General features: G+C 40.7%; 2 protein-coding genes across 4 annotated transcripts; both read right to left on the bottom strand.

Moving 5' to 3' along the window:
- Positions 1-30,293: 30,293 nt before the first annotated feature.
- SMARCE1 (SWI/SNF related BAF chromatin remodeling complex subunit E1) lies at positions 30,294-51,780 on the bottom strand. 2 transcript variants are annotated; one of them, XM_059997124.1, is made up of 11 exons: positions 51,308-51,780; positions 49,267-49,318; positions 49,046-49,089; positions 46,005-46,109; positions 40,814-40,894; positions 39,068-39,199; positions 38,634-38,805; positions 35,222-35,394; positions 34,605-34,706; positions 33,739-33,949; positions 30,294-31,553 (listed from the first exon to the last, which is right to left on the bottom strand). In XM_059997124.1, exons 2-11 carry the CDS (start codon positions 49,271-49,273, stop codon positions 31,345-31,347), a joined length of 1,236 nt encoding a protein of 411 aa, XP_059853107.1. In that variant the 5' UTR covers positions 49,274-49,318; positions 51,308-51,780; the 3' UTR covers positions 30,294-31,344. The 2 variants fall into 2 exon arrangements, with proteins under 2 accessions (XP_059853107.1, XP_059853108.1); XM_059997125.1 differs by lacking the exons at positions 46,005-46,109; positions 49,046-49,089 and having other exon boundaries at positions 51,308-51,775.
- Positions 51,781-56,401: 4,621 nt separating this feature from the next.
- KRT222 (keratin 222) lies at positions 56,402-65,682 on the bottom strand. Of its 2 annotated transcripts, none has more exons than XM_059997127.1 (6): positions 65,514-65,682; positions 61,967-62,095; positions 61,022-61,242; positions 59,354-59,430; positions 59,039-59,174; positions 56,402-58,632 (listed from the first exon to the last, which is right to left on the bottom strand). In XM_059997127.1, the coding sequence occupies exons 1-6, from the start codon at positions 65,607-65,609 to the stop codon at positions 58,404-58,406; spliced, it is 888 nt and encodes a 295-aa protein (XP_059853110.1). In that variant the 5' UTR covers positions 65,610-65,682; the 3' UTR covers positions 56,402-58,403. The 2 variants fall into 2 exon arrangements, with proteins under 2 accessions (XP_059853110.1, XP_059853111.1); XM_059997128.1 differs by having other exon boundaries at positions 65,432-65,625.
- Between the last annotated feature and the right edge of the window lie 6,260 nt (positions 65,683-71,942).

The raw sequence follows: 71,942 nt of genomic DNA, 5'->3' as shown, positions 1-71,942 counted from the left end.
GTCTCCTGTTCCCACCACAAAAACCAGAGAGAAGGGAGTTAAGTGGCCAAAAGAGGCTGTGGGATAGATCCAAGGGCAAGCTTCCTGACTGCAGGGGATTGATAAATGCAGGAGCCTCTGGAAGATAGAAGGGACAGCTTTCCAGTCCCCTGAGCCTCTAGCGCCTTTTGGTGTTGGCCAAACCACCACCTCCTAATGCTCGCCAGTGACTGTATTCATCCTTCTGGATCCAGCTCAAATGCACCCTCCCCCACCCCCCAGACTTCCCAGCATTGCTGTGAAGCATCATGGGCTTTTCTTTTCTACTCAGCACTGTGACTCCGGTACCTCTATTTAGCACCCATGTCGTTCTCCCTGACTTACAGCCAAGCCCTTGAGTTCCCCCCTTCCCTGAGCTCTCAGAGGGCAGGGATGGGTTCTGTTTATCTTTATCACCCATACCTAAGGCAGCACCTCACACAGAGTCAGTGCTTATTGAATGTACACTGAACTTCACAACAATGAGTTATTGCCTGTGGGTAGTGGTTTTTTTAATACCTCATTAAATTTGGCAAGCATAATTGATAATGCTTATCAAATGCATTCTGTGCAATGCCAGCATGCATAAAAACAGGTACTGTCACACTCTGTTGGTACGAGTGTAAACTGGTTCAACTTTTCTGGGGCGTAATTTGAATTACTTAGAATTTTGTATGCCTCTTGGCCTAATTATTTTTGTTTTCTCTCTTCTTCCTTCGTGTCCCTCCCCTCCCATCCCTCTTCTTTCCTCTCCTCTCCTCCCAAGGGTTATTGAATGGCTTTTCATCAAGTATTGCTATTGTTACATTCACAGCAATGTTTTTTAAAACACTAGCAAAAAATGGGGCTAAAATTAATATGGATTTGAATAAACTGTAGTTATATTTATGATAAAATACCATGTAACCATCACAATGGATGATATATGAATATTTGTTAATCACATAAACACAGTGACAAAAGCTAATTACAAAACAGGACTCACGGTATGATTCCAATTTGGAAAAAACAGAAGGATATATCCATGGGAAAATGTCTGGGAGAATTTATACCTAAACGTTCTAACCCTTTATTTGGGTGGTGGGATTTTAGGGCATTTTAACTTTCTTTTTATTTCTCTGAATTTTCTCAATTTTCTACCATGAATGTGTATTATGTTTAGAACATGGAAAAAGTTTTCAGTGTCTTGAGTGGATTCTCTGAGTAAACTCCTTGGTCCTCATCTTCTGCATTATAACTAAAAGTTGGTTCTTTGAGAAGATACACAAAATTGATAAACCATTAGCCAGACTCATCACTAAAAGAAAGGAGAGGACTCAAATAAATAGAATTAGAAATGAAAAAGGAGAAGTAACAACTGACACTGCAGAAATACAAAGGATCATGAGAGATTACTACAAGCAACTATATGCCAATAAAATGGACAACCTGGAAGAAATGGACAAATTCTTAGAAAAGCACAACCTTCCAAGACTGAACCAGGAAGAAACAGAAAATATAAACAGATCAATCACAAGCACTGAAATTGAGACTGTGACTAAAAATCTTCCAACAATCAAAAGCCCAGGACCAGATAGCTTCATTTGATAGTAGAATTCTATAAAACATTTAGAGAAGAGTTAACACCTATCCTTCTCAAACTCTTCCAAAATATAGCAGAGGGAGGAACACTCCCAAACTCATTCTACGAGGCCACCATCACCCTGATACCAAAACCAGGCAAAGATGTCACAAAGAAAGAAAACTACGGCCAATATCACTGATGAACATAGATGCAAAAATCCTCAACAAAATACTAGCAAACAGAATCCAACAGCACATTAAAGGGATCATATACCATGATCAAGTGGAGTTTATCCCAGGAAGGCAAGGATTCTTCAATATATGCAAATCAATCAATGTGATACACCATATTAACAAACTGAAGGAGAAAAACCATATGATCATCTCAATAGATGCAGAAAAAGCTTTCAACAAAATTCAACACCCATTTATGATAAAAACCCTCCAGAAACTAGGCATAGAGGGAACTTACCTCAACATAATAAAGGCCATATATCACAAACCCACAGCCAACATCATTCTCAATGGTGAAAAACTGAAGCCATTTCCTCTAAGATCAGGAACAAGACAAGGTTGCCCACTCTCACCACTATTATTCAACATAGTTTTGGGAGTTTTAGCCACAGCAATCATAGAAGAAGAAGAAATAAAAAGAATCCAAATCAGAAAAGATAAAGTAATGCTGTCACTGCTTGCAGATGACTTGATACTATACACAGAGAATCCTAAAGATGCTACCAGAAAACTACTAGAGCTAATCAATCAATTTGGTAGAGTAGCAGGATACAAAATTAATGCACAGAAATCTCCTGCATTCCTATACACTAATGATGAAAAATCTGAAAGAGAAATTAAGGAAACATTCGCATTTACCACTGCAACAAAAAGAATAAAATACCTAGGAATAAACCTACCTAAGGAGACAAAAGACCTGTATGCAGAAAACTATAAGACACTGATGAAAGAAATTAAAGGTGATACAAACAGATGGAGAGATATACCATGTTCTTGGATTGGAAGAATCAACATTGTGAAAATGACTCTACTACCCAAAGCAATCTACACATTCAGTGCAATCCCTATCAAACTACCAATGGCATTTTTCACAGAACTAGAACAAAAAATTTCACAGTTTGTACGGAAACACAAAAGACCCTAAATAGCCAAAGCAATCTTGAGAAAGAAAAATGGAGCTGGAGGAATCAGGCGCCTGGACTTCAGACTATACTACAAAGCTACAGTAATCAAGACAGTATGGTACTGGCACAAAAATAGAAATATAGATCAATGGAACAGGATAGAAAGCTCAGAGATAAACCCATGCCCATACGGTCACCTTATTTTTGATAAAGGAGGCAAGAATATACAATGGAGAAAAGACAGTGTCTTCAATAAGTGATGCTGGGAAAAATGGACAGCTACATGTAAAAGAATGGAATTAGAACACTCCCTAACACCATACACAAAAATAAACTCAAAATGGATTAAAGACCTAAATGTAAGGCCAGACACTATAAAACTCTTAGAGGAAAACATAGACAGAACACTCTATGACATAAATCACAGCAAGATCCTTTTTGACCCACCTCCTAGAGAAATGGAAATAAAACCAAAAATAAACAAATGGTACCTAATGAAACTTAAAAGCTTTTGCACAGCAAAGGAAACCATAAACAAGATGAAAAGACAGCCCTCAGAATGGGAGAAAATATTTGCAAATGAAGCAACTGACAAATGATTAATCTCCAAAATTTACAAGCTGCTCAATATCAAAAAAACAAACAAGCCAATCCAAAAATGGGCAGAAGACCTAAATAGACATTTCTCCAAAGAAGATATACAGATTGCCAACAAACACATGAAAGGATGCTCAACATCACTAATCATTAGAGAAATGCAAATCAAAACTACAATGAGGTATCACCTCACACCGGTCAGAATGGCCATCATCAAAAAATCTACAAACAATAAATGCTGGAGAGAGTGTGGAGAAAAGGGAACCCTGTTGCACTGTTGGTGGGAATGTAAATTGATACAGCCACTGTGGAGAACAGTATGGAGATTCCTTAAAAAACTAAAAGTAGAACTACCATACGACCCAGCAATCCCACTACTGGGCAAATAACCCTGAGAAAACCATAATTCAAAAAGAGTCATGTACCAAAATGTTCACTGCAGCTCTATTTACAATAGCCAGGACATGGAAGCAACCTAAGTGTCCATCGACAGATGAATGGATAAAGAAGATATGGCACATATATACGATGGAATATTACTCAGCCACAAAAAGAAATGAAATTGAGTTATTTGTAGTGAGGTGAGGTGGATGGACCCAGAGACTGTCAAACACAGTGTAGTAAGTCAGAAAGAGAAAAACAAATACCATATGCTAACACATATATATGGAATCTGGAAAAAAAAACAACCAAAAACGGTTCTGAAGAACCTAGGGGCAGGACAGGAATAAAGATGCAGATGTAGAGAATGGACGTGAGGACATGGGGAGGGGGAAGGGTAAGCTGGGATGAAGTGAGAGAGTGGCATGGACATATATACACTACCAAATGTAAAGTAGATAGCTAGTGGGAAGCAGCCGCATAGCACAGGGAGATCGGCTCGGTGCTTTGTGACCACCTAGAGGGGTGGGGTAGGGAGGGTGGGAGGGAGACGCACGAGGGAGGAGATATGGGGATATATGTATATGTACAGCTGACTCACTTTGTTATAAAGCAGAAACTAACACACCATTGTAAAGCAATTATAGTTCAATAAAGTTGTCTAAAAATTCTGCATTATAATGACAATTTTACCTCTTCCTTACCAATTTGGATACTTTTTATTTCTTCTTGTCTGATTGCTGTGGCTAGGGCTTCCAATACTATGTTGAATAGAAGTGGTGAGAGTGGACATCCTTGTCTTGTTCCTGATTTTAGTGGGAAGGCTTGTCAGCTTTTCACCATTGAGTATTATATTGGCTGTGGGTTTGTCATAAATAGCTTTTATTACGTTGAGATGCGTTCCTTCTATACCCAGTTTCATAAGCATTTTGATCATGAATGGATGTGAATTATATCAAATGCTTTTTCTATATCTATTGAGATGATCACATGGTTTTTGTTTTTTCTTTTTTTTGATGTGGTGTGTCACATTGATTTGTGGTCCTCAAATTCTGAAAACCCTAGAAAACAAATCAAAATATAGGGAGTTGGGGTTGGAAGAGCAGTTGGGAGTCCTTTGGGCCAGAGGTTCTCAAACTTGGCTACACACTGGAGTCACCCATGGAGCTTCCCAAACTCTGCAGCTCAGTCCACACCCTATGTCAGTAAATCAGAGTCACTGGGTTGGATGCAGGCATCCAAGTATTACATCTCCCTGGGTGATTCTTCTGTGCAGCCAACTGTGAGAACCGCAGCTGGTGAGCTGCCCTGTCTAACACAGCGGCCACGAGCCACATGTAGTTATTTAAATTTCATGGACATTAAATAAAATTAAGTAAAATTTAAAATTCAGTTCCTTAGTCAAGCTAGCCACATTTTAAATGCTCACTAGCCACATATGATGAGTGGCTACCATCTTGGGCAATGCAGTCCTAGATCTACTCAAATTTCAGCAGAGGAGACTGGAGAGGTTCCTGGCGGGTGGGCACCCTCCTTCTAGCAGTCCTGATGTTCATAAAAGGAGAGGTCCCTAGGCTCGTCCTCTCCAGGTCTGCCTAGGCCATCGGTACCTGTGTGCCTAGAAAGTTCCTTCTGCTCTGTCAGGTCTCCCCCATCCTCCTCCTTGAGCATGGGGGGGTTTTCTGCCCCATGACTGTTCTCAAAGGCTCCACAGGCCCAGGCCCTCCTGAGCAGGCCAGTAGGCGAGCTGTTTACACGGAATCCAAGTGCTCAGTGGAGAGCAGAGCGGGGCCGAGTGTTTTCCACAGCTGCTGAGAAAGGTGAGTGAGCCGAAGCAGAATAACAAAAAGCCACTTCAAAAACACACCAGAAAAAGTCAGAGAGCAGAGACAATCAGAGGTTTGAGACACACACACCCCCTTAAAACCCTGACAAGAGAGCAAAAACAAGTCAAGGGAGAGCTTCTAGACCTTCTAGTTTCGAGATCGTCGCGGTTGCTGACTTTGAGAACGGGGCCTGTCCCAGCCAGTTCTGAGAGGAGCTGGGAGCTGAGGCCATGGGGGCTCAGAAACCTCACCTGAGTTCTGAGAACTGTATGGCCTGGTGATGGGACAGTCCCTGAATGCTCTGTGTCTCTGGGAAGACAAGGTGTGTGGGAATGGCAGGGTCAGGCTGGCTGGGGGCTGTTTTAGCCTAAGACTAGCCACCGGTTAGAAGCAGAATCCCCCCACCCCGGCCTGGGCTCCTGGGACCTACCTCCTGGGAAACGGATGGATGGAGACAGACATAGTCCATCAGGGAATTCCCATGCATAGGCCACCTGTGTCCAGGAAACTCCTCTTTCAGGACTCAACCATGACGACGCCAAGCCAGAAGGGGAAGCCCAGTGCTTCCTTCCCCTCCCCCCCATTCCCTAAACTCTGCTGTAGGGAAGTGAAGTAGAGTGAAGAGAGCCCTGGGGTTGGAGGACTTGGCTCAAGTCCCAAGCGCTGTCACTTACTTGCTGTGTGACCTTGAGCAGGTCAGTTTACCCCTCTGGACCTTAGTTTCTTGACCAGTAAACTGTAGGGTTGGTCTAAACCAATGGTTCTCAACCCAGGCTATACGTTGGAATAACCTGGTGAGCTGCAAAGATAAATGAGACTCTGAATATTCTGGGATACAGCCTGGGCATCAGGATTTTTAAAAGCTCCTAAAATGATTCTAATGTTTAAGATTAAGATTAAGAACCTCTGGTCTATCCGGCTTCTCGAGTGTATCATGCTTGGGAGTCAAAATTCAGATTCAGACTCCATAGGCCTGGCGTAGGGCTGAGAGTCTGCATTTCTCCCAAGTTCCCAGGTGATCCCCATGGGCCACATCTTGAGTCATAGCACGTCTATCTTTAACGTCCAGGAAGCTGAATTCCAAGCTCCAGCAACTCAGTCTGTTTTTTTTTTTTTGGTAGTTGGCAGTAGTTACATATTTCAGCTCATAGACATCATTCTTCTATGTTCTTTCTTTTTCTTCCCTCTCACATGAGAATTGTCTAAATTCTCACCATTTGAGTTCTGACTAGATGCTGTGGATATGAACCAAACAGGGATCTTCCCTTCAACGGCAGAAAATGACAGATAAGGCCAGACTGTGACATGAATTCAAGGTGGGGCAGAGGCCATTTTTACTGGAAGGATCAGGAAAAACTCCGTGTAGCAGATAACAACAGTTAACAAGTATTGAGGCTCCACTTCTGCTGGGCGCTCTTCAAGTGCTTTACACAGTTGTCTCAGAAACAGATTCACGGATTTCTTTTTTTTCACATCTTCTTTCCTTTTATTGAAAAAGTTTTTTTTTTTTTTTTTTTTTGCGGTATGCGGGCCTCTCACTGTGGTGGCCTCTCCCGTTGCGGAGCACAGGCTCCGGACACGCAGGCTCAGCATCCATGGCTCACGGGCCCAGCCGCTCCGCGGCATGTGGGATCTTCCCGGACCGGGGCACGAACCCACGTCCCCTGCATCGGCAGGCGGACTCTCAACCACTGCGCCACCAGGGAAGCCCTTGAAAAAGTTTTTAGAAAATGACAGTTAATAAAGGGCACAAACAAATCAACAGGGATATACTAGTGAAAAACATAGGCAAGGTAAAACTAAAGAGGCTATTGGTTTCTTTAACTGGTTAAGAGCACAAAATGTAACAGGTAGAAAGTCTCTTTTAAACAAATTAAAAAGCTGTGTTTTTTTCCCCGATTCTCCCCAAGTCAGATATATACACACCCACAAAAATGGTGTGTGAAGGAAAACTGTCATACACAACAAGTTGTATCCTGAATTAAGGGAAATAGCTGTTGAACTGGGAATTAACACAATAAAGTCAGCAACAGGCTAACAATGTTAAAAATTGAGGCTTCAGATGCTGCATGGCACAAAGCTATACTATATAAACAGACTCGCGTATTTCAAAAACAAATTTATGGTTACCAAAGGGGAAATATGGGGTTGGGGGAGGGATAAATTAGGAGCTTGGGATTAACACACACATACACTACTATATATAAAATAGATAGCCAACAAGGACCTACTGTATAGCACGGGACCTCTACTCAAAATTCTGTAACAACCTATACGGGAAAAGAATCTGAAAAAGAATGAATATATGTATACGTATGACTGAATCACTTTGCTGTACACCTGAAACTAACACAACATTGTAAATCAACTATACTCCAATAGAATAAAAAAGAAGAATCCAAAGAGACTTTGTGTCGGCCAACTGGACCCACCAGGGGAATGTTTCCATTTATTCAACTTGCGTCCTTAATAAGAAAATGTTGCCCAGACAGCTCCTGAAGAATCCCTCTTGTCTCTTGAGTCTTACAAGAAATAAGACAATGAGAAATATGCCGCCACTGCCGAGGTGCCTATTCCGGTGGGAGAGGTTCAGGCACGAGGGGCAGAAGTTAGGAGAGGCCCCCACAAGTTCTAGCACTGGAGTCCGATGGGCGCTGCTCTTGGCACCACATATCGCTGTAGACCCAAGCTTCTTTCTCTGGCTTCCCTAGGAAATGGTTAATCCACTTACAGCATCTCTTCTGAAAGCATCCTTCATCCCAGGGGGATGCAAATTGCGATTGGCGCCGTGTATATCCCCTTCTTCGAGAAAGGGGATATGAATTAAACTTTATAAGTTTAATTACCAGTGTTAGGGTTTTTGATTGTGTGGAACTATGAGGTGGGCCTGGGAGAATGGATTAATTAATCTTGTGTTTAACAGACATCTTTCTTGAGTGTCCAGTGGCTCCACTGACTTTTATCTGTATGTTGTTTACTTTTAAAACGATGTCTTTGCTTTGACCTCTTTCTTTAACATGAAACTCATATTTTTAACAAAAAGAGAGAGGAAGAGAGAGAGAGGGAGGGAGAGACAGAGAGAGGGAGGAGAAGTTGGCTGTAAATAATAGGAGTTAGCCTGCGGGAGTCGTTCTTTAATACGTATTCATTGATTCTGTTTCCAGGTGCAGAAGCTGAAGCCCTGAGATGGGTTGTGATTTGCCTAAAGTCTCACAGAAATTTAGCGGCAGAATTTGGACCAGGGCTTTCCCCTCAAGGCCCTGGATAGAACCTTGAAGCCACGGCAATGTAACTGATTCACATCTTCTTGGGTCCTATTATTCTGCACAGTCTGCTTTCCCCAGAAAACTGAGCTCCTCATGGGCACAGACCTCCTCTGTATCCTCTCTACATCCCTGCACGTCCCAGCCCCTTGGCTGGCGCATCCTGGGGGCTCCAGCACAGTGTGGGGAGCTGGATTGGGTGGTTTAACTTGACTTGTGGTACTCAGCGTAAACAGCCTAAGGGAGGCAGCTGGGCCCCACCCCATCCTCTCCACTCAGCTGTCTGTAAAGCCTTAGCTCGGATCTCACCTTATTTAAGGTGACTCTCTAGACCAACTCAGTCTCTGAATTTTGGAGCAATTCCTGTCTCCTCCTCTCAGTGAGGACCCTCTGTATACTAATTTATGCTGCGAGGAGGCAGTCTTGGTTCTAAGTGTAGGCTGTGGCTATACAACCTGAGTTGGAGTCCCAGCTCCACCATTTTTAGCTGTGGCGTGTGATCTCAGGTAACTCCTCTGAGCCTCAGTTTCCCTCCCTGTAAAATAGCTCTAGTAACAATTCCTCCCTAACAGGCTCCTCACAAGGATTAATTGAGACAAGCCACACGAAGTGTTTAGTGTGGCGCCAGGCACTCAATCCATTCTATTATTGTACGTTTTCACAACTAAATGTTTTGTTTTTCTGCCTTTGTTGAGCTTGGTTACCTTACCTGGGAACTGGAGGAAATAATGGGCAATCTTGGTGGATTGCCATGACAACCAAATGAGAGGCGACATATGAAAATGCTCTGTAAACTCTTAAGGTTTGGGTGTGAAGTGTGACCGCCCCCAAGATGACACAGCTGGTAAGAGGTGGCGCCCTCCTGGAATAACCACACCCACTCGAAAACACACACACACACGCACACACACACACACGCGCGCGCACACACACGCACACAGCAGCACCACCAGGAAATATCTGGGGGGTCTGACCCACAATGATATCCTTGCTCTTTGATTATTTCAGTGGCCCTTCATTGAGAACCCCCAGGCCTTCTGAACCAGCAGAGGTGAGATAGAAAAAGATGAATGACACGTGGACTTCATCCTCAGGAAGCTTACAGTGCAGCAGCAGGGGAGTGTGAGCAAATGTTATTCTAAACAAGGCCAAGTGACACGAAAACAGTAGCAAAGGAAAGGTAGAGGGAGGGGAAGTTTGGGGGCGATAGGCGGTTTCATGGCAGGGCTGGCCTTGGGGCTGGTCTTTGGTGGATGGGTAGTGTATTAGTTTGCTCCGGTTGCCAAAACAAAATACCACAAATTGGGTCACGTACACGATGGATATTTATTTTTTTTTCACAGTTCTAGAGGCTAGAAGTCCGAGATCAAGGATTCGGCAGGACTCGTTTCTTCAGAGACCTCTCTCCTTGCCTTGCATATGGACGCCTTCTTGCTGTGTCCTCACATGTTCACCCCTCGGTCTGTATCCTAACATCACCTTCTTTTTTTTTTTTTTCCACATGTTTATTGGAGTATAAATGCTTTACAGTGTTGTGTTAGTTTCTGTTGTACAACAAAGTGAATCAGCTATACGTATACATATATCCCCATATCCCCTCCCTCCCTATCCCATCCCTCTAGGTGGTGACAAAGCACGGAGCTGATCTCCCTGTGCTATGCAGCAGCTTCCCACTAGCCATCCATTTTACATCTGCTAGTGTATATATGCCCATGCCACTCTCTCACTTCGTCCCAGCTTACCCTTTCCCGCTGTGCCCTCAAGTCTGTTCTCTATGTCTGCATCTTTATTCCTGCCCTGCCACTAGGTTCATCAGTACCGCTTTTTAAAATTCCGTATATGTGCACTAGCATACGGTATTTGTTTTTCTCTTTCTGACTTACTTCACTCTGTATGACAGATTCTAGGTCCATCTGTCTCACTACAAATAACTCAATTTCGTTCCTTTTTATGGTTGAGTAATATTCCATTGTATATATGTGCCACATCTTTTTAATCCAATCATCTGTTGATGGACATTTAGGTTGCTTCCATGTCCTGGCTCTTGTAAACAGTGTTGCAATGAACATTGTGGTATGTGTCTCTTTTTGAATTATGGTTTTCTCAGGGTATATGCCCAGTACTGGGATTGCTGGGTCATATGGTAGTTCTATTTTTAGTTTTTTAAGTACTGTTCTCCATAGTGGCTGTATCAATCTACATTCCCACCAACAGTGCAGCAGGATTCCCTTTTCTCCACACCCTCTCTAGCATTTATTGTTTGTAGATTTTTTAATGATGGCCATTCTGACCGGTGTGAGGTGATACCTCATTGTGGTTTTGATTTACATTTCTCTAATGATTAGTGATGTTGAGCATCTTTTCATGCATTTGTTGGCCATCTGTTTGTCTTCGCTGGAGAAATGTCTATTTAGGTCCTCTGCCCATTTTTGGATTAGGTTGTTTGTTTTTTTGATATTGAGCTCCATGAGCTGCTTGTATATTTTGGAGATTTATCCTTTGTCAGTTGCAAATATTTTCTCCCATTCTAAGGGTCATCTTTTCATCTTGTTTATGGTTTCCCGTGCTGTGAAAAAGATTTTAAGTTTCATTAGGTCCCATTTGTTTATTTTTGTTTTTATTTCCATTTCTCTAGGAGGTGGGCTAAAGAGGATTTTGCTGTGATTTATGTCATACTGTTCTGCCTATGTTTTCCTCTAAGAGTTTTATAGTGCCTGGCCTTACATTTAGATCTTTAATCCATTTTGAGTTTATTTTTGTGTATGGTGTTAGGGTGTGTTCTAATTCCATTCTTTTACATGTAGCTGTCCATTTTTCCCAGCACCACTTAATGAAGAGGCTGTCTTTTCTCCATTGTATATTCTTGCCTTCTTTATCAAAGATAAGGTAACCATATGTGTGTGGGTTTATCTCTGGGCTTTCCATCCTGTTCCATTGATCTATATTTCTATTTTTGTGTCAGTACCATACTGTCTTGTTTACCGTAGCTTTCTGGTATAGTCTGAAGTCAGGGAGCCTGATTCCTCCAGCTCCGTTTTTCTTTCTCAGTATTGCTTTGGCTATTTGGGGTCTTTTGTATTTCCATACAAATTGTAAAATGTTCTAGTTGTACTAGTTCTAGTTCTGTGAAAAATGCCATTGGTAATTTGATAGGGATTGCATTGAACCTGTAGATTGCTTTGGGTAGTATAGTCATTTTCACAATATTGATTCTTCCAATCCAGGAGCATGGTATATCTCTCCAACTGTTTGTTATCTTTGATTTCTTTCATCAGTGTTTTATAGTTTTCTGAGTACAAGTCTTTTGCCTCCTTAGGTAGGTTTATTCCTAGGTATTTTATTCTTTTTTTTGCTATGGTAAATGGGATTGTTTCCTTAATTTCTCTTTCTGATCTTTCGTTGTTAGTGAGTGTGTAGGAATGCAAGAGATTTCTGTGCATTAATTTTGTATCCTGCAACCTTACCAAATTCATTGATTAGTTCTAGCAGTTTCCTGGTGGCATCTTTAGGATTTTCTGTGTATAGTATCATGTCATCTGCAAGCAGTGACAGTTTTACTTCTTCTTTTCCAATTTGTCATCCTTTTATTTCTTTTTCTTCTCTGATTGCTGTGGCTAGGACTTCCAATGCTATGTTGAATAATAGTGATGATTGTGGACATCCTTGTCTTGTTCCTGATCTTGGAGGAAATGCTTTCAGTTTTTCACTATTGAGAATCATGTTTGCTGTGGGTTTGTCATATATAGCCTTTATTATGTTGAGGTAGGTTCCCTCTATGCCCACTTTCTGGAGAGTTTTTTTTTTTTTTTTTTTTTTTGTGGTACACGGGCCTCTCACTGTTGTGGCCTCTCCCGTTGTGGAGCACAGGCTCTGGATGCACAGGCTCAGCAGCCATGGCTCACAGGCCATGATTTCAATTTTCTTAAATTTTCCAAGGTTTGATTTGTGACCCAAAATGTAACCTATTCTGGAGAACGTTCTGTGTGCACTTGAGAAGAAAGTGTATTCTTCCATTTTCCGGTGGAATGTCCTAAAAATATTAATTAAGTCTATCTGGTCTATTGTGTCATTTAAAGCTTGTGTTTCCTTACTTATTTTCTGTCTGGATGATCTGTCATTGGTGTAAGTGGGGTATTAAAGTCCTCCACTATTATTGTGTTACTGTCGATTTCTCATTTCTAACACCATCTTCTTTTTTTTTTCAGTACATGGACCTCTCACTGTTGTGGCCTCTCCCGTTGCAGAGCACAGGCTCTGGATGCGCAGGCTCAGCAGCCATGGCTCACAGGCACAGCCGCCCTGTGGCATGTGGGATCCTCCTGGACCAGGGCACGAACCCGCGTCCCCTGCATCGGCAGGCAGACTCTCAATCACTGCGCCACCAGGGAAGCCCCTAACACCGTCTTCTTATAAAGATACCAGTCATATTGGATTAGGTCCTATTCATGTGACATAATTTGACCTTAATTATCTCTTTAAAGGCCCTATCTCCAAATACATTCTGAGGTCTGGAGATTAGGACTTCAACATATTAATAGGGATAGGTGGAACACAATTAGCCTATAACAAGTAGAATGTTTTTGGAGTTCCCTGGTGGTCCAGTGGTTAAGACTCTGCACTTCCACTGCAGGAGGTGCGGGTTTGATCCCAGGTCTGGAAACTAAGATCCCACATGCTGTGTGGCAAAAAAGCAAAACAAAACCAAAAAACACCTCATAAAATGTTGTGAAGTGTTGAAAAACACAAGGAGGGGACTTCCCTGGCCATCCTGTGGTTAAGAGTCCATACTTCCACTTCAGGGGGCACAGGTTCAATCCCTGGTCAGAGAATTAGAATCCCACATGCTGCTTGGTGCTGCCAAAAAAAAAAGCACAAAAGCACAAGAAGGAAAATAAAACCACTAAGAGATGACTATATCTGTGCAATTAAAAAGATAATAAATATATACTTTTCAAAATGGGCTTATACTTTATGGCACCTGCGGTTTTGTAACCTGCAATTTTCACTTGACAAATATCTCATGAACTTTCCTCCTTGTCATTAAATATTCTTCCACAAAATCACTTTTAATGACTGCGTCGTGGCCCATTCGAAGGATATATTCAATGTAGTCAACCAATGGGTGGTGGGATTTTGATTGGCCAATATTGGGATAGAGAAGAAGTAGCCTTATGGGAGGGAATGGTATGAGCTCCAAGGGCATAGTCGTTGGTTACATACACTTCAGCAAACTGAGCCAAAGGAGTTCTCGGAATCAGGTAGATTACACTTGTAAGAATGTATACTTTTTTTTTTTTTTTTTTTGGTGGGGATACACTGTGGGTGGGAGAGCGCTGCTGCTTCTGAGAAGCCCTGAAGGGTCCCAAGAATGAACCACCTGTACAATTTATATCTAATTAGAATCTCAGTTAGAACTTACAGGCAACTGAAATTCAATATCTGACTCTACAGTGTGAGACTGAACTTGATGAACACTTAATCGTTTTAATCGAGATGCTGCTTTTTTATAAGTGACTCAGTGACCAGTGATGATTACTTTCCCCATCCCTCACTCCCCTCTTTCCTTCTCCACTGTGCATTCCCGATGAGGAGAAATGTTTTTTAAAACAAAGCCAAGAGTCAGGGACTTAGTGATAGAGATTTATTTGTCTTGTTTCACACTGAAGACTCTGAAGGATCCAGAAGGGAAGTTCAAGTTGGACCAGGAGGGTTTCTAGGGGACAGAGGAGGCAGGGGGAAGAGGCAGGGAGAGGATGCCACCCTTGTGGATTTCAAATGACCCAAAGGGCACTTCAGTAGGGGAAAACATGCTTAGGTTTCATTTGCTCTTTTGTGCAGGTGGGCGAAGAGGAAAGTGCGAATTACCTTCTTGTGATTTGATAGAGAAAAGCCCCCAGAACAGCTGAGGGAGGCCGAGATGCCGGCTCCAGTGTGATTGCTAAGACAACCCATTCTCAAGTGAGAAAACCAGTCAGACTTGCAGGTATCTTTGGGGGCTCTTTTTGTAGGATGTGGCAACCATTTCTAAAGCCTTAGGCATCTCACCAGACCCTTTTGTTGATGGTACGTGTCCAGGGACATGTTTATTCTAACCAAGTCCAGCCTGAAAGAGTGATGAAGAATCACACGAGTCGGAACATAACCCCAGAGAACAAGATTTATATTCTTGTGAAAATCTTCAACCTGACACCTTATCAAATCTGAGTCTTTGCAGTATTGTTTGGATATAGAGTGGCACTTCTCCCTTCCCAGCTTCAGGGCAGAGAGGCCATCATCTGTAGTTCCTTCTAAGATGTTGTGTTTGTGATGCTGGCCTGCATTTTGGGGGTGACTTTATCAGTTGGCATTACAAGGAAGAAAGCAGGCCCGGTGAGCTCAGTTTTACTGGCAGAAACAGGAAAAGAATAAAGAGGATAATACTTATTAACTGTGAAATGCAGAGCATATGTTGTTTTTTGTTTGCCATCCTCTGAATTCCCTGTGATCGTGGAAATTGTAAGGCTTTCTTCTGGTGACGGATTATACCGACACCCCTCCCTCGTGCCGTGGGTGTGAAAAGGGTTATGTAAATGATTGCTACTTTTAGGAACTGGCAGCCCCTCCACATTAACGAGGACGTAGGCAAAGTGAATCTAGGAAGGATGCAATTCACTTCAAACCTTTCCCAAATCCACATCATGAAAACCCAGTTGAGATAATCTGCTATAAAAAAGGACTGATCACTTTGCAACAATTCACCATGTGATGACCGGAAATAGATGGTTCTTCTCGTGCATTTTATATCTGATTTTTTTTTCAAGGATGAGTCTTTGTTGAGATGGCACTGCGTGCCTAGCTCGTCAGGAAAACCACACACGCCAGGTCTCCAAGGTGGTCACACGCCCCCTCATCCTGTGCAAGTGAGTTTTGTGTGTCTTTCAGCACCCACCTCCAGGGCTAGTGAGAGAGACGTGCCACCCAGGAAAGCAGGAAATGCTGCCTAGGGGCAACATCCACATTTCAGCAGACAGTCATCCCAGGGGCCGGCAACCCCTCTCCAAGTGCGTGCCAAATAGCACGAGCCAGGGTCTAACAGACTCTGCCAGAAACCAGGTAGCCAGGGAAGCAAGTGATGCACCTGAGGAGGAAGCCCAGGACAGTGACGCACCGAAGGCCCGATGCCGGCAAGGTGCCCAGGGCGAGAGCGGCCATCAGAGCATTTCTGCGTCATCCCATTATGAAAAGCTGACTATTTAATTCACTTTAATTAAGAGGGCCAGTTCCACCCCAGGGCGGAAGACACTGCCAGTGGATGCAGAGTGAGATTTGGGGACCAGGAAGCAAAAGTGCCACTTCTCCTGCATCTGTCACTGATGGTACCATGTCACTCTTCTCGTTACACTTCATGAGTTGCCGTCCAAAAGACGCAGGTTCTCTCGGAAGGAAGTAGGGCATCACTTGTGCCTTAAAGTGCCAAAGTTGGGGGACCTGGGTGGGCAAGGAGGAGGCGTGAGGGGAAGGGATGAGTGCATATATGACACAAAGGACAGTGTGTCTCATTCCCTGTTGAATGAAAATTTCTTGAGGGCAGAGGGTTTTGTGTCTTGTTCACTGATGTGTCCCCAGCACCCAGAACTGAGCCTGGCACATCATCTGAGCTCAGTAAATATTTGTGAAATGAGTGATTCTCAAATGTTGAGTTGAGCTAGTCCTTCCAATGAGGTGGTCGCTTTGCCATGAAGCCCTGTGGGGAGCAAAAGTGGTGTAAGGTTGGGTGCCTGTCCTGAGGTCTGGCCATATGCTAGCTCTATAACCCCTTGGTATTCATTGATTCACTCATTCGTTCCATGGAACATTTACCTGCCCCTCTTCTGCAGTATATTGTGTAATCGTCACTGGGTTACAAAGATGAATGTTAATCAATATTCTTTAATAACCCCCACAAGTGGGGTTCTGGGAATACCATGGTGACTCAGGTTGGGACCACATTCTTGGTAGGAGACACAAATGGGGAGCATCTCACTCCATCTGGAAGTAGAGGTGCTGGGAAAAGATTCTCAGAGGACAGCATGTGTGGGATTCATCTTGATGGCAGGGTAGGCATTTGTGAGGCTGGGGTGGGGCCAGGGGGAGCATTCAGGCTGCACGTGTCAAGGTCTGGCATCTCAAAGTCATGCTGGGGCCATGCTCCAGCCACACCTCCTCACTCCCAGCTTCCCCACTACACAAACCCACTGAAAGTGTCTTTCCCTTTCTCTTGTCCTTCATCGTTCACTCCCAGCTTGGCTCATCCCAGGGCCTGGCTCCAGAGCAAATGTACAGTACAGATGTGTTATTATTATTATTTATTTATTGAAATTTTTACTTTATATTGGAGTATAGTTGATTTACAGTGTCATGCTAGTTTCAGGTGTACAGCAAAGTGATTCAGTTATACATATATCTATTCTTTTTCAGATTGTTTTCCCATATAGGGTATGATGTGTGTTATTATTCATCCCAGTAAATGTAAGAACTATTCCCAGAGCTTGGTGACATTATTGGTGCTGGTATGGCTTGGGGACTGTGACTCCCATTGAACTGCCCTTCATTGGTCTGGTTCCCTTGGGAACTTGTTGTGGGAAGGGGAGGAAGCTGGGCAGGGTTAGGGCATCCCTGGGCTCTCCGTACCACAGAAATCCCGCCAGGCCCCACCGAGGACCAGTGGATGGTGGGCCCATGTCGTTTAGCATAACACAGAGCCAGTGTCAGCAGGGCTGCCTTAATACGGTGACAGCACCTGCTCTTCGTTTGGAGGCACCCAAGCCCAGGCTGGAGACCCTCTGACAGGGCAATATGGTGGCACATTGGACCCGCAGGCCCTTCCACCCCCTTGGTTGGTTCTGATCTGGCCATTCTTCAGGACTTGAGTCTGAAACGTCAGAACCCAGTCACGTGGCTGCTACCAGAAGATGCTATAAAAAATGCCACGAGAAGAATGTTGTTTTGGTACTTTTACACATCAGCTGCTAATCTTTGCAGGATTTTCCCCTTCCCAGGGTAAAGCGAGAGAAGAGGAAGTGAAAACAGCAGGGGGAGAATTTTCATACAGCACCTCTCGCCTTGCAGACAACAACCAAAACCCCCCTGGGTTTTGAACAGAGCCCTTGTACTTTCTATAGCTTGCCTGCATCCAGGGATTGCCTCATTTGGTCCTCAGATCTCCCCCAGGCGGGAGGCAGGATTCTGAGCTGCCCTGATTTTGCTCTCATTTGCAGACAGGATGCACTCCTGGGGTAGGAGGCGAGCGCTGGGGACAGGCTATTCCAAAGGAGGTAGTTCTTCAGAGCCATTCTGGAGAAGTGCTTGGGGTTTCTGGATTTCTTCGTGGAAACTGATCCATATACGGTGGGGAAAGGCCTGTGTGAATAGGCATCTGAGCCAACAGTCCTCTGGCTGGAGCCCTTCGGCCAAGGAAGATGGAGGCGCTGGTCTCCCCAGCTCTGAGTAACTGTCATTGGCTGACCTCTCCCAGCCGTGGGACTCTCCTGGGTGCGGGGGATCCCTTACCCCAAAGCCCAGGGCCTCTGAGAGCTTTCGATTGCAGTCTCTGCTGCCAAGAGAAGGGTGTCTTCCCAGAGTCCAGGAGGCACGTCTCAACCTCTCGTGCTGCTTTAATAGTCTTCCATGACAGCTCATTCCTATGCCTCCCAGCTAGGAGGACTGAGTGGAAGCTGAGATTCAGTCTGGGTTGGGAATCAGAACCCTCCAAAGAGCATCCCCCCTCCACTTAAGCAACTGGTTTATTGTGTTGCCAAACCAAACTTGGGTCTGCTGTGAGCAGTAAAGCCAATCTATTGATACCGAGTTGTGGTGAAGGAAAGTGCAATGTCTATTGCAGGGTGCCAAGCAAGGAGTACAGGTGGCTAACGCTCAAAAGACCCAAACTCCCCAATGGCTTTCAGGGAAAGGTTTTTAAAGGTAGGGTGAGGGAGAGGGTTGCGTGGTACGTGATCAGCTCGTGGACATTCTTCTGATTGGTTGGTGGTCAGGTAATCAGGAGTCAACATCATCAACCTTCTGGTTCCACCTGGTCTGGGGTTATGTGCTTGTGGTCAGCATGCAGTTAACTTCTTCCATCTGGTGGGGGTTTCAGTATCTGCAGAACAGCTCAAGGATATGGCTCAGAATATTATCAATAGCCCTTGAGGAGGAACTAAAGGTCCTTGACTTTGTTTAATGGCTAAATTATTATTATTTTGTCTTGCTTGACTGATTTCTGCATTTTCTCACTTCTCTGATTAAATTTGTTCTTTGGAACTTGGGGAAGGTCTAGGAGGCTGAAGTTTTTCTACAAACAAGAGGCAGATGGAGAACAGGGTGCGGGGTGGGGGTGGGGGTGGGGAGGTCTGTCCCAGGAAGACCCCGTAGAGAGTCCTGCTCCATTATAATCCCCCCCTTTTCTTTGATACTCCTCAATCTGGAGGGGGAACAGGTGCAGGACCAGAAAGGGAGTAAAGTTTTGGATGGAGAGGTTAATCATAAGCTCGGCAGAGGAACTCAGTTTTAGGGGGACTCGCTTTCAATTGCTGCTCCTTTCCATCTCTGCTCTGCATTTTCCACCAGGGCCTTCCTTTCCTCCCACAGTGCCCTATCTCCATCTCCCACTGCCCTTTCAGAGTCAGCTCAGACACCACACTTCTGAAGCCTTCCCTGGAAACAAACAGGAATGTTTGTTTCCCTCCTCTGGCTCGTGGGACCACGAGCTCCAGGGACCATGCATTTGGCTCCTGCCAGAGGCAGTCAGTACATTTCTCTCCTCTTTCTCCGAGGGCCCAGGCCCACCCTCATCTCTGAGTGTGTCCCATCACAGGACTCTATTAAACTATCAGTGAGCATTGAATGAATGCATGGAGAAGATCCGTCACTGGCTCCTCCGCCTCTGTCTACCATCTTTTTTTCTTTAGAAGAGGCAGTTTGTCCATCTGGTTCTGAGTAGGAGGTTGGGGAGAGAGCCAGGAAAAAACATTCATAGAAAATCCTGCCCCCAACCCTCTGTCCCAGGATCTAGGAGGGCTGGAATCTCATCAGGGCTTGGGTCAAGGGTACCTTGGCAGGGTGATTGAGAATGACAGAGCTGTTTGCTGATCTGGGCAGGAGGAAGGCAGCAGAAATTCTCGCCAACAGGGTCCGGGCTTGTGTCGGGGGTGGGGGTGGGGGAGGCAGTTTCCAGGTGAGGCCAAGGAGGTTCTACCCAGGTGTATTCCAGCTTATTCTCGCTTTCTAGGGCACAGACAGCGGGGTGAATGCAAGGAGCCAAGGTGCTGGGCAACTTCCAGGGTGGCCCCCTTTGACCCCAGAACCATGTTTCCAAGTGGATAAAGCTCAGGGACAGAGTTGATTCAACCACTATTCAAATCTCCTACAAGCTAATATCTATACTTCCTTCTCCTCAATCCAGGGGGAGGCCTTGGGTCCTGGGATAGGCACTGGGTGGAGATTTAATGTGATAGGGCTTCGTTGGCATCCCTGGAGTCTTGAAACTAGATGAACAGGAAGCATCCTATTTAAAACTTAAACGATCTAAGGCCTTTTCTGAAGTACCACGGAAGGGTGGCTAGATGGAGTCTGTGGTGCCGTGTGAAGGGCTGTGAGGGACAGACCGGACACTGGGTGGATGCTTCTCCTTGGGACTGGAGAGCTGGGCCCTCACAGCTGGGAACCTGTCCTGGTGGCCTCTGTCCCTCCTTAGTCATCTGCACACACCCCCAGGGCTATAGCGAGCCGCCGCTCAGCCTAGCCTGGCAGCTGAATCTGTCTCCACCTCTTCATTTCGATGGCAGCCTGGAATTGTTATCCTTCACAGATCATCTCTTGGAAGCACACCAGCTCTTATTACATCTCCCAGCTTGTCTGGAGGCTGCTCAGCTAATCTGGCATCTTTGGCTGCTGCATTCGCTTGTGGACTGGGCGTTCTGACGCCACCTCTGGCACCAGTCGGGTGGGAAGATGGACAAAATAATTAAGCCCCATGAGTTGAAAGGAGAATTAATTCCCCTGTACAAACTTTTGTTTCTTCTCTTTCTGGGTAACTTCAGATGTGTTAATCCAGGACTGTTCTTTTTTTCCTTTTGTAACAGGTCTAATTTATAGCAGCACTGTTTGGTGGTTTTTATACCATATTTTTTTCATTAGAATGTAGTCCACGTGAACTTTATAACACTAAAGATATTTTCCTTGGTTATTATGAAAATGTTTTAACTATACGAAACCCAGTTTTGCAAAGAGAAGAATAAAAGATCACCCCTAATCTTGCCACAAACCCACTGGATCCAGTTTCCGTGTTTTCCCTTCCAGTTTTTGTCTGGATGCATATTTAATTATACATGAGTGTGATCCCGATATACACTTACTTTAAAAACAAAATTATTTAATTATTTATTTTTGGCTGTGTTGGGTCTTCTCTAGTTGCTGCACGTGGCTTTCTCTAGTTGTGGTGAGCATGGGCTACTCTTCATTGTGGTGCGCAGGCTTCTCATTGTGGTGGCTTCTCTTGTTGCGGAGCATGGGCTCTAGGTGCACAGGCTTCAGTAGTTGTGGCACGTGGGCTCAGTAGTTGTGGCTCGTGGGCTCTAGAGCTCAGGCTCAGTAGTTGTGGCTCATGGGCTTAGTTGCTCCACGGATTCGGTATGTGGGATGATCCCGGACCAGGGCTCCAACCCGTGTCCTCTGCATTGGCAGGTGGATTCTTAACCACTGCGCCACCAGGGAAGTCCAGCGATATACATTTACTTTTTGAAAGAACCTAATCTGAGGGTGTATGTATTGCCCAATCTTGCTACTTATCCTTTCTTAACAACGTTACCTCACAAAATAGCTTAAGTATCATAATTTATTTAATCAGCCTCCTCTGGCTGGATATTTTCTGGGCTCTGTCAGTCCTTGGGGGCCAGGCAGAGAAAGTGGGCTAGCTTCTGAGCAGAGTTCAAATGACTCTAATAATCCCTCTTGTGCCACCCCCTTTCCTGGGCCTGACTCCTGCCAGTTGGTTCCTGCCATGCTCAGGTACCTACAGAACGGAGCTCCCCACCCACTGCTCTGTAGGGGAAAGGCATTTCCAGGGCACATTTTTGCAAAGTTTTTCATTCGTGCAGGTGCTCACCCACTGGGCTCTGACCATTTGTATACACATCTCCTCTACCAGACAAAAGGCAAGGGAGCATGTTATGTTGGATCTTTTTTTTCTTTTTTAAGATTTTTTTTTTTTGATGTGGACCATTTTTAAAGTCTTTATTGAATTTGTTACAATGCTGCTTGTGTTTTATGTTTTGGGTTTTTGGCTTTGAAGCATGTGGGATCTTAGCTGCCCCACCAGAGATTGAACCTGCACCCCCTGCCTTGGAAGCGGGAGTCTTAACCACTGGACCGCCAGGGAAGCCCATGGAGCTTCATTATTAGTGCCTAAGAGGGTTCTTGGAATATAATAGATCTCAGCAGTTGTTTGCTGAGTGAATGAAAGGCAAAGGAATGATTCACAGCTCACAAGGAAACATGTAAGTGTCCAATCCCCATCCCCCCACTCCCCCGCCCCCGCCCCCGCCCCGTTCTTTCCCCAGCCTGGGCTGTGGAATCTGACACATGGCTCTGCTTTAGGGCTGAAGGCTTTGACTCAGGGCAAAGTGCCTCATTATTCAACAGCTTACTTCTCCCTCCTAGCTAGCCCCTGCACCTCTTAGAATCTTGGTCTGCGCTGTCTCCTCCCCATCCCCCAATTTCAACCGTAAAGTGATGATGACGATTTCATAGTGCAGGGTCTCCATCCCGCCCCTACACCCAGATTTAGGCCCCCCTTTATTAAATGGGGTAGCCATCTTGTCTCAGCTTGCCCAGGACTTTCCCAGTTTAGCCCTGAAAGCCCCCAGTCAGACCCAAGTAAACGGGGCGGGTTTTGTCCTAGTTCCCCGCGTCCAGTTCTTAACAACGTCCTGTAGAGGGCGCTGGAGGCACAGCACAGGAGACAGGTGCGTCGGTGGATGGAGCACCTGTCTGCTCTCCCAGGTGGGAGGTAATACCACACAGACACCATTCAGACAAAGGGTTCTGCCTCTGGCCAGAGTGCGGCAGAAAACAGCCTACTCCCGCCCCTCCCGGCAGGGAACGCCTGTGTCAGAGAACCGACCCTCGCTGGAGAAGAGGGAATTACCTTGTCCACAGGCCTGCTGCTCTCCGTTTCTTGCTCCTGAGAAAGCAAATCATGGATAAATAAATTGTGGTTCAGTTTCAGGCTATCAAGCTACCCAGTGTGTTCCAGCACTGATGGCCCTGATGGCAGGACACCCCGGTTGCATTAACCTAGAACGCCTTCAGCCACAGCAGAACTGGCTTCCTTTCAAGCGTGTCTATCAACTATTCACCTTCCCCTGGTTTATAGACCTACCCTGGGAGATTAAGTGGGAAATCATAAAGTTTACTTTCAAAGTGAGTGGCCATAGTAAAAAAAAAAAACCTTGCTACAATTGTAGTGCAAGGGGAGACCCGTACAGATCCTACTTTGGGAATTAGCCTGGCTGCAGCCAACTCACATCAGCTCTTCTGATAAGCACAGGTTTCCCAGTGCCTCGTTCTCATCAGCCCCCTGCTTCTGTGCATAACGCCTATTGCTGATGTGTTGGATACAACTGGGTGGCAGAGTATTTAGGATAGATACCATCATGGTGGGATACTTTACCAGTTCTCTCACTTGCTCCCCCTTCGCTGTTAAGCTACATATTTTGGGTGAGGATTATGTTTCATTAGTTATGCTGTAAGAACTGTTATGTAAGGAGGGCCTGGCTGAAAATACCAACAAAATGATTTAAACACACAGAGCTGCTGTTTATGACTTGGAATGTCATTCGTGTGGATGTTTCCCTCTACACAAGTATCTGGGAAATGACTCTAGGATACTGGTCTATACTGTTCTACAAAGAGAAGTTATTTGCTTCTAATCCTTTCTCCTTCTTAAAACATCATTTGAAGAACTGGAGGAGTTAGGTGCTTTTAAAGAGTTGCAGAAGGGAGGAGGCCAGTCGGCAGTTATTTGAGTTTGTATTTCACGGGTGGAATTTTATCTATTACCCATAGTAGTGGAGTCAGACAGATCTGGGTGGGAATCCTGTCTCCACCATAAATTAATTGTGTGATCTTGGACAAGTTATTTAACTTCTCTGAACCTCAGTTTCTCCATCTTTAAAATTAGGATGATAAAGTAGTATATCCTAGTATCCCTCATTAGACTACTGTCAGGGATAAACAAGATGATGTGTCTGAAGCACCCAGCTCTGAGCCTGGCACCTGGTAGGTGTTCAGCAATTTGAGTGGCTCCTTTTTTGTTAACTCCAAGCTGACTGCCTAGTCTGTTAACCCAATATAGCTCAGCTAGAATCATGTTGCAGTCAATTAAGTTATGACTTTCTTTGTATTTAGACACACTCATCAAATGGGTTTGGGTGTTTCCAAGTTTGCTCAGGTACTCTTTTTTTTTTTAAATCAATTAATTAATTAATTTTTGGCTGCATTGGGTCTTCATTGCTGTGCACGGGCTTTCTCTAGTTGCCGCGAGTGGGGGCCACTCTTTGTCGTGGTGTGCGGGCTTCTCATTGTGGTGCCTTCTCTTGTTGTGGAGCACGGGCTCTAGGCGCACGGGCTTCAGTAGTTGTGGCACGCAGGCTCAGTAGTTGTGGCGCACGGGCTTAGTGGCTCTGCAGCATGTGGGATCTTCCCAGACCAGGGATGGAACCCGTGTTCCCTGCATTGGCACGCGGATTCTTAACCACTGCACCACCAGGGGAAGTCCCAGGTACTCTATCTTGAATTATCATCGTCACCATCATCATCATCAACAGAACACCAGCTAACTTTTATTGAGTGTTTACTATGTACCAGGCATCGGGCAAAACACTTGAACCCAGAACTGCACGAAGGCTTGTGTTCTAAGCCACCCCTCCCCACTGCCTCTCTGCCATGGCTAATTTCATCCTTTATAGGATGGATTTTAGGAGTCTGGCTAGGTTGGATTTTACACGTTTTGCTTTTGAAGAGCATACCAAACTCTAGGTTCCTGGGTACTGGTTACAACTGGTTTGGGATTTCTGATGACACTGGCAATGATAAGACAACTAATGGTGCAGCCACTTGAGGTCTACGGAAACTGGCATAATGGGAAACATGAAAAAGTACCATACGGTGAAGATGTCAAACATTTGGCAAAATCCAGTCCAACTGGGCTGGAATGGGTTTTTGACTCTCTTGAGGCTCTGCTCTCCCAGAAAAAGCTGCGAAGAACAATTCTCGTCCTGCCTCTGAGACGGATCTTAGGTGAGCCATTCACTTCTCTTGGGCCTCAGTTTCCCCTTTTGGAAAATGAGGGGATTAAACCAAATTGCTGGTTCTCAAAACTTTGATGTGCCAGATTCCTAGGCTCCACGCTGGTAGACTTTAACTCAGTAGGCGTGGGTGGGGCCCAGCAGCCTCCCTAATTATCCCCTAATTAATGGGGATATTCTAATCCCCATTAATTTCAGAAATGTCCACCTAGACTGTGACTGACATTTGATTTTAAAGCTAATATCCCAGGAAATGTGGAGTGTTTTTTTTTGAGGAGGAAGACCCATCCAAAGCACCCACACTGGAAGAGGCAAGCAAAGCTCAAAGAGTCAGGAACTCTGCATAACAGCCATCTGAGGTTGGCACTTGCTGAAATTCTGACAGTCAACCAGGGAGGTCTTCTAGAAGGTTCCCCAAGGCTCACAGATTGACAGGAAACCACAACAGGGGTAAAATGCAAACATAACACACCCTATCAGATGTGAGGGCAGTTCTGTATACAGTACAATAACTCGCATCGTGGAAAAGTTTGTAACTCACTTGTTTTAAATCTGTGCCTGTGTTTTTTCATTTTGGTGGTATGGAGAGTTCTGGAGGAAAAGGGGGTGAGGATTCAAGTGGGAATAATTTTTATACGTACATCTCCCATTATAAGAATACTGATCTTGAAGTATATTCTTTTGTCTTGAGTCTTTTGCATTATTGATCCACAGTGATGAAATCCTTAGGACAAATCTTCAATTTCCATATCATTTACTACCTTGGTCTACAGCCTGAGGCTAGTTTTGTTCTCCAAGAAAAAAATATTTGTAGGAGTTGATTGAGCCCAAGATTGTAAATTATAGATTTCACTGGTAAAATGATCGACTCATATTGACTTCAGGGGTTAGAAAGTTTCATACTTTCATACAAAAGTATGAAAACCACATGGGCATATATAGTAAGTGCTCAACAAATGTTGGCTTTTATTATTATTAGGTGATCATGGGATTGACTTTCACTAATTTGCTCTTGAGTTATAAGCTGCTGTTGACCCAGGCATAGTTTCTAAGAAGACCAAGTTCCTGACACTCCAGGGAATATAAGGGAAATACAGCTTCCCTTCAGTGCAGTCCACCCCAAAGAGTTTTACCCAGACTACTATGTGGGGTCCTTCAGCTGATTTTAGATGGTGTGCAGCCCTTTTAAATAATGTTCTTTAAAATACTATGTATTTAAAAATAAACACAACTGGTAAAATATCTATGTTTAAATATGTTTTTATGACAAAAGACAATGGTTTTGCATTTATGCTGATATAAAGTTTCCTTTTAAAGTAAATTATTAAAGTAGAATAAGTAAGTTGATTCAAAGAAAGCTGTTAAGTAATCATAGTACAGGTGGTACCCAGAAATGGTAAAAATTGTGGCGGTGGTATGCAAATGATTGCGCCTTGAGAAGTGCTGTGTGATGAACCGAATCTGCCTGCTCCCCATTTTGCTACATATGAAAATATTAACACTCATTTTATAGGGTTTGCATATATCACACAGTTATAAAACTTTCGTATTGTATAAGACCATGAGATCGTCACAGAACCACCTTCCTTTTTATAGTTAGGTGGATTCTGAGGTCTAGAGATGCTGTGCGCCTTGATTAAGTGCAGCACGTTCTGGAGGAATTGGGATTTCACCCTGTTAGAGAAAACATTCATACTTTCCGGTGGTCTAGACCTCAAGAGTAGGAAAGGGGTAGTCTTTTACCCCCAGTCAATCAAGAGAGACACTGGAAGAGAGAAATTGTGTTCTATGGCAGGATCTCAAGGGGCAGCTGTCTTGAAATACTCAGAGGTATTTTTGTATAACTGAATCGCTGAGTTGTCCACCTGAAACTAACACGATATTTACTAACACTAAATCAACTATACTTCAATAAAAAATAAATTTAAAAAAACCAAAAAGGGAAATAAGAACAAAAAAGAAATCAACCTATCAACATGAATAGACGCCTAAAACAGTGTTATCACATGCATTCACTTCATTTTTTTTCTTTTTTTTTGCAGATTTATTTTCTCTTTGCTTCAGAGTATTCATTGAAACCATTGCTACCTCTCAAACACAGCTGTCCACAGAAGTGTTGCTAATCATTTGAAAAGACTCAGGAAAAATATGTCATAAGTCATCTAGACTCAACTATCTTAAGAAATCCATAGGATCATATGCTTATTCAGTTATTTAGGGAGAAAAAAAAAGAAATATTCAGAGGTCTTTCATTTGGAAGAGGATTCTATTTATTCTATTTGACTTCAAGGTGTAGAAGCAGAACCAGAAGGGTGAGATCACGGAAAGACAGATTTTAGCTGAATGAGAGGAAATACTTTTCGTTAATTCTAGGAGTGAGCTGTCTTAAGAGAGGATGGGCTCCCCAAGACTAGAGGTGTTAATTTTAGGTGACAACCCTAGGGGATATGGGGAAGGAAATGCTCTTATCCAAGGGCTGATGGGTACATGAGGTGGCTGACCCAAGGTCCTTGCCACTTCTGAATGTCAAGGACTCTGAGGTGGCCTTTCCTGCCTTTCAAATGGCTCATTATAGGGGGTCATTATCTGCAGTTACGGTCTCAGTTCTATGTAAAAAGCAATCAGGGCTTCCCTGGTGGCGCAGTGGTTGAGAGTCCGCCTGCCGATGCAGGGGACACGGGTTCGTGCCCCGGTCCGGGAAGATCCCACATGCCGCGGAGCGGCTGGGCCCGTGAGCCATGGCCGCTGAGCCTGCGCGTCCGGAGCCTGTGCTCCACAACGGGAGAGGCCACAACAGTGAGAGGCCCGCGTACCGCAAAAAAAAAAAAAAGGCAATCAAATCTTTTGGGAACTTCCCTCCCACCCCCCCATATAACACTCTTGAATACATGCAAAACAATTATATATTTTTGGTGCTGAATGGCAAAACATGTGAACATAAGCCAGCTATCTTAACTGTTTACTGGGATATATTTTTAAAATCAGGCTGTTAAATACTTGATAGTTTAGGATTTGCATGTTAATCAGGGTTTTGTTTAACAATAATCAGTAATTTTTAGAGAAGTGTATCGACCAATCTGCAAAGTCCAAAGTTCCATCATTTCACACTCAGAAAACTGCTATTAAGAGCTTATAACTTGGACTATAATAAAATGCAGAATTATTAGGTTGAACCAGGTGAAATTGTCATCTTGTAGATAAAAAACTTACATAGGCAATTTCATATAGTTAACCTACTACTAAGATGTTTAGAAACAGTTCTATGATTACTAAGACTTGTAGACATTTTCGACTAAACCTAGAATTTCCCCTACCATATTGATCAAAGAAACATTATCACCACAAGCCAGATGATAATCCAGTACGATTTCTTCCAAAAAGCCTCCGCGTTCCTTTCAGCTCGATATTGCCCAGTGGATGTTTCATTTGTAAAGACGCTAAGCCCTCTAATGTGCGAATCATTAAGAAGGCAGTTGTTGCTCTTCCAGCAAGGTTTGCCTAGCAGTGCAGAACAGCCGGATAAACTCCTGCCCTTGTTGAAACCAGGCGGGGAGACCGTGTGTGGTAGTGCTTGCGGGTTGGAAGGCAATGATTTCTGAAGGGAGGATTTAACGCAGTATAATCCCAGCTTCATTGCCTGTTCACGTGAGAAAACACAGCTTCAATTTAACTGCAGGCAACAGGAGTTTCACACTGTCAGCACCAACTGTTTAAAACCCCAAACTAGTCTCTAAGTAGGAAGCATCAAAACTAAAAATTTGGAGGGATTTAAACTCCGGATTCTCTTTCAAATATAGTGAATCGAGTATTACATCCTTTCCATAGGACGTTCATCCTCTCATGTTAAAATGAGCTTGCTCTGACTTTTCCCGAAAGCTCTGCTTTACAAATACAAAATTTTTATGTACTGTAGGCGAGCCACATAAAAGACATGCTTGTTGACAAATGGGGAAAGATATGACACTTGAAAATTCTGTAAGAAAACTGGGGGACTGTCGGGGATTCCCCTCTCTTCCGTTTGTTGTTAAAAATTAATAAAAATGTAAGCCCTCAAACTTTACGCATTCATACTCAAAACAAATGCATTAAAAATCATGGCTATGTGGAGAAGTAAGGGGACTGAAAGTAGTTCAATCTATTTTACGGTTGAAACAGGCTCAGAGAGTTTAAGTGACATGCCCAATGCCTATAGGGGATATGGAAAACAAACAAAGACCTTGACTATATGCCACATTCTCAAAGAAACTAGGGAACAACTCAAACATTGGTGGTTTCTGTTATCACTCTGACAAGAAGGTATTTTAATTCACTTTTCCCGCCCTGAGTTAAAGGCTGCCAAATCCCATCTTAAGTTTCGATCCGTTGCTGTAGCATCATACGGGCAGGCTTGGTCTAGATATCCTTGTTTTCCCTGTGCCATCTCCAGCTCAGCAAAAGAACCACTTCCATCCTCTTAAGAGACTTCAGTACCAGGGTAATAATGTGACATCTTGATCTGGTACTGTTTTCCACCCATATTAACAACTGCTCTACCCAGTTTTGACAAGTTACTGAAAAGGATATCCAGTTTGTTGGGGATGAGCTGGCTGAAATTCTTAGCCCTATGACGCCCTACACCCAGAACTGATAAATTAGTTTTTGATTCAGAAAGAAACATTCCATGTGTTTTTAAGAAAAACAGGTATCAAGGGGTGTTTCCGCCCAATTTTGTCTCCTTTCCTCCTCTCTCTCAGGAGGCCCAACAGAGTGGAGTCACAGTCACTGCGTGCCGTGAGCTCAGTAGCAGTGAATTCACTATAAATTAAGTTTTGTCCATATAGAGAAGTTATCTACATGTAAGCACAGGGCTTACCTTTATTCACTTGGCCATATATTTTTTTTTAATGTAAAAAAAGTTTCTCATATGTGTATGTAGAAACTTATCACTTTACTTTTGGAGTCAAAGACTGTATGTGACATGACTATAATATGAGGAAACTAATTTTCACAAGTGTCTTGTACATATGAACTTACTACTTACAGCAGTTCACATAGTTGGGTGAGACGGGGCCTTATCTCGAGAGGCAAATTCGTAACAATTGTGAGAGGCCACTCCCTACTGTCACTACATTATAAGAATGAAGTTACAAGCTTGTGTTGCATAAACATATTTAGTGCATTAAAAACACTGAGACTCTTTTTTCCATTTTTTTTTATTACATTTGGACCTTTAAGAAACATATACCACCAGTTATACCACTATTCAGTCAAAATCTATTCTAGTTTTTGGAATGCACATGTGTCACAAACTATCTTGCTTCTGGTCTCTAAGACTTTACTAAGAGTTTATCAAAAAGGTAGGCTCTGATCTATGGGATCCTGAGCCTTGAGGTTTTAAATGTTTTGATTATTGTAAAACAATTTCCAGTGGATGACTTAATTCCCAGCTGTTTTTCTTCTAGAATGGGCTAATCATTTTGAAGTTACTTCCTCCATTGCAAGAATATTCAATTCCTTCAGCTTTGTGATCTATTCTGTCTTTGGAAAACTTGGTAAAAAAGTAATTTTCCCCCGCTGTACAACAGGGATGAATTCACCAGAACATATCCAATATTAATTATAACAAAAGGCAGTATAGGTAAATGTATATGTGTCATGTTCACTTTAATGACTATTGCATAAGCCAGTAACTATGAAGACTATTTCTGGACCAATACAATCCAAGTGTTGGCTGTAGGTACACAAAACACCTTAACACAACTCTTGGTATCTGACATTGATTCAAAATAAAAAAAGGGTAAGTGAACTCACACAACTATGTTTTCAAGAAGCTGCTCTCTGTGGAAGCGAACAGGAAAGGGGCCCTTCAGGGAGCTGGTGATGGGCACTGGGAAGGTTTAAAGCTACGGCTTTGGGAAGCACCCAGGTGAGCTGTAGGAAGGCATTTGTAAGAGTAGATTCTGCAGCATCAAAGGATACTTCTCTGAAAGAGGTGGGCATTTTCTCAATTAATTTAAATTCTGAGGCTTTCAACAGTTGAGGGCTAGAAACAAGATCCAAAGAAAAGAATCATCTTCTTCCCGCTTAAGAAAGGTGACTGTGCCATTCAGCTCATGATGCTAAATGGTCCAAAAGCCTTTGGTGGTATGATATGGACAAGATAAAAATTAATACACAAACCACATAACACCATTAAAACTCGAAAAACATTTTTTCATTTAAAAAAGTATTTAGAACACATAAAACAAGGCAACATTTATTCTTTTTTCCCGTCTTCTGGTACGGGGTCTGTTGGTGCTTCCTCCACAGTTGCACTGTTGCTCTCTGAGCCAGTGTTACTATCACTGGTCCCTTCCTCTGCCAGACTGTCCACCCCCTCCTGCCCGCTCTCCTTGTCCTCAGGAGTAGACGTGCCTTCTTCACCATTCTGTTGGCTTTCCGTCGTTTCTTCAAGGTGTGTCTCCTCTGTAATCACACATTTGTCACTGTTAGTTCCAATACAGAAATTCCCTCTTCTAATTATGCTGACAGTCCAGAGCTGCAGCATCCGATGATAAGGCAGCCACTCACCACATATGGCTACTAAGCACTTGATATGAGCAAGTGTGACCGAGGAAAGAACTTTTAGCATGTTTAGAACAATTTGGGATTTGGAAACAATCTACTTTTTAACTGTAAATTTTGAAATCTAAATACAGATCAAGTATTTCTGCTGAAAATTTAGCTTCCAAATTTTGATGTGCTCTAAGTCTAAAAATACACACCGGATTTTGAAGACTTATTAAAATTAATTTCACTTAAAAGATTTCATTGGGCTTCCCTGGTGGCGCAGTGGTTGAGAGTCCGCCTGCCGATGCAGGGGACACAGGTTCGTGCCCCGGTCCGGGAAGATCCCACGTGCCGTGGAGCGGCTGGGCCCGTGAGCCATGGCCGCTGGGCCTGCGCGTCCGGAGCCTGTGCTCCGCAACGGGAGAGGCCACAACAGTGAGAGGCCCGCGTACCGCAAAAAAAAAAAAAAAAAAAAGATTTCATTAAAAAAATGTCAGTAGTAGAAAATTTATAATTACACAGTGACTTATATTTCATTTCTATTGGACAGTGCTCTTGTGAAGCGCTTGGATTTAATGAGTGAGAAAGCAGGTATGGAAATGGTATAAGGCTGATATTTAAAGTACTTTGTTACAAGTCACGCTGGGCTGTTTTCTGTTATTGCTCTAATAGTCTTCAGAACAATCTTCTTCAGTTCTTTTTCTTCAGCTAGAAGGATGAAATCTGAGTAAAGACCTAGGCATGCTCTATTCATAGATGACAAGACAGAGGCAAGGCTGAGTATTCTAGCTGCAAAATGAGCCAAAGAACCATGCTCTAATTCTCAAGCTCTTGTTTTAACCACAAAATGTGTTCACGCTCCAAATCTGTTAAGATAAAAAACATGTTCACACAAAACAGAGAAAGGTTCAGATAATAAAACTTAAAATCTGACTATCTGAAATGTTAATCTGCTGAATCACTCTGTAGAAATATCTGGTAAAGATACTATATTCTATTTAATGTTTTCCAGATGTCAAATCAGAAGTTGTCAGTTGAGCACCAAGTATGACTATGGTCCCTCTCACTTCTTGTAATGATGGTCCAGGGAGCCTTTGATTGTGTCTCCCATACTTTCAGCTCAGTTCTGTTTATTACACAGTGCACTGCGCAGGGTCAAAACAGTGCCAGAAAGTAGAGTGATCTCAAAATTTCAAGCAATAATCGATTTAATCAGTACTTCATGTAAGCTGTGTTATTGTTGGCCTTGAGGAATGCTTTTAATCAGGAAAATCAGTAGAACAGAAGTATGAATTGTTCCAGGATGGGGTCAACAAATGCTTTCTACAAAGGCTAGATAGTAAATATTTCAGGTTTTGTGGGCCAGGCAGTCTCAGTTGCAACTACTCAACTATACTGTTGTAGCCCCAAAGCAGCCACAAACAATACGTAAATAAACGGTTCCAACAAAACTTTATTTACAAAAGCAGGTGGCAGGCAGGATTTGGCCTGCAGGTTTTATTTGCCTAACTCCGTTCTAGGACACCAGAGACGACACTGATCTTAAGAGCAATGACCACAGCTTGTTTAAACAATTTTAGCAATAAACGTTAAAATACTGAGTGCCAATATCATGTCAAGTGCAGTAATGATGATTTTATGTACATTTATCCTTGGGCACTCACTCTCAGAGGCAGGTGCTAGAATACTTGCAAATGAGGAAACTGATATTAAGTAACTTACCCAAAGTCACAGCGCTAGCAAATGGTGAAGCAGTGTTAGACCCAGATATGTCTGACTCCCGGGCCAGCATCCTTAACCATTAAACCATTATACTTTATATTCCCAGGAAATGACATGACTCAATCTGGGCAAACAACCAAGACCTCACACAGCAAGACTAAAGACAACACACCACTGCTGTTTTGTACCAATACCAACATTTTTAGTGGACTCTACTATAAGAGATTAAGATTTTGAAAGAAATGGGTAGTATATGGAGAATAATTCAAGAGGCAAGATCAACAGAGTGACTTCTGAAAAGCACTGAGAAAGGAAAAGCAGAACTAAACACAGCTGTAAAAACCCTCGACATTTACTTCAGTATCAACTGAAAGGTTACCTGTCTCCATCGGAATGCTCTCGTCTTCTTTCTTTTCTTCGGTCTTATTAGCTGCTGGCTCCTCCTCAGGAACAATACTGCTCTGGCTGCGCTCAGCTTGCTCTGCTGCCTCTTTCTCCCTTTCCTCCTGCCTTTTGCGAGCCTGTTCCTCGGCCTGTGCAATTTCAGCTGCAATTTTTTCCATGTCCACTTCTACTTTCAAACCACACAACTAGCAGTCAGAAAACAGAACCCAAAAAACTCTCTTAGTAATGTTCTTTTCTTACAATCTCTGAACCAGAGAAATTGTTTTAAAAGTGGGTTTTCTTGGCTAAGAACTACATACATATATATGGCAGAAAAAAACATGGTTCCACGTCCTCTCTGAAGCCCTTGGGTCTACAGGAAAGTTGCCCTAGCACGCCACATAACATCAAGTATTACAGAACAGCTGGTGAGACAATGCTGAAAAGTTCTGGATTATACTCAAAGCTTCCATTTTATATTTCAGGCGGCCAAACACTAGATTTATTTGTTTTCATACAAAGTGCAAACTGTAAACTACAGCTAATGGAGACATTTGATGAATAAACTGCAATGAAATGAAAATAATTCACAACTGCATGAGAGTTTAAATTAAAACCTCAGAGGGTTCTAGGGTCTAAGGCCTAGTACATATGTGTGTACTATATGATATTTCAAACCTATTGCAACTCTACCAGAAAATGGAAATTATTTCATAAAGCAAAGACCTTGCCAGTTATAGCAAAGTTAACCCTGTTTCAAAGTGAACAACGTTCCATGAAATCACTATTTTGGAAAAAAGAAAGGAAAAAAAAAGTAACAGACACAGTGAAAAAAGTATAGTTAACACATTAAATTTATACCCTTTTAAGTTCATTGTTAAATGAATCTGTGCTTTCCAGGAATTTCCTCTTCTTTTCTTGGTGTCGCTCCTCTATTTGAAGAAGTTCAGCTTCTAGTTTTCGCTGTAAAACATAAGGTCAGGTTTTGTTACTACTGAATTATTTTCTCTAAAGCAAACGTCAAACACAGAAAATGTCTCATTTTTTTTAATGGTCCACACGTTCTCATAGTGTGATAAATGTTTTGAATTTTTAATTTATTTATTACATAATGTATCTAGCTAAGATTTTTAAAATGTAAAATGCAGCATAGAGGGAATGACTGATTAATAAGTATATGTTGGAGAATACTGTTTCAGGCCTCAGCGATTTTTTGGAAAAGAAATATTTAGTACATCAGTAAGAGCTGACAGGATGTCTCAAAATTCTTAATGGGTATGCTTTCTGTCAAAAGGCTCTACATTACAGGTTTAATGACAAACTTATTAAATCCCTGGGAAAGGTCTACTCCCTCCAGCCTCTTCCCTGAATCAGGAACAGGTCAGACTGAACATAAATATTTAACAGGCACACTGATGCATGGTATAGGATCAGGTCACCTGGCACCTGGGGCATAATAAAATGCTTTGTGACTCTACCTGATGAACCATTAAGGACTGGACCTGTCGTTTGAGGACCTGCATTCTAGCTGTTGTGACAACAGACCGAACGTCTGGCACCACACTCTCACTAAGGATTTCACTGATGAGGCGGTGATTTCTCTGGAAACGGGCGGTAGCTGTGTGCTTCATTGAAAAGCCATCATCATAATCTGGAATAAACAAAAGGATCTGGAAATTAGGTCACCAACTACCATCATCAGGAGAGCGCAACAGCGTTCACACTTAGTTGCCAAGGAGCCACGGCCCTCACTGGTCTAACAAAATCTAAAATAAATCTTTAAGTTATGATGTGCATCTGGGAAGATGTGGCTGAAACGCAAATGAAATACAGCCATGTGTCTCTGGCCTGGAAATCAACGTGAAGGCTGCACTGACAGCAAAACAGATTTTGCCAAATGTCTCACTTTTGGGGTAGTAATTTAAGGCTTTTACAACTGATGATACACAGGAACTGGGTGGTGTCTTTGTCACTGTAGCACTTTAAAGTAAGGAAAATGCCCACTGCAGAGAAAACATTATCTCTAGCAATATTCAGTTTCCCAGATGGGCATATATATTTTATAAGATTAAAATACCACTAAAGCCTTAAAAACGTTTAATTCTAAATTTCACTTTTAATTTTTATCAATTTACACACGCATACATTTGTTGTCAGTGTATGAAGGTATATTACATGCTGTTTTCATCCACTCAAGTGCATATACATATAGTATGGATCTGGTTTACAAGCTTATTCTTAATAGCTATTACCTTTGCTCTATCACTACCAGTTTTTGACGTATCTGCTAACAACCTGTGCTATTATTTACTTAATATTTTTATTTAAATCAACTTAAAAAAAAAAAAGAGCTTCCTCTTAAGCAATACACATTAAAACAAAAGTTCCTCTCTGAACCACCTAACCATCTTAGTGTGCCGTCAGAGGGGGGGACCACAGTTTAGGAAACTACTACAAAGGGTCAAATCGTGCTGCTATGTCAGTTTAGCACGTCCCTTAATTTGGGTGCTTAAGTAGTTCCTAAAACTCTTTTTACCAGAAACACCACCACTACGAACTGTTGTGCAAATTGCTTTTTGTTTCAAGTAATTTCTTTAGGATATACACTTCTGAAATTAAAATTACTGGAATAAAAAAAACTGTGACCTTTTTACTTCTTTTTTTTTTTTAAAGAAGATGCTGGGGGTAGGAGTTTATTTATTTATTTATTTTTGCTGTGCCGGGTCTTCGTTTCTGTGCGAGGGCTTTCTCTAGTTGTGGCAAGCAGGGGCCACTCTTCATCATGGTGTGCGGGCCTCTCACTATTGCGGCCTCTCTTGTTGCGGAGCACAGGCTCCAGACGCGCAGGCTCAGTAGCTGTGGCTCACGGGCCCAGCCACTCCGTGGCATGTGGGATCCTCCCAGACCAGGGCTCGAACCCGTGTCCCCTGCATTAGCAGGCAGACTCTCAACCACTGTGCCACCAGGGAAGTCCTCTTTTCACTTCTTAAGGGAGAGTTTTTCATATTCACACTTAAGACTATATACATTTGTGCTAGGTTATCCACCTAGGTTACCTTTCTTCTTCTTCTTTCATGTATATGTCCCCAGTGTTGACCACTGGACTGTAGGGGAAATAAAGTCTTAAAAATCTGGGCCTGTCTTTCTTTGCACTTTAGTTGTCTGATTTTTTTTTTCTTTTTTGGAGGGGGGGGTAGGTTTATATTTTCTAATTCACCAGGTATTTACTTTATCTCATGAACATTCTCTTTCTAAAATGTCAGTTAAAAAAGACTTCACTAAAAAAAAAAAAAAAAAGACTTCCCTGTCTTGTGTGGATAACTACATATGTTTTGTAGGCCTTGTAGGTCTTCTTTGTTAAAGTGAGCAGCTGTTGTACTCGTGGATGTGCTGCCTTTCTCTTGGTTTTATGTACATTTCCACCTCCCAAGTCTTCCTCTTTCTACTCAGTTCTGAAGGATAAGGTCCAAGGTCTAAAGTCATTCTTATCCTGCTCTCTTAACTATTACCATCCTTTCTTATTAGCAACTCTAATATTCTATTTTAAACTTAAAAAACATAATGGGCAGAAGTCTGAGAAACAGAGAAAAGGACTCTCTTTGAAGACTGTTCCTAAGTGAAGCTCTTTCAGTCCTTCTCAGTGTTCCTGCTGTTACCTTCCACCTGTGAAAACTTCAACTGATTTCTACTTACGTCTTCTATGTTGCTAGCCTTTGTTTCCGATTATTACTGACCCCCATCCTTCCAATTATTTGTAGACTGGATCTTCTATTTTTTTTAGTTCTGTATATTTTCTTGCACTAATTATCCAATTTGAGCAACTAAAGTTTGCTTACACTACTGTGTCTTTAGCACTGATGATTCTGCTTAACATGCTATATTGTTTCTATTCCCTATTCTGTTTTCTATATTTATTATTATATTTTGTATTTATGAGAATATTTGTCAATATCCCAGTCCTTTCTTTTAAAAACTCATTTTTGTTTTTCTCTCCTTTTAAGTATATCAGTTTATTCATGTCTTTAGGTGGTATTATTGCTTCCTTTATTAAAGGTCTCTTCTTTAAGGTCTTACAAGCCTTTTCTTTGTTACTACTACTTCTTTAAAATGGGATCTTAAATTATTTTCTAGATGCTTTTGTTGCTTGTAGCTAGAGCTTCCAATCTTTACCACATCACAGCAGTACACGAAGGAAATATTTGTATCGCATGCTTGCTATGTGGATGAGTATACTCACAGCTGGAGGTGGCTAGCTCTGAAGCTCCTTGCAGCTTCAGACCCTGCATGGCTACAGAGAACCAACCAGAGGTACAAAAGCACACCTGCAAACTCTTCGTGGAATGCCAACTAGGAAGCTCTGCTCTGTGTGCGGTGGCGTGCGTGTGTATAAAGTTTGTAGGTGCGCACCCTCCTAAGTGTCATCATGAGTTGTATTTATAAATTCTAGCTGGATTTCTGAATTAACTAGAAAAGAAAGTTCATAATGCCTCTTCCCACTCATTAACTTTCTCCCTTAAGAGCCTTAAACTCAGCCAATTTAGGGAACCAATAAGAAAGTAGAATATAACTTGAAGGCATTTAACTTTTTAAAAGCAGTTGAGGTAAAATTCTGATTGTAACTAAAAAACCCTCCATGCATTCTGAGTACAAAGGTTTTGATAAACGACAGGTAGTTTTTGCTATCTTCTACACTAAAAAGGGTGTTTCTTTATCTTTGGGAAGTTCACATACAAATATTAATCAAAATAATTATTCCAAATATTGAAATGGCACTTAAATTATGCTTTGTTTCCATTTAGAATAGGAAATAAAACTTGAGATTTCTCGTATTTTAATTCTCAGAGAAAGCATAAACAAAGCCCCACTTTTTTTTTTTTTTTTTTTTTTTACCATCTGGATCTTCAGCAGGCTGAATGCTCATGTAAGGTTCTCCTTTCTCCATGCGAGACTGTCTCTGTCGACTTTCTTCCTCTAAAGCAGCTTCTGCACGACTTTTTGCATTTATATAAGCAAGGTACGCGGGGGAATTATGATAGGCCTTCATAGATTCATTGTACTCTATCTGAAAGTCAAATGTTTTCAGTTTTAGAATTGACATTTTGCAGGTTACAATGAATACTTATATTACCTCATTTGAATATCAAAAGACATGATAATGATCTCCTTTTTACAGACAAGGGATCTGAAGTCTTAGAGAAATTAAGTGACTTGACCCAGGCAGACAATGACTCAGTTGTCTGATTAGATCTTATATTTCTTTTATAAATGATAAGGCAAGTGTTCATGAATTTTCTATTGTACCCATCCCTACAGTCCCATTCTACCTTTTCTGCTTCGTATTCGTTTAAATATTCTTGTTTTTCTTCATCAGTGAGATCTCGCCACATGCCACCAATAATCTTGCCAATCTCCCACAACTTTAGGTCAGGGTTGGAAGCCTTTACTTGGTCCCAGACCTTGAAAAGGACAAACAGTTGAGATTTCAGTATTGATGCCTAAAAATAAAGACCTTTAAAAATACTTTTTAATATAGAAACCTTCAATCATCAACAAAGGCAGAGGCAATAGTGTCAAATCCCCGTGTTCTCTTCAGCCTGCTGCAGTAATTATCAAGTCCTCTGTCAGGTTACTTTAAGGCAGATCTCGGATATCTCCAATCACTGCAGACACTTACGATGAGCTAACTCAATAACATAGTCTTATGTCTTTCTAAAAATTCACGGGAGTTTAGAAGGAATGTGGTTACTCTGCATAATACAATACACCATATTGTCAAATATATGTATAATAATTCTGACCAAAAATTTTAAAATTTCTAAATAGTGGTGAAAATCAATAAATGCTCTTGTGTTTAATAAAGATACCAGTTATACTTGCTATTTTAAGAGTAATGGAGGTTCATACCATATGACCCAGCAATCCCTCTACTGGGCATATACCCTGAGAAAACCATAATTCAAAGAGTCATGTACCACAATTTTCATTGCAGCACTATTTACAACAGCCAGGACATGGAAGCAACTTAAGTGCCCATCGACAGATGAATGGATAAAGAAGATGTGGCACATATATACAATGGAATATTACTCAGCCATAAAAAGAAACGAAACTCAGTTATTTGTAGTGAGGTGGATGGACCTAGAGTCTGTCATACAGAGTGATGTAAGTCAGAAAGAGAAAAACAAATACCATATGCTAGCACATATATATGGAATCTTAAAAATAAGGTTCTCATGAACCTAGGGGCAGGGGAAGAATAAAGACGCACACATAGAGAATGGACTTGGGGAAGGGGAAGGGTAAGCTGGGACGAAGTGAGAGAGTAGCACTGAATATATACACTACCAAATGTAAAACAGATAGCTAGTGGGAAGCAGCAGCAGCATAGCACAGGGAGATCAGCTTGATGCTTTGTGACCACGTAGAGGGGTGGGATAGGGAGGGGGGGAGGGAGATGCAAGAGGGAGGGGATATGGGGATATATGTATGCATATAGCTGATTCACTTTGTTATACAGCAGAAACTAACACAACACTGTAAAGCAATTATACTCCAATAAAGATGTTAAAAAAACAAAAAACAAAAACAAAAAAAGAGTAATGGAGGTTCATCACCAAAAAAAAAAAAAGAGGAAAAATTCAAGGAAGTATGAAGAAAATAAAAATTACCATAAGCTTATTGTTTAGAGATAACCATTGTCTTCTAGGCTTTTTTAAAATTCAAACTAGCGTATATTTGCTATTATTTTTATAAAAATAAGATACTAGTACATGTAGTCTTGCATTCCTTTTTTCACTAAACATTTTTTTTATGTCATTAAATATTCTCCAAAAGACTACATAAGTAACACTGGCTACATAACTTTGCTTTAAGTATTTTAACTGTTTATTTAATCATGTTCTTGTTGGATTTTAGTTCTGGAATTTAGAACTAATTTCTTTCAAAACTGCAATTCTGTATCTTTTCCTCTGACTATGCACAAAAAAGCTGGCTAAGCCAATCTGAAACCTGACATAAAGCCAAGAGCAAGAACGGCAGTCCTCACTCCCTTCTGGTCCCTGAGCACCTACCTTTCTGCTGTACCGCATGTAGGGCATCAGCGGCTTATCTGGTGGCTTTGGGGGTTTTGGAATCGTAATACCAGAGGATGCCTAGGAAAGAGTTAAATACATTCATTACTCAACTGCAAGAAGTTCACCAGCAAACTGAAAAGAGAGTCCCTTAAAAAATGCTAATGCGCCTTTCTTCTACTCGTCCATGGATACAAGATTCTTATATTTTCTCCACTGAAAATAGCTATCACTGCAAATTCAGAAATGTTCACATCAGAAGAAAATAGAGAAAATGACTTTAGGCACATAATTTTTTAATACGTTACTTAGCAGTTTATTGCCACTGCTTTGACAACCTGGCTGTAAGAACAAATAAAATATTATACAATAATTCATACATCGAAAATATATGGTTATATATCAGATGTCCCACGTTTAGGACATTACCTGGCACCCTTTTATTTTACTTAATTTACCATTACACATACAGTCAACACTTGATTACCTCACCGGAAGCTGAACCCGTTCAGCACTTACCACACCTCATACTGCCTACAGGGGACTACTTACTATTTGCACCATTTCAGGAACACACCTCCACATGAACAACCGCCACCACCGCAAACCCTATTTCCTAGGTTCAAAAATGGAAAACGGAAAAACCCTTCTTAGCTCCTTTATTATGACTAGAGATTTTACTTTTCTGAAGGTTCTATGCCCATATCTAGTGTCTTGTTTTATAAAGGAGATCAGGAAGTGTGAACTGAAGTCATGCCTTTTTTTATTCCTAATCACAGTGGAGGAGTGAACAAGTTTACCAGGAACAGAGAAATGGCAGAAACAGGGCCTGATTAAGTTACTTTTGAGACCTTATATCAAGAAACTCCATTTAATTTTTTAAAAACGCTGGTTTTGTGGGGAAGACACAGAAAGAAAGGGAAAGGAAAACAGAAGAAAAGGAGGCGAGGAGACTGAAAAATAGTTTTAAAAAGGTAAAGAAGAAAGTGGGTGAGAGACAGAAAAAAGGGAAAGAAAGAGGAGAGATCAGCTCTTTCTAAAAGCCAAATCTAGGCAAGATAACAGATAGCTCCCAGTGGGCACCCCACACACCTCCAACGAGCGAGCGCTGCTGCTGAACCTACTCTCATCTCTACACGCATGGCTGCATTTGATCAAGGACCTAGAATCAAATCATGGCTGAATCACATTTGTTTCTCCCAAATTTCTGGGAGACTCCTGATACTGATCCTCCTTCCCAGGCTCGGGGGAAGAAGAGCTGGCTTCACTCTAATGACCAAAAGACAAGAATCGGCAAATTCTTGCAAGAAAACTAAGGTGCCATTTTGTTTCCTTGCCCTGATGTTGCTGTTGTGGTAAAACCGGAGGGAAACCCCTCCATTCTGGGCTGAGACCCCAATCAACCTTATTTTTCATGCAAGGGCTCCGGGAATAGTGTGTTGGTACCTGCTTCCACCACTTTCCAACAATACTTCTTCTTCCTGTGAGGAGCGTCTCCCTCCCTCCCTCCATACTTGTCCATTAACTCTGCTTCCTCTCTGCTTCTTCACACATGAACTTATCAGAACGTATTTCTCCTCTGAAGCAGTATTTCCCTTCTTTCCACTCCTCCCATGTATTCTTAGCACACCTCATGCTGATGCTCATGTAGACAGACTCTGTTTTTAGCCAGCAGTGGGCAACGGGGTGAAGTGAGCCATGGGGGACGGAAACTGTCAACAGTGGTGGTATGAACAGCCACTAGGAGATCTGTCTCAGGGCTGTAGGAGTTCTCTGGGGGAGGGGGGGATTTCTACAAAGCTAACCCTATGTCATGAATTCAGAGCAAGTAACACATAAAAGTCTGATTCTTCATAAAGTTATTAGAAAGCACTTCCAATTTATATCCAACACAAACCTTCAGAATTCCATGAAGTAGGTTACAAATAAAGTTGGAATTGTGCCAATAATTGAAGTTGGTAGACCTCTGTTAACAATTTTTTAAAAAAGAGGTAAAGAATTCTAAAATGTTTATGCTTTAATATGTGAAATTAAAACACTTTAAAAACAAATTACAGTAATATTTGCTCTTCGATATTTTTCAAAGAACTGTATTTTATAACAATGAATTTGCTTATTTCTCTTCTTTTCTCCCAAAGGAACATGTTGAGGTGGTATTTTCATTACACTGACCAATTTACAAATACAAGGAAAGCAAAACCAAACCCAAAACAATAACAACATAGTTAAATTCTAGCTGGTTTTCAGGATATTAAAGGTTTATATCACTAAACACCCCTAATTTATTAACCATCTCAAACAGATATCTTTCTACAATTTCTCAAACATTATTCTTTAAAAAAGAAAAAAGAAGCAGTCTGCACTGAACACAATTATAATCACTGCTTTGCTATAATCTTCTAGTTTGAGGTATGAAACCTGCTGGCCCCTTTATTAAATGGTCTGGTGGTTATGCTTTTGGAGGGCATGTCTCCTTTTTTAGTGGTTTCTTTCCTTGCTGCTATCAGGAAACCTACCTCTAGCAGCAACTGTCCCTCTTTCCAACTGGCAATGAGTTTGGAGAAAACTAATTATGCTTGTTAAAACTGTGCTTACAATAGAGTAAGATCCTGGGAACCTCCTATGAATAAAGCCCATGATTTTGTGAAATTCTGGCTAGTCAGAGATTTTTGTTGTTTCTTCCCATTTTTCAGCTGTTTCTCTGGTAGGATCTTATCTAAGGTTTTCTTCTGGGATGGAATTTCCATTAAAGCACAGAAATGAGCTACTTTTAACATTTGGTCTTGATCTGTCTTCACACCTGTACTTGAGAATGTTAATCATCATCGGATGAAGAACTGACCAGAAGTGAATTCCATCTCATAGCTACCATATGTTGAAACCAAAAGGTTTCAACATGCTATATATAAAATGTTTATTGTCTGAAAACCATTCGAGTGTACTGGAGTCATCGGGAAAACCCGATGTTCTGTGGACGCTACAAGAAGCTATTCACAGGGTGTCACCAAATCATTCCTTCAAATCGATGACTTAAGGCGATTTGCAGGCAGTAATACCAAAGAGGAGCCCCCCACCCCCCAAAAAAACACATAAGTGAGGTCATCTTAAAGTAACACTTTTATAAAGGTCAAAATCAGATCTACTGAGTCCTAACAGAGCTTAAATTATACATATATAGTAGTATAAAACTTTAGGCATAACTAATTTTCATAGAGAATGATTCAGTGACCTGAGAGGTCACTAGAAGTTGAAGGGGCTGGGATTAGCACAGGCTAAAAGCCTCCACATTTTCTAGGCTCTTCAAGTTAAGTCTACAGAGCACTTTGATTACACTTCGTTCTGGTGTTGAGAGAACAAACAATACAAAGAAAACCACCATAAAGAACCAGAAGATCAATGTTTCCATGCTCAACAGCCCTCCTATACTAATCTACCCTGAAGCTAGTACCTACCCCCAAACACTGGGTTCTAACACCTGAAAGAAAGAATGGGGAGAAACAGATAACTTGCTGAGGCCCCGAGACAGCAACTGCACTTTCCTATTCCTAGTAAGTCTCCATTGAATGATCTCACTTTGTTAACAAAGAATCCCACAGATACATCCAAGTTAAGAACAAAATGCTTACAGAAACTGAAATACAAATGATTCTAATATTACAGTTACCACCATTTCTTTTCCATTAACATAGATAATCAAGAGCTGACTGTATAGAGCTATTAAAATGTAATCATTCTTTTGTTTACTGCCCATGAATAATTTTCTGTATTAACATGAATGGTCCAAAATCGATTCTACTCCTCGTTTCAATTAAAATATTCTTTACCATTTGATAACTTTGTGACCCGTTACACTTGTGAAACACATTCAGGCCAGGGAAAAACAAGTACCGATGCACATAAAAACTGTATGCATTGTGAAATGCATACATACACACACTTTGTCAGAATTCTTTTCAGATACCATGAAATATGCATGGCACATAAAACTTGATATGCTTATGAGGTACAAATTATGCAGAAACAATGAAAAATTTAGACAAACGAAACCTATCAAGCTAAGCAATATGCTTACCAAGATAGACAAACAGTTTGATAGGTACAAGCTTTCTGCTCTAGCCTGACTACAGGGTGAGAGGGCTTTTTGGAAGTCACAATAATTGAATTACTTATGAATACAGCAAACAAAAACCAGGTATTAAAAAGTTTACAGCCATTCTGGGTTGTATAAATTCTCACCAATACCACATTCCAATGTATGTAGGTATTTGGCTTTTGGATTTATTATTTATTTTTGGTAAAACATTTTTACAGTTGTTTCTTTGGTACCTAAACTTCCTTAAATGGACTTTAAGATGACTGTAAAATAAAAAGCCTTCCAACGGGAGGAACAATTCTCAGAGCTTTCTGACATGTTCTTCCCAGTTTATAATCCTCAAATTTGGCTTGAACAGAATTCTCCAATTCTTTCTTTAAAAAAATAAATAAATACAAATAAATAAATAAAATAAAATAGAAAGTCTGAATTACATCATCCAATTTTGGTATCTTAGGCTGATCATTTAAGTGAAGCATCCTAAGTTTCAGAAATTATATCCTTTATCCTATGGATTATAAACACACTTCTAGCTGTAGATATCTATAGTCTGATAATTCAAATTAATTTCATTCAACTTTTGTTCTGCAATTCGTTGAAGTGACACTAAAATCTTTTTAGAGAGAAATGAATCTCAGTTAGGTCAACTGTTAAATCCAAAAGACAAATAATTATGTGCAGCAGTTCAAAGTGGTAGGGCAGCTAGGCCTGTAAACCCAGCCTTTATTAAGAAACTAAGGTCTTGAGCCTAATGCCAATTACCTTAAATGAAAGATACTCTTCATCTCAAAAAGGGCATCTTAACCATAGGAAATTCTAGGTTTGTCTACATATAGTATTAGCATTAAGTGCCCAAGGCTTTATCTCTACCAACCACCAAACAGAATAAATTCTTTTCTTCTATATACATATCCAGATCTCACTATTTTTTCATTTTTCAGTGTAAGATTGTACAATGAATATTTAAAATAGTCTAAAAGCCAGGTTAAATTTTTTTTTTTTAAATGGCTGTGCTGATGATTCAAAGGACCTAACTCTGAAGGCATTTCTGGTCAATTCCAGTTGTTTGCTGGATGCTGTAATAGTTGATTCTCCTACCGTGACCCGGCTGTTGGTGCCCGGGTTCCCTCCCAGCCTGTAGTTGTTGTAGGCGAGATGACTGTATGGATTGTATCCCACAAACCCTGGTGTGCTGGGCATTTGCTGATGGAAACAAATGAGACAAAAACACGAATGAGAAATGAGCTCAAACGAGGAAAACACAGAAATGAAAAATGATCTGCATATGGCATGCAAAAGCAACCTGATTTTAAACAAGCAATGATGTGTTGTAACTGTTCTTTTTCTTTCAGTGAAAACCAGTCTGTGTTTTTTTTTTTTTTCCCCTCTCTTTCTGTCTCTTTGCAGGGACCAGTGGTGTTCGTGTGAGTGTGAATATGTGTGCTTGTTTTTCGGGATAAGCAATGCACTGAAGTGTCTCAAACATTCAGGGTTACTTTATGGTCAATAGTATGAAATAACAACTTAGCGATATATGTCTGAGATAGGAAAGCTTGAAATGTGATAAGCTAGGAGTCTGAGAACACTTTACATGCAAAACAAAACATGATCTATTTGACAGTTATGTGAATGCCGCCAATGTATTATCTACCAAAAACAAAAACAAGAAATGAATCACTTTCAAAGACAGCTTTAAATCATTTTATATAGTGTGAGAAATGAGAAGAGATTCAAATCAGGAAGTCAGAAGTTGTCAATAGAAAAGAACATATGTGGGATTCAATGGATGTCACATACATGATTTCAAAACAAAGACTTGTAAGAAATGCATGGATTTCATTCTGAGGGTACTGTCTGATCTTTTTAACCCATTCTTTTATAGCCTTTCTCTTCCATCTCTTCTTTGATCCATCTTCCACAGGTCAATCATGAACAATTTCTGCATTGAGTTTTAATGTGAACTACTTTTCTAGTAGACAGACTTGAACTTTCTTTTCTCATCTAGTTTCCTGACAGCCCTAGCTCTTTCAAACCACAACTGCTCGTTGGAGCAACAGAATTCTTGGCTTTTGCAAATTATGTGTTGATGTGATCACAAATGGGCTCTTATATAGCAGTGCCCTTCGTGATTAATAAAATGACATCCAATGTTCATGAGAATCAAGGTATGATGCATAAAAAGGATGTAGCAAAGAGAGACCAAAAGTAAGGTATTTTACCTAATGAACCTCAATCAAAACAAGTGACAGTAATTTCATTTTAACATGCAATTGACAATACCAATGCTGAATTGTATAATAAACTTAACACATCCCAACTAAACTGTAGCTATTATAAACACAATTTTCTAAAACATGCCACTGCACATATCCTTAGTGTCCAAAAGAAAGACAGTCAAGCAGATAATACATTTGATATTCTTTAGAAGAAAACTACTGATCAATTTCTAGTCTATGTAGTTATAGAAGACGCAAATCAAGCATACATAAGTAGGCAAAACACAGATGAAGTATCAAAGGCACAAAAGAAGTTTATATTACTTGGAGTGGTACATTTGGGTGGTAGTGGTGGGTGGAGCTGGTGATGGTGGTGGCAGAAGAAATGGAAAAAAAAGAAAGGAGGATAACTCATTTAATATCCATTCTGTTGGATGTCCTAACCCCTAGTCTTCCGTAGTTTATGTGTAAATGTGAAATTATAATGGTACAGAAGTATGACTAAAGAAAGGTAAAAATATCCCTTTCTACATTTAAGAAGTCATAGGGTTAGTTTCTGAGCTATTTTTATTATCTCAAAAAATCAAGTCTGTTTTCAAGATATTATATGCTGTCAGAGGCAGTATTTGCGTCAAAAAGACACCTTCAAAGTTGCATAAGCAATGATAATCACTATTCAACATTATGAGGCAGTAATGTAAGAAAATAAGGGAACTAAAAAAAAATCGAAACTGAAATATTACAACTATACCGTTTCCAAAAATGAAGTACATGGTTAGCTCTTTGAGGTCAGGAATCTCAATTGTTCAACTCCACCTGTATAGCCATTAGCAGAGTGCCAAGGAGATGGTCATAAGAAATGTTCTTTGATTTAAGAAAAGAAACAAACCAAACACAGGACTTTAAGATCTACCAGAAGTAACTTTAGAAACTGTATGTTATATAAATTGAGCTGAGAAGATGTGATACAGTATCTCTTTTTTAAAAGCATCTTACTATGGAAAAATAAATTGTTGATAAACATAACTAAAACATACATCTGAGGGTTAGTAAATAAAACTAGTTTATCTAGTGGAGAAAACAAAATTACACAAGGACCTAATTAGTAAACTAGCCAGAAATTTAGGGGTAGGGAGTATGGAAGGAGGGCTAACAGCTTTAAAGAACTTCTTTTGTAGGATATGGTCAATGTTAAGTGTTTTGTTTTTGTTTTTAAATAAAAAAACAACAAGAAGTCCATTTCAGCAAGGCCTGAATGGTTACTGTTAGAACTGTTTTGTGGACTGGACAATTATTTTACATGCTGACCAAGCTGGGCCAGAGCTTGCTGGGTGAAAAAAATTAGTTCACGACTATCATTTAGGCACTTTGAAACATATCAATTCTCAGTCCAATAAAGCATTACTTATGGAGTAAAGTGAAACGGCAGGATCTGACCCATAGATAATGAAATCCTTACTTGAACAGCTTGAAAATAAAGATTTACAATAAGCTATTATAGAACTGGAAGCTTTATTGTTTGATTTAACATGAAAATTATATACAGACAAGGACAGAAAAATGTAACCAGTTGAAGGTCAGGCTTAAAAATAATAAATGCCAGAACGAGCATTCATTTCATATTAACTTTCAAGACTCTTAATAGAGATTAACAAGAAAGAAATGTTAAACTTGTCACTTATTCCCAATTAAAAAAAGAACTGAGCATAGGAGGTTGGCATTTCAGTAGAATGTTTCTTTAAATGTTGGGGTTGGTTCAAGGTAAGATGCAGAGTTATTTTATTTAGTAGGAAGTGCTGTTTTTTTTAGCTGAATTTTTCATCCTGTTGCTGTGATGACTGAGTGACTGTCACTGGAAGACATCTGGGTTTTTGTATCAAGGCCAGACTTGGCTATTACATTAACAAGAAAATTAAAACTTACTGTTGCAGGAGCTGGGGTGGGAGGTGGGGCATAAGATGGTCTTTCTGTTTGAAAGAAAATAAATAACTTCTTGTAAACAACTGAGATATAATACTATGCAACAAAACTACCAATGGTCCTGTTTTGAAGAAAAAAAAAATGAGAGTATTTTGGAATTCCCATTTGCTAGGGCATTAGTCTCTTATTAATATAGATTGATAAATATAAAAAATGAAACTTACTTGACATTTTGGAAGATTAAGTTCTCAGTTCCTTAAGAATGAATCTGAGACACTAAAATAAAAAAAAGAAAAATAAAGAAAAATAATCAAAACTCAGCAAGCATAAGAGAATGTTTTCCTAAAGAATAGGGTAATTTAATTGGTATTTCTTAGTAAAATTACATTGTCTTCTAGTAATCCAGCCTTTTTAATATTTTACTAGTTCTTTAGGTCATTTGGTTGATCAGAATTAAATGACTAAAACAAATTACTGGGGATATTAAAAAGTAAAATTAGACATGTACTTGCAAGTTTTTTTGTTTTTGATACTGAGCCACCTCTTGCATGGAAAACGTTTTGCTGATGCCATGTAAACATTTAATCAGACTGATAAAAATACAGTGACAATAGAATGTAATGTATTGTCAGGGCCTACCTCAACGAGGCCTGCCAGATACTGACAGCTCCCTGATCAGCCGCAGCTCTGCCTTCCTTTTAGGATAACAACTTCTACTAAAATGGAGCACCATTTTATTCCTGGAGGCAGTGCAAAAGGTAACTGGTGTGACAATGAACTTTACATTCTCTTATAGTGGTAAACAGCTTTATAACTGCTGGGAATAAATTTTGAGAGTCTACCTGAAAAACTCTTATTACCCTTCTCAGCCCATTTCAAAATATATCTCCTCAATGGAGCTTTCTTGACAAATGACCTGTGCGGAATTAATTCCTTCCTCATCTGTACTCCTATCCAATTTACACAGATCTATGCTATCGTATTATACCTGTTAATGTGGGTATATAGTGTGCTGCTTAGAAACAGGGACCATTTAATTTATGATTGTAGTCCCTGTACCTAGCTCTTCTTTTTTTCTAGCTCAATTCTTACTAACTTTTGTCCTAGTATTACTAGCTCACCACATGACCATACACAGGTGAGCTTGTTCCTTACCTCAATATACATCACACACTGCGTATATAAAGAGACAAACATTCATTTTTAGAAATAAGGCAAATAACTTTTATGACTACTGGAGTCCTTTCATCCAACATTATGCGAAACAAACATGATGTTTTTTGCTTCTGTTTTGCATTTTAAGGGAATTCCTGGAGCATTATGAATAAGAGACCTGGTGCAGAACGAAATCTCAATGGCCCAACCTGGGTCTCTCCTTCTCTCCTTAAGGAACAGGCAAGAAACCAGAGTCTGGTGCAGATTTCCTTCCTGCTCAAGTTCAGGTAGGCTGTCAACATCCACTAGGCCTTGCTGGGGGCAGCCCTGACAATAACTGTCACGAGCTCCCTGATATGTCACACTTTATTGCTAATACTTTAAAATTACTGATCTCCTCTGCTATACTATAAATTCCAAGAGCGACCTTGTGCATTTGTCCACCACCGGATGCATGCCCGGTGCCTGGCATAAAATCCTAAAGTATCTGTTGACTACCTTATACGGGACAGGCTTACTACTCACACCATCTGGTTTAACAGTCACAACTACCAACGAGATGTGTACTGCTATTCCCATTTTACAGAGAACAAAGGGAGTCTCGGCGAGGGTAAGTAACTTGTCTAAAGACACACAGCCAGGAAGTGCCAGAGTTGGGTTTCAAACCCAGGTCAAACTGTTTCCGAGCTTTCGCTCTTCACTCTGAGCCACACCACGAGTCCTCAGGTCGCTGCCTGAACCGAGGGGAAACCACCTTTCCGGGGGTGAGGGACCACGGGCTTGGCTTGCCCCAAGGGCTTCCTCTGAGGTCGTTTCCTTTAGGTTTGTGTGAAGGATGCACTTTCCCAGCGACTCTACTAAAGAGGAGTATGCAGAGGTGCTCTGACCAATTCCGCGGGGTTAGTGGAAGGGGCACATCTGGCCGCCCCGGAGGAGCCCCAGATGGCACCCTCGCTCCGCTAGGCCTCAGAGGCCGCAACTGGCCCCCGGCTCTGGCGCCGCGGCCAAGCCTGAACCCCAGCAACCCCCGGGGACTCGGGGTCGGGCCAAGCCGGGACCCCACGCCTCGCCACCCTCCCGACCCAGTCGAGCCCAGTCGGAAACACTCACCCGCGGGCAGAAAAAACGCCCGCAGCTCCGGCCTCGCTTCCCTTTGTCCCGCGCACGCCCCGCCCCTCGCGTCCGGAGCTTCCGCGCTCGCACTTTCAACACTCTTCTTAATTCCTTTCAAGGCTCCAACCGACTCTCTCAAGAAAAATAAGTCTTCTAGTGGGGACGCGGTGGTGCTTAGTACAATCAAGGATTTTTTCAGGCCCCATACGTTTCTCAAAACTCCCCGAATTTGGGTAATTTGCCAGCCGGGCGCCGATTCGTCACAGCGGAGAGAGCGGAGGTGGCCCGACCGCTAGGTAGGCCCAAACCCCGCGGCCGTTGAGGAGCTGGAGCAGCGACGGGTGACGCGGCGGGAGGTGCGAGGCTGCGCCGAGGGGAGGTGGGAGCGCGGCCTCAGCTTCCCCGCGCGGGGCCGGAAGGCAGCGGGAAGCGCGCCGGCAGCTAGCCCCGGAACCACTGTGGCCGCGAGGCCCGCGCGCCACGCCGGCCGGACTCAGGCCGAGCACGTCCCCGCCTCCGAGGGTGTTTTTTTTTCTTTCTTTCCTTCCGGTCTTTTTCTTTACTCTTTCCCTGGGACCTGGAGTGTGTACTTAGTAAGCCGAGGATGCAGGCGCGGAGCGCGCGGTTCGCAGTTTCTGCCCTCCCGCGCGCCTCCCAGGGCTTCCTGCCTTAGCGGCCGGGCAGGAGCCTTGGCGAAAGCAGCACGGACCTTTCCAGTTTTCCCAAGCGCGAGGCTAGGGTAACTGCCACAGGTTTCTGAGCCAAGGGCCGGAGATGTTAATCTCCTTGCCCCAGGTTGTGTGCTCTTGCAACATCGGGCAAGGGTCTCTGTCCCGGCGCGCCTTGGCTCACTCGGTTCTCTCCACCGGGAACGACTGTCCTTCACTTTTCAGCTTAAACTCATCTGTCCTTCCGGATCCAGCTCAAATTGTTTGTGATGCCCACCTGGAACTTTCCCCTTCCCCCCCCCCCCTTAATCCTTCCTCTGAACTCCCAAGATTCTTTGATAACTTTATTATGGTCTTTACCTGATATCGGACTGTTTGTCATTTTCAATGCAATATGAGAGCCACTAAAGCAAAGGTTCAGTCATCTGCATTGGTCATCTTCGTATCGCCCGTGCCCAGTAAGGGCTTGACCCGTTGTTAGATGCTCAATAAATGTGTATTGAGGCAGGTTCTGGTCTAGTCCAGGGCTCTTTCCACTGAATCAAGACTACGTTCGTTTACTAGATAGTAGCTTTTCCTTGGATATATAAACACCTGACCGATGTGGGACACTGTGGAGCGAGAAGGATCTGAAGTTACTTGATGAAAACAGTGTTGACATTTAGGGTGACTGATTGAATTCTCCGGCTGCCATTAGCCATCATCCTGGGTGTGCCAGCAGGGGCTAGGGCATCTCTAGAAGTCAGCAAAGCTGTCCAGCTGAACCCACTGTCCAGTTCTTACACCTCCAATATTTTTATACTCATGATTAGAGATTAGTGAAGTTGAAGAGCATGTTAAAGGGAAAGACTAAAAAGGAGGTCATCAAAGCATAATGGGGGGCCTGAGTGGTGCTTGAGATAATGTATACGAAATTGCTTTTTAAAAATATATAGGCATCAGGGAATTCCCTGGCGGTCCAGTGGTTAGGACTCCGTGCTTCCACTGCAGGGGGCCCGGGTTCATCCCTGGTCGGGGAACTAAGATCCTGCAAGCCACGTAGAGGAGCAAAAAAAAAAAAAAAAAGGCATGTGTGTGTATATATATATATATATATATGTATATATATATATATATATGCATCAGAGATACAGATTAATGTAAGATACACAAATGCCTCAGCAGGGAAGCCCAGAACCTACTATCTCTGGCTTTCATGGTGGGGGTCTGGGCAAGTGCGGTGCTGGGGCAGGTGCTGGGTTGTGTCATCTCTAGGCAGTCTTCTGCAGAAAAGCTGCAGGTGCCGGGTGTTAGGAACAAAGCACACTGTAGTGCGAACAGAGTGGCACAAAAATGGTGGTAAAGGAAAGGAGGGGATCTCGGAGGAGTAGTGACATTGATACACTTTCTCACCTCCTGGTCTTTACTCAGATGTCGGCACCTTCTCAGTAGGTTTTTCCTGACCTATTTAAAACTGCATCGCATTCCCCAACCTCCATTCATGGTTTGTACTTTGTTTTTTTTCTACAGTATTTATCACCACCTAACATCCTCTATTTGTTATGTGCTTATTGTCTTTTTCTTCCCATCGGGATGAAAGCTCCTTGAGTGGGGGGCTTTTGACATCTGGAGCAGTGCCCATTCAGGTGCTCTTATTTGTGGAGTGAATAAATGAATGGCTATCTCATTTTCTTCCCTTTGGCTCCTTCTGTGCTCCAAAGATTTGCAGAATTAAGAAAGGAGGAATATAGGGAAGATAAAAGAGAGAAAGCCCTAGAGATTAAGACTGAAGAGTGTGGGCTTCCCTGGTGGCGCAATGGTTGAGAGTCCGCCTGCCGATGCAGGGGACATGGGTTCGTGCCCTGGTCTGGGAAGATCCCACATGCCGCGGAGCGGCTGGGCCCGTGAGCCATGGCCGCTGAGCCTGCGCGTCCGGAGCCTGTGCTCTGCAAAGGGAGAGGCCACAACAGTGAGAGGCCCGCGGACCGCCAAAAAAAAAAAAAAAAAAGACTGAAGAGTGGATTCAACTTACACTGAGTTGCTGTTGATTTTTCCCCAAGCAACCATCAGCACATATGATCTTGCATGGACAGGGATATTTATGGGAACTGCAGGACAGACTTTTGGAATGGTGATTATTCCTGGAAAACGTGGTATGCATCATTAACATGACTGTTCAGCTACATGTAACTGTGAAGTCATTGGGAGCCCTTGCAGGCGCCTTATAGTAGACCACAGTGATAGTCTTAGGACCAAGTAGTTTAGTTTTCTTTCTGGCAGCAAGATTCAGGAACTTGGCCTGCTTTCCTCTCTGACACTGCTCATATTTCCTTGAGATACTTCTTCCCCCGCTCCAGGCAGGGAAGTCAAAACTAGTAAGTGATTAAGCTGGGAGTGAAGCCCAGGTCTCTTTGATTTCTTTCTATAGTAGTGTGGGAAGAAGCTGGGAGGGACACAATTAGGGGTAGAATGAGAACCATGAGTGGGAAGGAAGAAAGAGGACAAAATGGGAGAGAACAAGGAAAAACCCATAGTCCTTGGACACCTAGTAGTCTGTGCGAATTGCTTCTAGGAGGTTTATTCCTATATAACGCTTTAAAATTGTACACAATTTTTAGATGCTTTTTTTTTTAACCCCCAGATAGAGGGTTTGGAGTTTAACAGATTTCCAAAGAGTTCTGTGACTCAAAAAATATTTTGAACCAAACACTGAACCATGCAATTTGTCTGTAGTTTGTTCTAATGAAGCTTTTTTCAATGGATTTTTTCCCCCTTAAAATAGGGAAAGGGAGAACAGAACTCTGTCTGAGCCAAATAGCTTATAAAGTCTGGATATTAAAAAAAAAAATTCTGGCTCTAGGAAAAATGGTGAAATAAGCTAGTTTTCTCAGCTGTTTCTGTGAAGGCAGAAGTTATGACTATTCAGTTGCTATCACTAGAAATTGTTGTGAAATATTGAAGCCCGGAAGATTTCCAGGTCTGAGTGATTCACGAGGTTTTGTAGACTTCGACAAAGTATGGTTTGTTTTTACAGCCTTCTGCATTACCTTCAAAATACCTGGGGATTTGGGACATGAACTTTGACACATGGTGTGGAAAAGGATGAAAGTGTTTGAAAACAGAATGGTCCTGGAGAACCTGGGGTATGGTCTGTCATCCACAGGCCTTATTTGAGGGTCCAGGGCAGGTGACAGCAAACTGCAGGTGCAGGCCAGGACTGAGCTGGCTTCTGTTTTTGTAGTTTTATTAGGACACAGCCATGCCCACTTATTTACATATTATTTATGTAGCAGCTGCTTTCAGCTATAAGGGCAGAGTTGTATAGTTGCTACAGGGATTCTATGGCGCGAAAAACCTAAAATAATTGCTATGTGGGCTTTTACAAAGTTTGCCAGTCCTGGTCTAGGGTCTAAATGGGTGAGGGAAACTGGAAAAGGCTTGTACTGGTTTGCACATACACCTTATTTCAAAATGTTTCTTTGTAGTATGCCCATGAATGTTGGCAATCTATGTGTACATGATGGCCATAACTTATAAACATAGAACTAAATTCTACCCTGTGCACAGACTTTCCTTTCATTTCATGTGTTGCTAATTTGAGTAATGTGTGTATACATATTATTTAACTGAAGTTTATTTTTTGGCCCATGTACCATAACATGATTCCATTGGAAACTTTCAAATTATTTTAAACTTTTTTTTTTTTTTTTTACTTTGGAGAACATTTTGTACTTTAAACTATCATGGTAGAACAGGTCAAACTGGATAACTCACTGGGAAAGAATAACTCTTCTGGCAGTAATTGAAGAATTTAAAAAATTCTCTTTACCTGTTGTGTTTGAACTATTACTTACTCATCGTCAGCTATGATTGTCCTCACAAATTCTTCTCTCCCAGTGACCATTTTCATCCAAATAGTACTGTATATTTGAGTAGTGCTTTGCCAGATATTTTCACATGTATATCATTTCAAACATTTCTGTGAGGTAGGCAGCATAGGAGTTCTGATCAACCACCATCTTTCTCTTAATTTTCAGGTGTGAAAATTGAGGCCTAGGGAATTTAAGTGATTCCTTCCTGGTTACATGGGTCATTACTGACAGTCCCAGGGCTGATATCCTGCAATTGTTGGTAACTGGAATTATTATTTACTTTTGTATTTTGTTATGGAAGGGTGCATTTGAACCATTTTAGAGAGATTGAAGAATATTCATTTCTATTCATCCATCAAGTGAGGATAATATTCATCTGTGGGATTGTTGTAAGAATTAGAGATTGTGTACGAAGATGCTGAGTACAGGGCCAGGAGTAGAGCGAGCACTCTGCAAATGGTGGCTCCTGTTATACTTTTCCCAGGATCATGGGATTATTTTTATTTTTTAATTAGAATATACCATTAGAATATACTCTTCTTAATTTTTCTGTTGTTAAAAAAAGTATAAAAATTGTGCTTTTGTGCACCTTGTTTACAGTTTTCTTCATCCCCCAATTGAGCTAACAATATTGGAACAATTAAACTCAAAACAATGTATCAAACTCAAATACAATGCAGGTTTGTAGTTCATGTTTCAACTTTTTTTTTTTTATTGTAGTGGTATCATTTACTTTGGTAAATTCATATCCCAATTTAAAATGCCCCAAAGCAAATAAAACTCTGTTATAAATTCAAGTACTGTATTTTAAAATGTACATGTAATACACACAATAGCTACATAGTGGAATTACTATAACAAGCAGTTACATTCATGATGCCCAGTACTAAGTTTTCGACACTGCGTATAGATTACACTAGATATATTTCTTTATTTATGATACTGTTACTTAGTACAGTAACTTTAGTACAATAGCTTATACGATTGCATTTCCAAAGCTTTAATAAAGTTAGTAGCATTTAACTAATATTGAATGAAAACATTTTTATGTGTAGGATGTATTTTAGGTCAGATGCTTATGCAAGAATAAGCACTTAACATGCTGTTGTATCCTTGACAAAACAAAATCATCCCTTTCACTAAACAGAATAAGCCAGGCTAAAAGAAATATGATGTAATCAAAAGAAAATTTAAATGTGATTCCCTGTATTATGTTAAAGATTATTTAACATAATTTTCTTCTGGTTAAAATATACTTTTTTTTTTTTGGTTGAAAGAAAGAAGAGAGAGAGAGAGGGAGAGTTGTAAAGGCTGTATTAATATGCTAACAGCTGTAGCCCTTAGATGATACTTTAGCTGGGAAAAAAGTATGGTGAGTTGTACTCAATGTTTTTTTCTGCTTAGAAAAAAATTGATAGCCTATAAATATCTAATGTTTTAAAACAGGTATTTATTATTTAAGGTCTTTAAATATACCTGTATTAAACAAATTAGGTTGTTTAAAAAACTTTGCAACAATACTTGACTTATTCACAAATATATTTTCTATCCATATTTATTGGAGTTTGAACAATTTAAAAACATAAATCCTGCAAATACTCTTAGCTTAGATAACAATACTGTTATCTTAATTCACATAAATGTTTGAACAATACTGTTATCTTAATTCACATAAATGTTCGCAAGAAATATTTATAATACTTTATAGAGTGTCTTTAATGCTTGCATCAGAGACTCAAATTAATCACATTTAACTTTACAGATGGAAAAGTTGGGATGGTAAGAGGTTGGATTAACTGTTCTAGTAATTGGAGTAACTAGCTTTCATGTTCTTTTTGTGCAGCTGGACTTCTGATTTTTTTGTGGGGGAGGACACAAACTTTCAAGTTCTTAGAATAAAGTTAACTCTCTGGAAATCAGATAATGATTACAAAAAACTTTCAGATGAAGATTAATTTAATCATCAAATTAGCCCTGGGGTGTGTTCTATAGTTTGCTCAAAACATCTTACAGAAAATAACTTTTATTTTTCTACCTGTGCAAATTATTATCTCAAAAGGGAAACATTTGGTTAAGTGAATAGTCCTCTTTAAAGGTTCATTTATAATTGCTTTCTTTTTTTAAGTAGAAAAATCTTTTTAGATATAACCAGTCATGGAATAATGATGAATAACTCAGTGTGGTTCTTAACATAGTACAGTCATATTTAAACAGACTATTCCATTTTCCTTAGAATGTTCAGACACTGAGTGAAATTTCAAAGGCTTAACTAAACCATCTTAATGCTTACAGTCTCTGATAAAAATTTCAAGGGAAAAAGAAGACTATTTGGAGAATAAATAAAATAGAAACTGTACTAAATTTCTGAGTTTACGCTCCCTCTGTCCAAAAAATACAGCTATAATTAGATTCAGAGACATTTTGTCCCCCCCCCCTTTTTTTTTTCTGAAGAGTCATACATTGGTCATAACATACATACTTAGTAACTTACATTTTGGGACAGAAGGTGGTCAGCAGGCCTACCTTGGTCCAACCTAATGTCATTTTCACATCAAGTCAAATACTGTCTTTGGATTAATTAGCTGCTGATGGAGGTTTGATAGAGGGGATACTGCATGATCTTCTCATGATAAGCCTGACTTCTATATCTGGTAGATTATCCTGCTTAGTCTGTAAACACCCTTCATCAGTGGCTGCTAAATGAAGATCAAATCGAAGAGAAACAGATTTTTTCCTTAATCGAGGGTTATCTTTAAAGAAGGAACCTTCCCATTCTTTAATAACTTCATCCACTTTCTCTGTCCTGAAATGATAAAATAAATCTTTCTATATGAAGAAGTATGGCTATAGTAAAAAACATGTAATATGTATTGTATATGAAAAATAAATCAAGAAATGTAATTTATATTTACATTTTAAATTATAATTTACATTGTGGCATTTATTATTTATATTCTTTAAAAATCATATTAATAAAATGTCTAACTGATTCTATGGAATTCTCATGTTTTGGTTATATTTTTGGAAAAATGGTCCATTAAGAATAGAGTACTTCATCTGAGTTTTTGTTTATGTATATTTATTCATGTCAGGTTAAAAATCACAATATATAAAATTATGTTTGGAAACGTTCAAAGATTGCTGAGATTACTCAATTGAAGTTAATTTTTTTGGCATATGTTCACTGTTAGTCAAAATTTTTTACTTACTGAATAGTGCCATGAGCTTCAGTGCTTTCTTTCACGACATTTCCATTTAATATTGCTTGTTTGGTCACTGTTTCCACTTTTTCGTTCTCATACTTCTGTGGGACTTTTGTTGAAAAAGATATTTCATTTATAATGGCTGTGAAAATATTATTTATGAAATATTAAATTACAATGTTGAAGTACTATTCACAGTCAATTTGTATGTCAAACTTTATTCAAATATTGCTTGTTTTTGCTACTTTAGAGTATTTATTTATAATCCCTATAAACAGGCACTTCACTTTTTAAGTTAGTTAACTTATATCAGAAACTCACCTGAAGGTAAAACAAAACCAACTCTACTTGTGGTAGGTTTTTGTTCTTTTTTCCCACCTTGGATGCAACCATAATATCTGAAATTGGAAAGAATTATAGGAGCAACATTGTATTAGCATGTAATTGAAACAAATGCTCACAAATAAGAGAATGGATAAATTGTAGTATAGTCATACAAAGGAAATACTACTTAGCAGTGAAAATTAGTGAACTAAGGGTATACTCTATCTGTAGGGAACAATCTCCCAAGTATAACATTGAGTGGGGAAAGAAAGATACATTGTAGCTAATTTTATCAAGGTTAAAAAACATGCAAAACAATTTCACATTTTGCTTAGGGATATATAATGAGACTAATGAGACATAAGCATCAGATCCAGGAGCCAGGTTAGACTGAGGGAAGAGAATGAGATTGGTGGGGGTGTGGTTTAGGTGCTGTGGGTGGGGATTGGGGGGGACTTCAATAACATTGTAAATGTTTCACTTCTTAAACATGGGAGTTCATTATATTTTTCTTGATACTTTGTATATTTATCTTAAATAAATTTAAGATACCTGTGTATCTTAAATATAGCATGATAAAATTTTAAAAATTGTATTAAAGGAATGTTAAAGACCACTTTATCAACATCTTGAATGATTAGGCATTAAATAAAATTTACAACCATTTTATTTCATAATGAATAAATTACATGTATATAGCTATATATATATTTACATAGCACTGTTTTAAGCACTTTACAAACAATTCATTTAATCCTCAGCAATTTTGAGGTAGGCAATATTATTCCCATTTTATAGATGAGAAAACTGAGGAACAGAAAGATTCAGTAACTTTCCCAGCATCACTTAGCTAGTAAGTGGCATATTTTTAATTCAATTTATGTTTTTCAAAGATTTAGTAAATGTCGAGATTTATTATAGGTGAAAGTAGTTTCATCCAGTTTTATAGAGGACTCAGAATTCTGAAGTAAGCAGGAATAAAGGTTTTCTTTTTATGGGAACATGGAAAATTGTACATTGTGCTGTGCCGAAAGCCATATGACCTTATAAGTGATTGCAGATTATGAAATTATGTGAATTAATAAGAATTCCTCTTTTGATACCTTTCGTTACCAGGATATCTGGAAATCTTTCAAATCATGTACTCAGAACAACATTGCTTTCCGTGGTTGTACTATAATAATAATAATAACATTATTATTATTATTATGGTTATAATAATGGTTATTATTATTTTGGTGTTTGATGTGTGTTGGGAGTGGGCCCTTGTGGGAGGGGAAATGTGGTAATGTGTGAATTTTTCAAACTTTCTTTGTGGGTGGTCCATAGAAGGCACTGACTAATTCTAAAAGGGGTGAATGGCCAGGAAAGTGAGAAAGTTAAGGAAGGTCATTTTTGTAGCGATAGAGAATTGTTTACGTTTTGTTCTAGGCTTGCTGTGCTCTTTGTTGTAGCTAATGTCCCTGACTTTGGCTACTCTGTTCATAATTTTGGGAGGCTGGAAATAGTTCTCCCACATATTTTTTGCAGTGCCTAGTAATCCTGTTTTGTGGTAGGAACCCCGTGAGCATGCCTTGGTGATGATGGGTTTTAGATTTAATTTCTCTATGTCAGTGACATAAATGGCTCTGTATTTCTGGTCATTCACTGTATGGAATTAGGTACCTGATTTCTTCCTTTTCCAGGAGGCGGCGATAAGTTGCGATTTCTTGTTCTAGCCTCATCTTCGTGTTGAGGAGCATCTCATGCTCTTGAAGCTGCTTTTCGATGCCGCGCCTTACTTCCTGTAGCTCTTTTTCTAGTCCTTCAATCACTGCCTCTAGGTCTTGCAGCTGCGTCTGGTAATGTTGTTCACTGGCATGTAGGGAGTTTTCAAGGCCCCTTTCCTGTTTTGTACAGATCTTCATCAGTGAATCAGGGAAACTAACTGTGTTTCTGAAATCTGATTTGCAATGTCTTTGTTCTATTGAGTTCTCTTCTTTCTTAAAAAGGTTGCAATAATTGTACAGCCCTTATGCAAGAGGTGTTTCCTTACAGCTTTAGGTATGACCCAAATTTTAAAAAGTTGTATTTTCTATTTACAGCTAGAGAGCTTACTATTTCAAAGGAATCCTGTGATAATTCTTATGTCCAAAAAAAAATCTGCAGTGTGATTAGTTTATTATCACCCTAATTTATTTGATTTCTTAAATATTGAAAAATATAGAATATTAAATATCAAAGCCAGAGCAGACTGCTTATAAAAGGCATTTTCAGAAAGTGTTTAAATATTTTTCTATTAGAATTCTCAGTGGTATGGATAAGACTCCCCACTGTTATGACTTTGGATAATGACAAAGACTCTATTCCCCTACTCTAACAATTAGAGAACCCCAGGGTGATAAGCGAGGGTTATTTCATTTTTAAAGGTGTGAATAAACCTTGAGTGAATTGATAATAGTTATTGCCATGATGGAGGCAGGGCAGTAGTTGAACTAGGTCCATGGATGGAATTCAGTGGTCTGATTTTCAGTTTCTCACTGGCCAGTAATGGACATTATTCCTTTCCCTCTCTTAATCAGATAACATCTGGGGATTCAATGAGCCAGTTGCTTTTGAGATGATTCTCACCACAGCATGGAGAGATTCAATTTCCACTTGCAGGTGATGCCACTGGCGTCGGGCTTCCTTGAGTTCTGCTTGAGCCGCCTTTAAAGCCTCTTCATCTTTGTCCATTTTTTTGCTTAGATCTTCCTCCAACTAGAAGAAAGCCAACAACAACAATAACAACAACAACAACAACAAAAGCACTCTTGAAAGTGAGACATTTAAAAGCAGTTATAGAAAAATAGTACAGGAATCAAATAGTTTTTTCTTTAAATTTTTAAATTACCAATGTGTGTTCTGCTTGGTGCTCCGTTACTAATTAATTAAGTTCATGAGCGAGTCAATTGCACTCTCAGCCTCAGTTTTCTAGGATGTAAAATGAACCTCAAAATTCTTTTCCTACCATGACAGTCTATGAAATGTAGAAAAATACATTTAATGAGAAGTAAGTTTGCAGGACCTAAGTTTGAGACCTCTGATTCTTTTTTATTTTATTTAATTTTTTGATGTGGACCATTTTTTTTAAGTCTTTATTGAATTTGTTAATATTGCTTCTGTTTTATGTTTTGGTTTTTTGGCCGCAAGGCATGTGAGATCTTAGCTCCCCAACCAGGGATTGAACCCACACCCACTGAATTGGAAGGCGAAGTCTTAACCACTGGACTGCCAGGGAAGTCCTGAGACCTCTGATTCTTAACTTTCTGTTGTTTATGTTATCATTAAGGAAGAAAGATAGAAAATTAGCTACTGCCCACCCTCCCATATTTTCTTGTAGGCTGCTTCATAAAAGCAGATAAACAGCTATATATCCTAAATCGATCATTTCTAGGACTGGGTATGGACAGGATACTTTACAATAATTTACAGGATAATTTACAATACTGCTAGAAAGTGTATTATGAATCATTTAGAGAGTTAAGTTATCATAGCCATTAGAGATTCTATAATAGACTTCTGTATTAAGAGAACCCATTGTTGATTTACCTTTCTTAGAAGGCATGTTAGGGCGCGCAGTGGTTGAGAGTCCGCCTGCCGATGCAGGGGACTCGGGTTCCTGCCCCGGTCTGGGAAGATCCCACATGCCGCAAAGCGGCTGGGCCCGTGAGCCATGGCCACTTAGCCTGCTTCTCCGGAGCCTGTGCTCCACAACGGGAGAGGCCACAACAGTGAGAGGCCCGCGTACAGAAAATAAATAAATAAAAATCTATTGTACCACCAAATTAAATTTTTTACATTTTAAAATGCATTTTTATAAATACATTAAGAAGTTCTAATTTTTGCTTCAAAATACTGCAATCAATTGCATACATTGCTCCTACTGCACTTCCCGGACCGGGGCACGAACCCGCATCCCCTGCATCGGCAGGTGGACTCTCAACCACTGCGCCACCAGGGAAGCCCAATAGATTTTTTTTAAAAGGAAATATTGGATTAAATGAAAGTCAATAAAGTTTAGCGCGAGGTATTAGACAACAAAATTCATTCATTTCTTTTGGTTTGTTGTATCACTTATTCTTAGTGTTAAGTTGGCAAAGCCAAGCAGCAACACATATCAGAGCAACTACAAAAGAGGATGACAAGAATTTTGGAAATAGAAGAGCATAAAAATGCTGGTCTCTTGGATGTTGAGTGAGGAGCTGGCAGCTAGGCATGTGTGGTAGCTAGATTCCGAAGATGGCTCCCCATGAATCACACCTCCCCAAATTCATGTCCTTGTTTGGTCCTCTTCCACACTGAATCTGGGATAACCTGTGTCTTGTTTTAGCCAGTAGAATATAGCTGAAGTGCCAGTTCTAGGCCTAAGCCTTAGGAAGCCCTGATGACTTCCACTCCTATGATTTTGGGAGCTCTGGGCCAACATGTAAGAGATCTGGTTACCCTGTTGCAGAGGTCATGTAGAGAGGCCAGATGGAGAGAAACAGGCCCAGTTGTCTCAGCTGAGCCAGCCTTCCAGAAATGCCCTGCCAAGGTGCCAGACACAGGAGTGAGCCACCTTGGATGTCCCAACCTAGTTTTGCCCCAAGATGACTGAAGTCCTAGCCAATGTCATGTGCAGCAGAAGAATAACCCCCACTGAACCCAGTCAAGCCACAGCATCGTGAAAGACAATACAATTGTTTTAATCCACCAAGTTGTGGAGTGGTTTGTTATACAGCAGTAAATAACTAAATTAGCTTATGTTTATTTTGTAATAAATAAGTAATCAGGCTTCCTTGAATTTATTCCAGTTGATTTTCTAAATTCTTTGAAAAAACATCCCCTAAAGTAGTTTTATGTTAAGAAGATGAAACAAAACTTACTGTAGTCTTGCTTTTTCACTTTATTCACTTCAGCATAATGACTTGTAAACTAAATAACTTGTATTTCTATTATTGCAAAATAAAATGTTTATTTGGCTTATAATTTTTAGAAATTGCCATCTGTTAATTGTTTTCTTCTCTTTGTAAAAGGTGAGTGAACTATTCCAACACTTAAATCAAATATCCCAGTGAATTTGCTTCATCTACGATGCTGATAACTCTTTATGAAGACCGAAAATGTTACCCAGAAGTTAAATGTATGTTGTCACTAAAAATGAATTGCATGCAGTAATGTCCTATGATTTCCCAACAATATTTTTTCCCTTTTGGGTATGTTCTTAAGTAAACTCTTTGCTGTGCTTGGGTGCTTGGAATAGAACTTGTACTCAGATATGATAGGTAAACCAAAAAAAAAAAAAAAAACAAAAACCCTGAATTTCTGAATCCTTGTTTCTAAAAGAGTTGTTTATTCATTTGTTTAGAGATGAGACCTTAATTTATTACTAAAGGTGCTTGTCATTTTAAAACAAAGTAAGTCTATGAAATTAGGATTTAGCTCTTATTTAACTTGACTCTCTTATAAAAAAATACTTAAATATTGCATGCTTAGTATTAGAAATAAACATTTCTCATCTTTTAGTACAAAAGCAAAAACCTGTAATTGAAGTAGAAAGTCATTTTCGATTTGGCAATTTTGATTGTCCCAATTTATATCATTGTTTCTGAATGCCATGTTCACATACTCAGATGATTTCTATTTATAACAATCTGGTATAAAATTGAACTCATTAAAAAATGATAGAAACCTTTTAGAAATATTTTACTTAGGTTTATCTTGCCAAGTGTGGAAGCTAATAAATCTTACTATAAAGCTTGTCATTTTAAAGATGTTATTTATATTATCTCTATAAATAACTCCATAATAGCTTCGAAGGGTATCTGAAATGTTCCTTCCTGTAGGATGTCTAAAAGAGATTAGAGTGCACCATTTTATTGTATGTTGATTCCGTGTTTTGTTAATGATAGTAACCTCATGATTTATATAAAAATCAAATGTATCAATCAACATTCATTTAATGGTTATTTAACAGGAATAATCACAGCCTTTCCCCCTGTAGTCCCAGTCACTTTGCAGTAAAACCTAAATTCCTTCCCCAGTATATGCTGCATTGAAAAGGAAATACTGTACCTCAGAGAGGCCGAGACAGGAATTGGATAGACATGGATTGTCTCCTTATCCTGGAAGATGCCTGTCTGTATGAAATCATTACCTGGATCCTTGTTGAGAGCACGGTCTCTATCTGATTTCTGGTGAGGAGCTTTTCATAGTTTGCCCTGATCTCATTGAGTAGCTGGGACAGCTCCATTCTTTTCCCATCCTCCACCTTGGCTATCAGAACCTTATCGATAGGATGAGTCTCTGCCGCAGAACCTGCACTGTCTGCATCGCGCGCAGAGACAGCTCCATGGAGCCTTAAAGATACAGAGCTCCTTTTTTTTTCCGGAAGCCACGGATAGCCCGGGTTTCTAATCAATTATGCAAATATTTGATAAACGCTTTTCTCCTATTGTTGTTGATCTAGTAGAAGTGTCAGGCTCTCTGTAAAGTAACAGAAAAATGAAAACAGTCTCAGTATTCTTGAATTGGTTCTCTAAAACTGAGCACGTTTGCGGGGGGAGTTAATTTAGCTTGTGGAAAGGAAATGGGGCATAACATAAAGAAAATTGTATTTTGTTTTCCCAAGATATTGCGTGGAAATAAATCTGGGCTCAAAACATGGTAACTAAGCTTTCCTTTTATGGCTTTCCTCACCATTTGGATAATTTACACAGAAATGCTGTGGGAGGGCATTAGAATATGTTGTAAACCTTGAATATTCTGACAGTTATTGGAAAAAGCTACCATCAGATTCAGCTGACAGTTGTCATCAGCCGCAGGACTGACTGACAGTATTTCTCTTAAATACATGCTGCGTGGCTCATGGTGGGCTGCTGGTCTGACCGCAGGCTTTGATATATTGTGGTGAATTCCTGAAGGTACATTACAGATGAAGCTATGGCTGGAAGTAAGCGCTAAGAGAGTATGAGAGCTGACCGTTAACATTTCCAACGTTTTAATAAGGTTGAAGAAATATGATCAGATGGTCCCTGAGCAGGATGTGTTCATTGAGGTAAGATGTATTGTGGGGTTATTCCTTCATGAGTAAACAGAGTTAATGATAGCTCCTACTTGTAAATATAACATTTGTGCAGCTCTTCTAACTTTAAAAAGCACGTTTACGACTGTCATTCCATTCAGTAGTCACAATCCCTGTCATTTTGTAACGTGTAAAGATGACAAGCCTGAGGCAGGAGGGGTTAGGGCATCTTTCCCAAGGACGTATGGTGATGTTATGGCATCCTTGGGACTGGGACTTTGACTCCTTGGCTGTATTCCGAATATTGTCCCATCTGCCCCTGCATTATGTCTCTCCCCACCTAAATTCCTTGTTTAGCCTGGCAAGCTGGTTGTTAGATATGACTCAAAATATTTTTGAGATTAGATCTATCACTGTTGTTATTTGTAGAGTGGCTTGGCTGAAAGTGTATCTGGAGTGTAGTTCAGGAAATAATCAATCTTTGGCTCTAGTGCTCACAGGGCCTTTGAATGTGCACCATGCTCTTTTAATTTCTGAATTAACTCACTACTGGCCAGTCCAGTCTGTGCTGGGCATTCCCACAGTCGCCTCCAAAGAAAGCTGGCAGACCAGAGCCCCTGCTGAGAGGCGAGTTTCCGGGTCATTCTTGTACTCTGTTTCATTTGACCCATGCCTCCTCCACCCTCCCCACTGGTCACAGTGGATTGGCCTGGGCTGGACACTTGACCTAAGGATAAACAACCTGTAGGTCAGAGACCTATGAGGTAGCCTGACGCAAAAGCTCTGACTGAAGAGCATCACTTATGATTATTTAGGACAAACTGATTCTCTTTTTTTGGTAATTGCAACTGAGAAATAGGAAGAGAATCAGGCATTGATAGTGGGAGGAGAATCAGGAAAGAATTAAACTCTTGTTGCTTTATCTAGCTCCTGCTGTTCTCTGCCTAAAATACAGAGAGCTGAACTAGATTCCCCGGAGGACAGGCCTGGCAATCTGCATCTGAAACGAGCCTCTCGGGTATTTCTACCCTATAGCAGTGCTTTCGATAGAAATAGAATGCAAGCCACAAATGCAAACCACGTATGTAATTTAAACTTTCTAGTTGTCATATCAAAAGATAGAAACAAGTGAAATGAATTTTAATATTATATTTTATATATCTGAGATATATCATGTCATCAATATAAATTTGTGCTTTTTTTTGGCCACGGCGCACTGCTTGCAGGATCTTAGTTACCCCACCGGGGATTGAACCCGCGCCCCAACAGTGAAAGTGCTGAGTCCTAACCACTGGACTGCTAGGGAATTCCCTCAATATAAATTATTATTATTATTATTATTAATTTATTTATTTATTTTTGCGGTACGCGGGCCTCTCACTGTTGTGGCCTCTCCCGTTGCGGAGCACAGGCTCCGGACGCGCAGGCTCAGCGGACATGGCTCACGGGCCCAGCCGCTCCGCGGCATGTGGGACCTTACCAGACCGGGGCACGAACCCGTGTCCCCTGCATCGGCAGGAGGACGCTCAACCACTGCGCCACCTGGGAAGCCCCAATATAAATTATTAATGAGATATTTTACATCCTTTATTTTTGGTACTGTCTTTGAAATCCAGTGTGTATTTTTATGCCCATCTCAATTTGGATGAGCCATGTTTAAAGTGCTCAGTAACCATGGGGCTAGTGGGGAAGTCCCTGTATGTACTTGGGCACCCATTCAAGTACCTAATTTTGTTGTATACGAGGGTCCCGAATCTTAATCCATTTAGTGTTTTGCCTGTCTTACACATAAATGTTGTGATCAGGTTTTATTCTAAGAAGTGTACCAGAGGGACTTCTCTGGTGGCGCAGTGGTTAAGAATCTTCCTGCCAATGCAGGCGACACAGGTTAGAGCCCTGGTACGGGAAGATCCTACATGCAGCGGAGCAACCCACGAGACACAACTACTGAAGCCTGCGCGCCTAGAGCTTGTGCTCCGCAACAAGAGATGTCCCCGCAGAGAAGCCGGCGCTCCGCAACGAAGAGTAGCCCCCGCTCGCCGCAACTAGAGAAAGCCCTCTCGCAGCAACGAGGATCCAACGTAGCCAAAAAAAAAAAAAAAAAAGTGTACCAGATAGAACTGATGGTGACACAAGTTTCTATCAAGTGGATTTCTCCTCCAGGCATTTGTAAATACAAATCTCTTTTCTTTAGACAGACATATCAGTCTAACTGATCTTTTAATTTAGGGGATAATCTCATAGAGCCCGGGTATTATTTTGCTTATTAAGTGTAATTTCTTTAGCAGCTTAAATATTGTGAATTTCTTTTTAAATCAGTCACGCCATTTCATAGGATTATAGATGCATAATTCATCAGCAAATAAAGATGTATTTTTTTGTACTTTAAAAAAATTGTTGTAAGTGACAGGACTTTACTTTGCTAGCTTGTCCTCTTTTTGTTATATTGCTGATTTTTCTCACGGGAACATGCCTGCACACGATCTGGTTTAATCTTGTGTTTCATGTATCAATTAAGAATATAATTAGACAGATCTGTGTTGGAATGTGTTTGTCAGCATTTTCCAGCATGTTTCAAGGTGCGTGAGCGAAGCTGCCATGCATTTCCATATGTCCTGCACATGCATTTCGTGTCGGGTGATTAATCAAGGCATGGTACACACACCAGTGTGTACTTGGCAGATACTGAGTTCATTCTTTGCTGTTGAAACTCAAGAGTAAAACCCAGGGCTACTTCTCTAACCAAAGATTTGGCTTTTGGGTCCTATTTTCTCTGGCATTTTCCACAGCACTCCCCTTCCTACCTTGTTCATTGCAGCCCAACACATGGATGTTTCATGCTCCAAAAATGACCATTACCAGAGAGTGAGGCCAGTTTAGGATATCAATTATAAACAGTTTCAGTGTATTACAAATACAATGCATGTTATATTGTTATCATTGCAGACCATAAGCGCTAAACAAAACTATCCAGGAATAGTTCAATTTTCTTTTCTCTACCCCTTTTTCATCTGGAGGTCCCAACCTTTGAAGTTGTAGTTCTTAGGCTAAAACTGTGCACCCATCCACTGGTCCCACTTGAGCCACAATATTGGCCTTTCTTTTCTGGTCCCTGAAAGAGAGATCTTGGTTGGGTCCCAAGTACATCTTCTTCACCAATTTGACAGGTGTTCCCTTAGCTTCCCTTCCTGCCATTGAAATACTGATTTTTCTAAACCTCCTTCCTCTACCTGATGACATTGGCCCTGCTGTCTTCTAGTAAGTGTCCTGGAGAGTCTAGTCTTAGTTAATTTCCGCTTATCTTAGTTTATTCTAGACAATTTAATCCCTTTTACTTGCATTCATTCTTTCTTGGATTTTATCTTTTTGTCTTCTTTTTGTCTCTCTTTAAACATTTTTAAAAGTTTATTTTATTGAAATATAGTTGATTTACAGTGTTGTGTTAATTTTTGCTGTACGGCAAACTGATTCAGTTATACATATATATACATTCTTTTTCATATTCTTTTCCATTATGATTTATCACAGAATATTGAATAGTTCCCTGTGCTATACAGTAGGACCTTGTTGTTTATCCATTCTGTATATAAGAGTTTGCCTCTGCTAATCCCAAACTTCCAGTCCATCCCTCCCCCACCTCACCACCCTGGCGACCACATGTCTGTTCTCTATGTCTGTGAGTCTGTTTCTGTTTTGTAGCTAGGTTCATTTATGTCATATTTTAGATTCCACATATAAGTGCTAGCATATGGTATTTGTCGTTTTCTCTCTGACTCGCTTCACTTAGTATGATAATCTCTAGGTCCACCCATGTTGCTAAACATTTTAATTTTGTTAATTTTTTTTTTTTTTTTTTTTTACCTAGTCCATTCTCATAGCTTCCTGCCCTGCACAGCAGTTTTTAGCATCCTGGTTGATAGTCCCCATAGTTTCCTAAAGGCATCGCTTAATTCTGCTCAACTCTTCCCCTGAATGCAGCTGTGAGTTTTCTTCTGTTCAGCCTGGTCTGTATTTCTCTTGATAGTACTCTGTAACTATTACTTGACAGTTCATAATTCACATGTGTTCATTCATTCAAGGACATTTAAAATTTTAAATGAAACTTTTGAGGTAATTGTAGATTCAGCTGTAAGGAAGAGGACAGAGAAATCCCACATGCCCTTTACTGAGCACCTCCAATAGTAACATCTTACGAACAAAGGGACAAAATGACAACCAGGATATCGACACTGATGCAGTCAAGATACAGGACATTTCCATCGCCACAAGGCTCTCTCCTGTCGTCCAGGGCCTTTTCTGAGTGTTAGCTCTGGGCAGTGTGCTGGGCACCAGGAGGGGTGCAGAAAGGAAACAGATACTGATCCTGTTGAAACTGCTTCAATTCAAGATAGAAAGTGGGAAGTACCACAGAAAGGCACCTCTGAGGAGGGAGTAATTACTTTCTGCTGAGGAGATCAGAGAAGGCTTATAAGGGCAAATACAAATGAAAAATAAGAGGCTTAATTCTCTTTACCGAAAATAAGGGAAGAGACCCCCCCCCCCCCCGCCTCTCTTTTCTTAGAGCAATTACTTTAGAAACCTTGTAAATTCTTTCTCTGTCTCTTTGAAATGTAAGTGAATCCTTTTCAAACCTAAACAAGCCTTTGGCCAGGTTTATGACCCAGGAATCTCTTTCTCAAGGACCTGGAACGTATTTTGGAATGTGAACATCCAAGGAATATAGCACCCCTGTCTCCCAGTTCTTGTGGGAAGGTAGGAGGCTCTCTGCAGAACTACCTCCTGTTACAAGAAGTGTACTTTTCTTTTATATGAAGCCATTAGTGAACACAGATGGTAGCCCCAATCACCAGGTAAAGTTGCCCCAATTACCAGATGAACTATGTGACAAATGATGATGTCAAGCCCTCTTACTTGAGGACTGGTTATCATTTGTCTTGAGAACAGGGATGTAATGGGTTTTACCTGCTTGGCTATAAAAGGGTAGGATTTCCTTCTGTCTGTGGTCTCAGTGGATTGAATTTGATGTTCATCACATTCTGGTTTAATGCTTATTCAATAGCAAAATGTTTTCTTTCTCTAATACTTTTGTGGAGAGGTTTTCTGGATGAGAAGATTTTGTTTTTAATTATATTTCCCCAAGAAGTTTAACGGAGTAAGCAGTCTCTGATCTTGGCTATGAAGGATAGCCTACATGTCATAGGCAATCTATTTTAAAATATCTAACATTTCCTATTTGTAGTTTAGCCCACACTTAGAACGCTATTTTAGGCAGGTGGCAATGGAGGCTTTGCCTTGCAATTAAAAAAAATTAATTGAGGTGAAATTCACATAACATAAAATTAACCATTAAAAGATGTACAGTTTATTTAGTACATTCACAAGGTAAGGTAACCAACACATGTATCTAGTTCCAAACCATTTTCATCACCTCAAAAGAAACCCATATTCATTAAGCAGTCACTTGTCATTCATCTGATCCCCCAGCCTACGTAACCATCAATTTGCTTTGTGTCTTTATGGGTAGCAGCACTAATCATAATACCCCAAATGTGGAAATAACGC

Source organism: Delphinus delphis, chromosome 19 (genome assembly GCF_949987515.2).
Source record: "Delphinus delphis chromosome 19, mDelDel1.2, whole genome shotgun sequence".
NCBI classification, from domain to species: domain Eukaryota; kingdom Metazoa; phylum Chordata; class Mammalia; order Artiodactyla; family Delphinidae; genus Delphinus; species Delphinus delphis.
Note: the sequence above shows the minus strand (reverse complement) of the source record. Positions and strands in the feature narration are given on the sequence as shown.

Excerpts from the sequence above, each read along its gene's own strand:
- SMARCE1 (XM_059997124.1), bottom strand. Across the intron at positions 39,200-40,813 it reads ACATGCGGTACAGCAGAAAG|GTCTGGGACCAAGTAAAGGC; the intron begins GTAGGTGCTCAG and ends GTCCTTTTCAAG. Across the intron at positions 31,554-33,738 it reads GAGCATTCCGATGGAGACAG|AGGAGACACACCTTGAAGAA; the intron begins GTAACCTTTCAG and ends GTGTGATTACAG.
- KRT222 (XM_059997127.1), bottom strand. The coding sequence starts at position 65,609 with ATGGAGCTGTCCCAGCTACTCAATGAGATCAGGGCAAACTATGAAAAG. Across the intron at positions 62,096-65,513 it reads TGCTCTCAACAAGGATCCAG|TTGGAGGAAGATCTAAGCAA; the intron begins GTAATGATTTCA and ends GCTTTCTTCTAG. Across the intron at positions 61,243-61,966 it reads TTGAATCTCTCCATGCTGTG|GAAAGGGGCCTTGAAAACTC; the intron begins GTGAGAATCATC and ends TGTACAAAACAG.